This window comes from Erinaceus europaeus, chromosome 12 (assembly GCF_950295315.1).
Source record: "Erinaceus europaeus chromosome 12, mEriEur2.1, whole genome shotgun sequence".
In the NCBI taxonomy this organism is placed as follows: domain Eukaryota; kingdom Metazoa; phylum Chordata; class Mammalia; order Eulipotyphla; family Erinaceidae; genus Erinaceus; species Erinaceus europaeus.
The window spans coordinates 58,465,542-58,537,630 of NC_080173.1; the positions used below are offsets into that span (position 1 = coordinate 58,465,542).

Here is a 72,089-nt window from a genome sequence, read left to right on the forward strand (position 1 = left end):
CTTACAGAAAACTTAAATGAACAATTAGCAAAGATACTAGGATGTTTAAACTAAATTAAAATTCATTTTAACAACTGTGTATGTACAAGTCTTCAGTTCATTACTCTTCCTACAGTTTCATTACTCTGTAGAGCTGGATGGGAATTTGCATTTCCCCAGGCTATGCTTCTCTAAGTGACTGACCAGCAGAGAGGCTGCTCCAGGACTTATAACACTAATGGACCACACACCAATTAGCAGCAGAAGGAAGAAGTCTTTGCAGTGCATGTAAATGAAATTACTACCAGCAGGCTTTTTTTCTCTTTAGCTAAAGCTCTCTTCCATAGGAAAATGCATTCTAAAGACTTCTTCTCATCCCTTTGCAGCAGGAAAAAAAAAAAAAAAAAAAAAAGAAGAGAGAGAAAGCCACCCTCAGTTCTGCCTCATAGATAAATTGAAGTGACTGTATCGGGTAGTGAAAACAAACTGATTTCCTACTTCTGCAAACCACCACAAAGGATCCTGAGCTTTGTCCTCTGACTGTATTACTCATATTTATTTCCTGTGCATTTAGACAAGCAAGAATTAGAAATGAATGACTTTCTTGACGGTTTACAAGGGATTTGCCTTAAGTCAAATCCCTGCTTTAAGTTTACACAGTACCTGAGTCTCCAGATACGTGTGACACAGCTACCAGAAATCTTTAAGGCTTTTGAGGACCTGGGCATAATGAGGCATAATAGTCACATAGGTTGGAAGAAATGAGCAATGTAAGGGGATCGGGCAGTAGCACAGTGGGTTAAGCTCAAGGACCAGTATAAGGATCCTGGTTCCTGCCCCCCGGGTCCCCACTTGCGGAGGAGGGAGGGTCACTTCTCAAGTGGTGAAGCAGGTCTGCAGGTGTCTTTCTCTCCTCCTCTCTGTCTTACCCTCCTCTCTCAATTTATCTGTCCTATTCAGCAACAATGACCGTAATAACAACAGTAATAACAACAATGATAAACAACAAGGGCAACAAAAGGGGAAAATGGCCTCCAGGAGCTGTGGATTTGTAGTGCAGGTATCGAGCCCCAGTGATAATCCTGGAGAAAAAAAAAAGAAAAAGAAATTATCAACATCAAAGAGTCCAAAGAGACAACACAATACCAACAAAGGAGGAAAGGGGTTGCGGAGGGGGGGGGGGCACTAGAATGGAGAGAATGGGCCATTTTGTTTTCTTTTATTTATTTGTTTATTTATTTTTTATTTAAGAAAGGATAAATTAACAAAACCATAGGGTAGAAGGGGTACAACTCCACACAATTCCCACCACCCAATCTCCATATCCCATTCCCTCTCCTGATAGCCTTCCCATTCTCTATCCCTCTGGGAGCATGGACCCAGGGTCATTGAGGGTTGCAAGGTGGAAGGTCTGGCTTCTGTAATTGCTTCCCTGCTGAACATGGGCATTGACTGGTCGGTCCATACTCCCAGTCTGCCTCTCTCTTTCCCTAGTAGGGTGGGTCTCTGGGGAAGCAGAGCTAGCTCCAGGGCACATTGGTGGGGTCTTCAGTCCAGGGAAGCCTGGCAGGCATCCTGATGGCATCTGGAACTTGGTGGCTGAAAAGAGAGTTAACATACAAAGCCAAACAAATTGTTGAGCAATCATGGACCCAAAGCTTGGAATAGTGGAGAGGAAGTGTTGGGGGGGGGTACTCTCTGCAAACTCTAGTGTGCTTCTGCTTTCAGGTATATATTTTGCAGTAGTTTATGGATACGTGCGAACATATGCTCTATCTCACAGAACCTGGTCTATATCTAGGTTTTGGGACTTTGTTAGAAAGTGATCCACCTGGGATGGAATTAGAGAATGCTATGAAAGGAAAGGTCTCACCCAAGTAATGAAGCTGAAGGGTTGTCATTCCACAGGTGAAGTCTCTGGACACAGTCTGAGCTGAAGCATGTTGAGGTGGCAATCGTTGCATTGATTAGGTTGCGATAGGCTGATGCAATATTATTTGATATGGATTGGGAGAGGCATGTGGGAAAGTGAGCCCTATCCTAAGGTTCCAGGACTGGTGGAAATATAGGCTCTATAGTGGAGATGTGAGCTTCCTGCTAGCTTAGGGTTCAAAATGACAATGGATAATTAATGTTATCATCACATTATTTGGTAATTGGTTTTTCTTTGTACAATTGACAACTCTCAGATAGAGTAGAGAACTCATTACAGAGAATCTAAACCAGTCAGCTAGTTAGCTTCAGAACAGGATATCGCCACTCTGAAAGAAAATACGCCCTACATTTCCCAAATAAAATGCTTATCTGTGGCTTTACCCTGAGCAAGTCAAGTCCCAGAAGTGCCCAGAGGAGTTCTGGTGTTCACAGCAGTAAACTCACCAGCCTGCCAAGATGCGATGCAAGCAGCTAAGAGGGAGAACATTCGACTTCCTCCTGAGGTAAATCGGATTTTGTATATAAGAAACTTTCCATACAAAATCACAGCTGAAGAAACGTATAACATTTTTGGAAAATATGGACCTTTTGTCAAATCAGGGTGGGGAACACACCTGAAACTAGAGGAACAGCTTATGTGGTCTATGAAGACATCTTTTTTTGTTGTTGTTAACTTCTTTATTGGGGAATGAATGTTTTACATTCAACAGTAAATACAATAGTTTGTACATGCATAACATTTCCCAGTTTTCCATATAACAATACAACCCCCACTAGGTCCTCTGTCAATCCTTTTTGGTCCTGTACCCCCCCCCCCCCCAAAGTCTTTTACTTTGATGCAATACGCCAATTCCAGCTCAGGTTCTACTTGTGTTTTCTCTTCTGGTCTTGTTTTTCAACTTCTGCCTGAGAGTGAGATTATCCCATATTCATCCTTCTGTTTCTGACTTATTTCACTTAACATGAATTTTTCAAGGTCCATCCAAGATCGGCTAAAACAGTGAAGTCACCATATTTTATAGCTGAGTAGTATTCCATTGTGTGTATATACCACAAGTTGCTCAGCCACTCATCTGTTGTTGGACACCTGGGTTGCTTCCAGGTTTTGGCTATTACAAACTGTGCTGCTAAGAACATATGTGTACACAGATCTTTTGGGATGGGTGTGTTGGGTTCCTTAGGATATATCCCCAGAGAGGAATTGCAGGATCATAGGGTAGGTCCATTTTTAGCTACGAAGACATCTTTGATGCCAAGAATGCTTGTGTCCACTTGTCGGGATTCAATGTTTGTAACAGATACCTCGTGGTATCTGTTGTACTACAGTGCTAACAGGGCATTTCAGAAGTTGGACACAAGGAAGAAGGAAGAACAGTTGAAGCTATTCAAGGAAAAATACGGCATCAACAAAGTAAGTGCTGTCTGCATTTTTCCCTTTGGACTAAAGCCCAGGAATCACAACTCATTCCTGTGTTTTTAGTCAATACTGGATATTCTGGTTTCTTATTTGAGACTCAAAATAGCCCCCTTTGGTATGTATTAGAATATGTCACACTATGTCTATGGCCATACCACCCTGAACACGCCTGATCTCCTCTAATCTTAGAAACTAAGTAGGGTCAGGCTTGGTTAATATCTGGATGGAAGAATATGTCACATTAATAAACTTATTGTCTTTTTAAAAAAATCTCATCTGTATTTCATTTTAGTCACTCACATAACAGAAACATTCCAAAGCTTTGACTTCTTTTGCCATCAAGGAATCAGACATGCAAATTAGCACTGGCCCACACACCCTTAACTGAATCATATTCATACCAAATAAAATATTATGGGGATCTTCAAAACATCAGAAGTCACTTTAAATATGCTTGCCCTTACCCCTTTAAGGTATGCTGTCATCAGAGTTTCATATAGAAATCTTGCACAAAATTTCTATACTCTGGACAAATTTTGAATCCCCATAATCTTTGCCCATACTCTCCATTCTCTTTCCCACTCTTCTCTCAATTCTAATCGTTACCAATCCACCCTTTCTGGAATACCAGTAAGCACTCTTGAATTAGCAAATATTATAGAAATGTTTAAAAGCACTTTGAGTCAGAACAAGGTTTTCTGTACTCTAAATCAGAGAAAATGCTTTGCACTCTTTCTCAAAATACTCTACAACTTATTTATCTTAGTCTTACTGATTCATATGAGAATAGTTTACCTTAATATTATCCGCTCCTGATATTCACCTGAAAAATTTGTGTGAGGTAAAGCATACTTTGTACATACCCAAGGCCAACAAACTATCCAAGGTATGGTCTTTGCATGATATTGTTAAAATCTGTGAGATTGTCATACATTAAAAAGAGCAGAAACTGGAGGGGTAGATAGCATAATGGTTATGTAAAGAGACTCTCATGCCTGAGGCTCTGAAGTCCCAGGTTCAATCCCCCGAACCACCATAGGCCAGAGCTGTTCAGTGCTCTCGTATTTCTCTCTGTGTCTTTTTCTCTCTTCATCTCTCTCAAAAATAAAATAAATAAAATACTTTAAAAAAAATAAAGGCAACAAAAGGGAATAAATAAATACATAAATAAAAGAGCATAAACAAATACTGATGAGGAAATGTTGGAAATGGAACACGTCTATATTTTTTATGAGAATGTAAATTGGTTCAGCTCCTGTGGAAAACTGTCTGTAGATGCTTCAAAATACTAGAAATAAATCTTCCATATGATCTGAAATTCTTGTCCTAGGAATTTACCCAAAGAATAAGAACAAATTTTTTTTTGAAAAGATCTATTCACACTTATCTTCAGAGCAACACTATTTGTAATAATCAAAATATGGAAATAGACCAAATGTCCAATGGCAAAGTTTTAAGAAAGTTATGGTATACGTACATAATGAAATACTATTCAGCAGTAAGAGATGATGACATCTTCTCACTGGTACAACTTGGATAGAATTTGAAAGATTCCTATTAAAATGAAATCAACCAGAAAGAAGATGACTACTTAACAATCTTACTTATATGTGGGACTTGGGAAACAAAGAAAGGGAAAAATACAGGGTGAAACTTAGACTAGCCATCGATTTCCGAAGCATTTTTCAACACTATAAAGCGAGGGTGGGCAGGCAGGTTAATCATTTTGGACATTAGGTGCACAATGGAAACGAAACATGTTAATTGGTAGTAGTAACCTATTAGAGGGAGATAAGAAACTACACATATGACAACTGTTTTTTAAGTCATCATTTCTCCCAGTAAAATGATTTTTCCAAAGGAAAAGCAATAAACAAAAGTTTGCTAGGTGAAATTGAGATACCTCTGTGAGAACTCTGTATTAATGTCAGAGGAATGTCAACAAAGGACAGCTGACATTTCAAAGTTGCAGTGAGTAGTTTTCTGCTATCCACTGTTACAACGTAGATGAGAGCTTGGACATTTGAACAGTTTCATAAGGCAAGTTAAGAAGGATATCAATAAGGCACTCAGTGCCAGGGCACTAATCCCTAAATCATTCTGAAAGATTACAAACCATACTTTTATCTCCTTGAAGATCCCCGCCCCCAAAAGCAATTTGAAGGAAGAAACTTCAAAACAGAAATAATTGAAATGCTGCAGCAGGAAATCTGATAGCAAACACAAAACACTAAAAGAATATCAGGAAGCATTCACTGAGTTCTTCCGAAGTCTTGAGAAACACTGATGTGAGGACTAAAAATACATGTCAATTTTAATACTAGTTTGTTTTCTAACTTGAAAGAAGCTATTTAGTCAATATGATGCTTGGAATCAGAACTTCTGGTTCTGTTTACAAGGGTATAGTTTGTGTAGACTTTCACAAAATGCTTGTGAAAAGAAATTTACCTAGTAAAACCTTTTATTTCTACCTTTTACTCCAAGCTTCATACCCAGTGTTTTACTACTAGTGACTAGCATTACAGTATGTTAGATGGAATAGTTGGAACACAGTCTTACCTTCTTTGCATTATAGATAAGGAGTGCTTGATTCTTTATTTTAAAAATTTCCAAGTATTTAAAAAGCAATTTTATTTATCCAAATACATGGTAACATATCAACTTTAAATGTATATCCCTGTAAATAAACATTTCACATATGCTACATTAAGTTTACTGCTAAAAATCTCTATCTATGGATTATGTATTTTTAAATAAAGACATTGACTGGTAAATTATTTTCACAGTCTTATCTGGATAGAGTTTAGGAATAGAGTAAATGCAGATTAATGATCACCAATCTCACTTGGACAGGCAATTTTGTGATTTAACAGTTTTGTACAAAGTTTTCAGATTTAAGAGTATAATTTCACACCCACAAAGAGTGTGTGTAAGTCATCACAACCGCCACTGATGTTCAAGTTTTTCATAAAGTCCTAGAGAGAGTTAAGTGACCTTTTACTATTTTTGTTTGATTTTAGTCATCTATATTCCACATATGAGTAGAATCCAACTGATAGTTGTCCTTCACCTGTTATTTTACTTAGCACAATCACCTTCAGTTTCATTCATTAGTTCCAAGATACATTAATTTTTATAGATTATCATTCTCATGTCTTGTAAAACCTCTATTGTACACCTATTTTCATTAATTTTATCTCCTACTTGTTATCCATATTATTCTATTTCAAAGGAGATACTCTTGAGTTTCTTCTAATAACTTAACTCAAAATATTAAACTTAGGGGAATTTTGAGAGGTTTCCTTCTTTCTTTGCTTTTTTTCTCCATTAATAATATTCTCATTTAATATATGCTATATGTTTTCATTCATCTGATCAATCATTTCATTTAATAAGTGCAATTTACTTAATATCACTATGTGTAAAAATACCCTGCTAAGCATATTCCACTTATTATATTATTTCTTTTTAAAAATTTTCTTAATTGGATTAATGGTTTACAGTCAACAGTAAAATACAATAGTTTGTACGTGCATAGCTTTCCTCAGTTTCCACATAATAATTCAATCCCCAATCGGCCATCATGTTCCAGGACCTGAGCCATTCCCCTCATGCCAGAGTCTTTTACTTTGGTACAATACACCAAATCCAGTCCAATTTCTACTTGTGTTTTACTTTCTATTCTTATTTTTCAACTTCTGCCTGTAGTGAAATCATCCCATATTCATTCTTCTCTCTCTGACTTATCTCACTTAACATGATTCCTTCAAGCTCCAGCCAAGATGAGGTGAAGAAGGTGAATACACTGACTAGTATTCCTTTTTGTATATATACACCACAACTTACTCAGCCACTTATCGGTTGTTGGAACCTGGGTTGCTTCTAGGTTTGGGATATTACAAATTGTGCTACTATGAACATAGGTATACACAAATCTTTTTGGATGGGTATGTTTGGTTCCTTAGGATATATCCCCAGGAGAGGAATTGCAGGGATACAGGGCAGGTCCACTTCTAGCCTTCTGAGAGTTCTCCAGACTGCTCTCCACGGGGACTGGATCAATTGATGCAGTAGTGCAGGAGAGTTCTTTTGCCCCAACAACCTCTCCAGCATTTTCTGCTTCTACCTTTTCTGATGTATGACATTATCACAAGAGTGAAGTGGTATCTCATTGTTGTCTTTATTATTTGTATTTCTCTGACAATCAGTGACTCATATGTTTTTGGCCTTTTCTCATATGTTTTTGGCATTTTCTCATATGTTTGTTGGCCTTTTTGGTTTCTTCTGTATAGTGATAATTCTTACAAGTATTTATACTGTAGTTAATATTTCACTGTATTTTCTCTTATTTGTTTCTTAAGTCACAACTATGAATGAAATTATCAGACAGTCTTTCTCATTCTGTATTATTTCACTTAACATGATTTCTTCAAGTTTTATCCAAGTTGGAGAAAAAGTGAAGATTTCATAATTTCTTGTAACCAATTAGTATCCCATTGTGTAAAATACTACAACTTCCTTAACCACCCTGGAAATTTTTCCTATGGTTTTGTCAGTGTTTCCTTTTTTTTGTTTTATGTTTTATTTTTGTTAATTAATTAATTTTTAAAAAGAGACATTAACAAAACCATAGGGTAAGAGGGGTACAACTTCACACAATTCCCATCACCAGATCTCTATATCCTATCCCCTCCCCTGATAGCTTCCCCATTCTCTATCCCTCTGGGAGTATAGACCCAAGGTAATTGTGGGTTGCAGAAGGTAGAAGGTCTGGCTTCTGTAATTGCTTCCCCGCTAAACATGGGCATTGACTGGTTGATCCATACTCCCAGTCTGCCTCTCTCTTTCCCTAGTAGGGTGGGTCTCTGGGGAAGTGGAGCTCCAGGACTCCATTGGTGTCGACTCCATTGGTGGGGTCGTCTGTCCAGGGAAGTCTGGTCGGCATTGTGCTGGCATCTGGAACCTGGTGGCTGAAAAGAGAGTTAACATACAAAGCAAAACAAATTGTTGAACCATTATGGACCTAAAGGTTGGAATAGTGCAAATGAAGTGTTGGGGGGTACTCACTGCAGACTATTGTGTATTTCTGCTTTCATGTATATATTTTCCCTAGTTTATGGATATGTGTGAATATATGCTCTATCTCAGGGGACCTGATCTATATCTAGGTTTTGGGACTTTGTTAGAAAGTTAACCACCTGGAATGGAATTAGAGAATACTATGAAAGGAAAGGTCTCACTTGAGTGATGAGGCTGAAGTGTTGTCATTCCACACCTGAAGTCTCTGGACACAGTCTGAGGTGAAGCATGCTGTGATGGCACTCACTGTGTTGATTAGGTTGCGATTGGCAGATGCAATATTATTTGATATGAATTGAGAGAAGCATGCAGTAAAGTGCGCCCCACCCTAAGGTTCCAGGACTGGGGTAAATATAGGCTCTATAGTGGAAATTGAGGTTCCTGCTGTCTTAGGGTTCAAGAAGACAATGGACAGTTATTGTTATCATCACATTATTTGGTAATTGGGTTAACTTTGAAAAGTCCCTTTGTTAGGATTTGCTGTACAATACCCAACATCTTGTATATAGCTGTGTCACCGGTTGCTTCTGTTCTATCTGGTCTAGGCTTTTGAGAGAATCAATATATCAAAGATTCAGCCTATGTATTAAAAAGACTCAGTCTGTGTTTTAAAAAGTTTGAGACATACAATTAATTTTCCCCTCATATTAATTAGTGATTTATATGACTACAATATAATAGGAGTGTACATAAACACCATTCCCACCTCCTAATGACTGTGTCCTATCCCTCTCACCCACCCCTGCCCTCCTGCCGCCCAGGGAAGCCCAATGTCCACCCTCCCCCTCAAAATAAATAACTAAACAAATGAACCCACCAAGTTAAAAAAAAAGCATAGGAAAGCTATCAGGGAGAAGATGGGATATGGAGTTCCAGTGGTGGGAATTGTTGTATTGAGTTGTACCCCTCTTATCCTATGGTTTTTGTCAGTCTTTCCTATAAACAAAAATTATTAAAAAATTATATTTACATTTAACATTTTGTACAGGTTTATACGTTTTAAAACCTGTATAGATTTATGTGGCTACCTCTAGTAACTGCACAAACTAATTCCAAAAATTAAAAATAACTATCATATCGACTTCTCAAGCCTGACAATCACTAATCTGTTTTCTTTCACTATAATTTTGCCTTTTAAAATATTATATAAATGGAATATAAATGGAATAATATAGAATGGGGACAGATTGTGGTACCTGGTTGAGCAGACATGTTATACATGTTATAACATGCAAGGATCTGACTTTGAGCCCCTGGTACCCACCCACAGGGGGAAAGCTTCAAAACTGGTCAAGTAGGGCTTCAGATGTCTCTGTTTCTCTGCCTATCTCCCCTTTCTCTTTTGATGCCTGGCTGTCTCTATCAAATAAATAAAGAAATTGAGAAAAAAAACTTCCTTTTTATTTATTATTTTTGATGTTTTATTTTTTAATTTTTTTATTTATAAAAAGGAAACATTGACTAAACCATAGGATAAGAGGGGTACAACTCCACACAGTTCCCACCACCAGATCTCCGTATCTCACCCCCTCCCCTGATAGCTTTACTAGTCTTTAACCCTCTGGGAGTATGGACACAAGGTCATTGTGGCATGCAGAAGGTGGAAGGTCTGGCTTCTGTAATTACTTCCCCACTGAACATGGGCGTTGGCAGGTTGATCCATAGTCTCAGCTTGTCTTTCTCTTTCCCTAGTGGGGAAGGGCTCTGGGGAAGCAGAGCTCCAGGACACATTGGTGGGGTTGTCTGTCCAGGGAAGTCTGGTTGGCATCATGGTAGCATCTGGAACCTGGTGGTTTAAAAGACAGTTAACATACAAAGCCAAACAAGTTGTTGACCAGTCATGAACCTAAAGGTTGGAATAGTGCAGATGAAGAGTTGGGAGCTTCTCCATTTTGTAGATAGCTAGAAGGCATATTTTAGATATATTCCAAAGGGCCTGTGGCTATCCTAGGGTTTTTTTTTTTTTTTTTTTTCATTTTCTTTTTCCCCTGAGCCTGAAATCTGATATGCATGTGTATCCAAGTTATTGTCTGGGGAGGTGATGGCATGGCTGGAAAAAGGACCAGAAAGCTGGATAATGGAAGAGAGTAGCTCCCTAATATGGGGAAGGGGTATAAATATTGTTGACTATAAACCCCATCGATTTGATGTTATCTGAGGCCCATAATCAGCTTAGGAGCCTGCATCCCACTAGATCTGAGCTCACATTCTGTGTTCATGAGTAGGAACATTCCAGGCTGCCCCAGTATCGACCCATTTTCCTCAGGTGTAGCATAGAGTATGTTGTCCATCCTCCCTTTGGAGAATGGAACATTCTCTACCATTGTTGATCCAAGTTAAGGGTAAAGTCCTATGGGGCCCACAAAGGGGTCTATTGTGTTGTTCCTGATTTAAATGGCTGGTAACAATGGAGAGAGGTATTTGGAGGTATTGAGGTCTAGTACCATCATATCTGTTTGGGAATCTCAGGATTCCCTGAGTAGGGCCAAAGACTTGCTTTTTTAATAAAGCGTCTTTGATGTGCATCCAAATGGCTGTAACTATTAATATTTTATTAATGAGCATTTTTGTATAAACATGTCATATTTTATTAGTTCACTTATTGAAGTACATTTTATTTTCAGTTTGTGAAAATCATAGAAGGAATGGTTGTTAATATTTATGTACAAAATTTCTGTGTGTGAAGGTGAGTCTATTTCTGTAAAGTTAATATCTAGGAGGAATATTTCTGAAATAGTCTTTATTTACATGTTTACTTTTATAAGAAAATGACAAATTAACCTTCAGAGTTACTGTACTATTTGCATAGTTGCCATCAATACGTTAAAGTTACATTTGCTCCATAAACTTGCTAGCATTTGTCACTGTCTGTTTTATTTTAGCCCATTAATAGATGTGTAATCATGTCTTAGTATAGCATGGTTTTAATTTGCATTTACCTAAAAGCTAATGATTATGAAACTCTGTTAATAATTTTTCATATAAATAATGAAAAGATCTTTGTGAATTTGTATCACCTTTGCAAATGTAAGTTTCCAGCATAAAGCATTAATTTAACTGACTAAACTTGAAATCAAGGAATATATTCTAAAATTCACTTAAAATATTTCTTTTGAGTCTTTCCAAACTTGGTGACATAGAGTATAATTTTCTGTACTTACGTATACCTGATACTTGTGAAAATGAATAATAGAATATTTGTCTTATATTTTGTCCTTAGGACTACTTGAAGTGCTTAGATAATATAAACTATCTGCTTACAGCAGCAAATCAAGCTTTTTTTTTTTTTTAACTCTTATTTTAACTGTTTCCTGTGACGTTATCTATTGATTTTCCTTATGTTTAGGCATACATAGAAATCTAAAGTGAAGCTCTAAGACATAAATGAAATAATATGGGAGCTGGGCAGTAGCCCAGCGGGTTAAGCGCACATGGCACAAAGCGCAAGGATGGGTTAGGATCCAGGTTCAGGTCCCCAGCTCCCCACCTGCAGGGGAGTGGCTTCACAGGCGGTGAAGCAGGTCTGCAGGTATCTCTCTTTCTCTCTTCCTTTTGATCTCCCCCTTCTATCTCAATTTCTCTCTGTCTCTATCCAATAACAAATAAAATAAAATAAATTAAAAAAAAAGAAAAAGAAAATCTTACATTTAAAAAATAAATAAAATAAATGAAATAATATAAAGAATTAAACAGAGAGAAAGTTTAACATCCAATTAAAACAAAAAAATAGATAAGACATTTTAAAAAAGGAGACTTTATGGAAGGCACACTAGAATATGAAAATGTTTATGTCTAATCTTTATTATTGTCTCTATATGTCATATGTTGCTTTGTTTTACACATTTCTTAGATAGTAGTATCCATTAGAATGATGCAAATTTTTATTTCCTTCATAACTCAGCATTCACTTCAATGGCTTGTGAGGGAACTGGAAAAAAATGTTGATAGTTGAAACATTTTGAAAGCCAACAATTACTGTTAATTTAACCTTATGTGCTTCTACCAAACACACAGATATTTAAAGTTTTAAAAAGTAGGACTTATGCCGAAGTAGCATAATGTTAGTTTGAGTTTCTTTGTTCCGAAGAGTAGGTATGTTACCTTATTTTGCTTAGCATTGTGTAAAATTTTATATCTTTTTAGAAAATGTGGTTTTATTGTTGCTGATTCACATTCTCATTTATATTGTGAGAGAGAAAAGGAGTGAGGGAGGGAGGCTGGGTAGAAGATATCAAAGCACAGAACTTTTTTATTGGTGCTATGACACTCCAGTGTGTGGCTGAATTTGAAACTAGGTCATGCCCATGGCAAGATGCATGCTATCCCAGTGAGCTATCTCTCAACTGTGATGTGATATATATATACACAAACTTTTTGGATCATATAAAATTCTCAGTAACTGCTTATTGCTGCTATTATCATCATTATCACTGTCATGTGTGACCTAGAAATATCACATTTTTGTGAATTGGATAAAATTAAGATAAAACACTTTCTATAAAGGATCTCTAATTATATGATAAAATGCATTAAAAACGTACTGTTTTGAATATCGTGCTACCTTTGAACAGTGTAATGCCTGGTAATTACTTGAATTTGAAAAACAATTTAGATTAGTATTTGAAACTTTTAAAGATTAATAACTCTCTCTTTAAACACTATTATATTCATAAATCAAGGTATATTCAGCTATTAGGAAATTCATCTATTATGTGAAACATACTAAGCTTTGCTTTTTTTTTTTTTTTTGCTCCAGGGTTATTGCTGGGGCTGGGTACCTGCACTGTGAATGCACTGCTCTCGGAGGAAGCCATTTTTCCCATTTTGTTACCGTTGTTGTCGTTAATGTGATTGTTGTTGTATAGGACAGAGAAAAATTGAGAGAGGAAGGGAAGACAGAGAGGGGAAGAGAAAGACACCTGCAGGCCTCCTTCACCATCCGTGAAGTGATCCCCCGCTGTTGGGGAGCCGGGGGCTTCAACGGCGGCTTGAACCGGATCCTTTCACCGGTCCTTGCGTTTTGCTCCATGTGTGCTTAACCTGCTGCGCTACCACCTGAATCTCCTAAGCTTTGCTATTTTTAAAATAAATTTTAGCAATTGCCACAACTTGATAGAAAGAATGTACTAGAAAACTTTTAGCTAACATCATATCTAGTAGTAAAAAGTCTGAAGCTTTTCTGCTAAGCTAGGACCAGGACATTGTCAACATATGTTCAGTATTGTAGTGAAAGGTCTAGCTAATATCAAAAGAGAAGTAAACAAAAGAAACACAGGTTTAAAAAAGGAAGAAATAGGTGGTCGATGGTGGTTTCCCTGGTTGAGCACACACTTTATAGTTAGTGCACAAAGACCAAGGTTCAAGTCCCTGGTCTCCACCTGCAAGATGGAAGGCTCACAAGCATGAAAAATAATTGTAGGTATCAGGGCTGGGTGGTGGCACATCTGGTTGAGCATACATGTTACAATGAACAAGGGTCCGGGTTCAAGCCCCGAGTCTCCATCTGGAAGGGGAAAGCTAAGTCAGTGGTGAGGCAGGGCTGCAGGTGTTTCTTTGTCTCTCTTGACTTCTATCTCTCCATTCCTCTCAATTTCTGGATGTCTCCATCCAATAAATTAATAAAAATAATAATAAAGAGTTGCAGGTATCTTCCCTCTCTATCCTTGTTGGCTCTCTCTCTCTTTTTTCTTGCTTTTTTTTTTTTTTTTTTTTGGCTGTAGGGCTCAGTGCTGGCCCTATGAATCCACTGCTCCTGGCATGCATTTTCCATTTTTATTGTATAGGACAGAGAGAAATTGAGAAGGGAAGGAGAGAGAGAGTGAGAGAGACACCTGCAGACCTGCTTCATCACTTGTGAAGCGACCTCCCTGTAGCTGAGCACCCAGGGACTTGAACTGGGTGCTTACTCAGCTCCATGTGATTGGAATTATATGTGCTTAACCCGGTGCACCACTGCCCAACCCCCATCTACAGTTTCTCTATTTTCTATATTTCTATTTATTTTGATTTTGAAAATAAATTTAAAATAATAAATTGCAAAAATACTGAAAGGAAGAAAAAATCTGTTTTTTGTTTAAAGGAGGCTTGTGATATGAAAATTATTAATTAGATAATGAAATTATTTTGCAAGAAAGAAAATAACTGATATTAATACACAAAATGTCAAGCACTTATATATACGAGGACTGACTCAATAGAACTTGAAATTTAAAATTTAGCATAATTTACAGTAATATCTTAAAATATAAATCTAGGAAAATATGTACAAGATGGGGAAAACTTTAAAACACTTGAGAAAGACATTGTAGGACTAAATAAATATAGAGATATTCCATGCACATGGACACAAAATTTCATATTTGTGTAGATGTTATTCTCTCCACATTTATCTAGAATATCATTATAATAGTAATTAAAATTCTTGTTGGTGTTTTTTGAGATTACCATAACTCTAAAGTGAATAAGCAATAAAATGTGGAATAACCAATATAACAATGTAAAAGAATAAACTAGGAATATTGAGATAGACTGAGGCATTAAGGTTACTCTAAAACCGAGGGCCCAAACATGGTTCACCATATAGAGTAGCAACTTTATAATCTCAGGAACTTGGGTTGGAGCCTACAGTCACCAACAAATAGGGGCAGTACAAAGAGGGGTTGTTTCATGAGTGCTGAAGCAATGCTGTGGTGTCTCTTTTCCTTCTTTGTCTCTCCTTTTCTGCTTTTAACTCTATATCTGATAAAAAAAAAAAAAAGAAAAGTCTGCAAGGATTAGGGGAGTCATGAAGATACACAACCCAAGTGAATTGCCGAAGGCAGAGAAAGATGATTATTCTGAAGTTTCCTTGATCTGATAAAAGAATAGAAAAATGAGTGAATAGAATAGAATAGGGTGATCAGAAATAGATTCCTATGAATACAGTGAACTTATGTTCAACAATAGAGTAAAAGCAATACAGGATAGCAGAGACAGTATTTTAAATAATAGTCATGAAACAACTGGATTGCAGACCTTATATCTTTAACAAAAAATAACTAGAATTAATTGTGGATGAAAATGCACAATTTTATATTTTCTGGGAGATAAAATAGAAGACAATTCATCTGACCATGGATGGGGGATGACTCTAGACACAAAACCAAAGAATAGTCAATGAAAGAAATTGTCAGCAAGGTTCATTAAAATTAAAAGCATTAGCTTTGTAAATGATATTGTGTAAAGAATGAAAAAATAAGCCACAAACTAGCATAAAAATATTCATAGCAGACAAAATCAATTAAGCACTGTCATCTGCTATATGCAAAGAATAAAATTTAACACAAAAACAAGCTGAATTAAGAATGGAAGTAGATGTCTCTCTCCTCTTTCACGTTATCTCTGTCCTATCAAATAAAAAAAAGGTTGATAAAAGGAAAATAAAATTGTCCTGAAGCAATGGATTCATAGTGTAGGCACTGAGCCCCAGCTATAACCTAGATGACAATATAAAGAAACAAATGTAAATATGGTTGGGGATACTGCAGTAGTGGAACACATGATTTTCATACCTGATGCTCCCAAAATTACAGGTTCAATTTCTGACACCACCTTATGCTAGAAACTGACCATGATTGTGGTTTTCCTCTCTGATGAAAGTAGATAAATTCTTTAAAATGTTGACAAAAATATAACTAGATATTACAACAGAAAAGAAATAGAAGGCAAATAAACACATAAAATGATATTTAACATAAATGGTATTTAAAGTTAAATGAGATTATGCTATATACCTGTATGCCATAATGCTGCACATTATTACAGTGAATGCCCCAAATCCTAACCATTGATAACACCAAATGCTATTGATGGTGTGGGGCAATGGGAACTCTAATTCATTCAAGGTGGGAATGTAAAAGCTACAACTACTCCTGGGAAGACAGATTACCAGTTTCTTTTTTTAAAATGTAGTTATTTATAAAATGGAAACGCTGACATGACCATAAGATAAAAGGGGTACAATTCCCACCATCAGGCTCTATATCCCATCACCTCCCCTGATAGCTTTCCTATTCTTTTTTTTTTCTTTTTTATAAAAAGGAAACACTGACAAAACCATAGGATAAGAGGGGTACAACTCCATACGATTCCCACCACCAGAAACCCATATCCCATCCCCTCCCCTAATAGCTTCCTTATTCTTTAACCTTCTGAGAGCATAGACCAAGGGACATTCTTCTTCTAGCGTTTTCCCTTCTTCCATAGCCAGTCAACAGCGTCAGGTTGAGCCCGATGTCTGCTTGTTGCTGGCTTTGAAAGTGACTGGGATCCATGTGGATTCAGTCGGCTAGGAAGGATCGTCAGTTTCCCCAATAAATGGGTACTCATGGGATGCACCATGAGAAGGTTGATCCAATGCATCCCGTCAAGGGACTTTAGGGGGTGCAGAAGGTTGAAGGTCTGGCTTCTGTAATTGCTTCCCGGCTGAACGTGGGCATTGACAGGTCATCTATACTCCCAACCTGTCTCTCTCTTTCCCTGGTGGGGAGAGACTCTGTTGAATAGGAGCTCCAGGACATATTGGTGGGGTTGTCTGCCCAGGGAAGTCCGGTTGGCATCATGGTAGCATCTAGAACCTGGTGGCTGAAAAGACAGTTAACATATAAAATCAAACAAATTGTTGACTAATCATGAACCTAAAGGCTGGAAGAGTGCAGATGAAGATTTGGGAGTCTTCATTTTGTAGATAGTTAGTAGGCCTATTTTAGTTATATTCCAAAGGGCCCATGACTATATTAATTTATTTTTCTGAGCCTGACATCTGATATGCAGGTAGACACAATTTATTGACTGGGAAGATGATGTCGTGGCTGGAAAAAGGACCAGAAAGCCAGATCAGGGAAGAGGGTAGCTCCTGGGAAACGTGTATAAATACATTTTACTGTAAAGCCCATCAATTTGATGTGATCTAGGGCCCATATTCAGCTTAGAATCTATGTGACCTTTGCATCCCTGTAGATCTAAGCTCACATTCTGTGGTCATGAATAGGAACATTTCAAGCTGCCCCAATTTCAGTTTCTTATAGGCATATATATCCTCTGCGTATATGATCCAGTAGTTGTGCTCCTTGATATTGACCTAAATAATATCAAGTCATATTTCTTTTTTTTATTTTTATTTATAAAAAGGAAACATTGACTAAACCATAGGATAAGAGGGATACAACTCCACACAATTCCCACCACCAGAACTCTGCATCCCATCCCCTCCCCTGATAGCTTTCCTATTCTTTAACCCTCTGGGAGTATGGACCCAAGGTCATTGAGGGATGCAGAAGGTTGAAGGTCTGGCTTCTGTAACTGCTTACTCACTGAACATGGGCGTTGACAGATCAATCCATACTCCCAGCCTGTGTTTCTCTTTCCCTAGTGGGGAAGGGCTCTGGGTAGCAGAGCTCCAGGACACATTGGTGGAGTTGTCTGTCCAGGGAAGTCTGGTCGGCATCCTGCTAGCATCTGGAACCTGGTGGTTGAAGAGAGAGTTAACATACAAAGTCAAACAAGTTGTTGCCCATAATGGACCTAAAGGTTGGAATAGTGCAGATGAAGAGTTGGGGGCTTCTCCATTTTATAGATATCTAGTAGGTATATTTTAGTTATATTCCAAAGGGCCTGTGGCTATCCTACATTTTTAATTTTTTCTTTTTCTTTTTTCCCCTGAGCCTGAAATCTGATATGCATGTGGATCCAAGTTATTGTCTGGGGAGATAATGTCATGCACCAAATCATATTTCTACTAAAAATCTACACATGGATATTTATGCCAGTTTCATAATAATTACCAAAACTTACAAGTGATAAAATGTCTTGTGACTGCTGAATAGATAAATTAACAATGATACATCCACATAATGGGATATTACTCAGCATTAGGAAGAATTGAGCTCTCTGGTGCGATCTGGTATTATAGTACAATAGTAAATACAATTCACTATATATTTGTTCAAATCCTCAGAGTATGCAAGTGCAACAAGAAAAGTGAGCTTTAATCAGATAATCTTGAGTACTAGTGATGTGTATTGTAGGTTCATGGATCATAATGTACATATTTCTCTGCTACAAGGTGTTGATGGGTGGTGGTGGTAGTATGTGCATTATGAGTCTTCTGCAAAAATATGAGAATTCTCTGTCCTCTCAGCTCAGCTATACTGCTTAACTAAAAATGCCCTAAAATATTTGGAAAATTTGAAATCCCACGACAAACACCAGAAAATTGTATTTAAGGTAGTAAATACAAAGGAATGAATACACACATTAAATAATGCTTTCTCGCCAAGCACAAGGACCGGCGTAAGGATCCTGGTTCGAGCCCCCGGCTCCCCACCTGCAGGGGGACGCTTCACAGGTGGTGAAGGAGGCCTGCAGGTGTCTTTCTCTTCCCCTCTCTGTCTTCCCCGCCTCTATTTCTCTCTGTCCTATCCAACAACAACAACAACAATAATAATGACAACAACAAACAACAAGGGCAACAGAAAGGGAAAAATAGCCTCCAGGAGCAATGGATTCATAGTGCAGGTACCCAGCCCCAGCAATAAACCTGGGGGGGGGGGGAGAAATATTACTGTGTAATAAAAAAAAAAGATGGTATTATGTCCTTTGGGGCAAAAATTGATGGAACTAAAGGTGATTATGTTTAGTGAAACCATTAAAGAGGTAAAAGATGGTTTCACTCATGTGGAATCTAGAGTACTGATACACATGAACTTGTAAAACAAAAAACAAAAGAAAAAAAGAAAAGAAAACAGAAGCAAATAAACTATTTCTAAAACTGTGAGAACTGTGGTGGTTATCTTTGGGAGGTGGGAGGGTGGGAACACAAAACTTCAGTGGTGGTGCAATGTGGCACTATACCTTGTAATCTTACAAATGTGTAACCCACTATTAATCACAAATAAAAAATAAAAATGAAAAAAAAATAATGCCTTCTACTTGTCTTTCAGAATAGAACTATTTAAATAGCTGTTGGGAAGGCAGTATGTACTGCCACAAGAATGGTTTTATCTATCAGTTTAACTTTGAAATATGCCCCAGACCTCTCAGTCTGAGATATAAAATCTATAGGTTCAGATAAGATCTTAACTTGACATTAGTTTATATAGTTGTTTTGTTGTTGTTTTATTATTTTTTTTTATGATTTTCTGTCACTCTATTTTGGTTCCATCAGCCATACATTTTCCATTTGGAAATTCTTCTTGATTTCTCACATGAAACCATTGCTAGCTATGGGCAGTTTGGGAATTCTTTTTCAATTACCTCAAGACCAAGGGATATGCTGTGATGCTTAGACTATACCCATGTATTAACAATCTACATTTTCTGCTTCTGACAGCTAACAGCTCAACAAGGGAAACAATACTTTGAAAGCTGTGGGAATTAAGTAATCAACTATGCTCACTTGAGCTCTTTTCCAAGGTATTGGACCTGATTAAAGAAAATTTTACATTGTGAAATGTACATTGCTATTGAGCATTACAAATAAAATAAAATAAAATAAAATAAAATAAAACACTAGTTTCCTATGTGGGTCAGGAGATAGCTAACCTGGCAGAGTGCTCACCACCAGATTTTAAAGTCCAGTTTCAAGTCCTTGGCACTAAATAAAAGAGCTATGAACAGGAAAAGTCTCATAAGTGGTAGAGCAATGCTATATGGTGTTTCTCCTCTCTCTGTCTTTCACTCTGTCATTCTTTAACTGGTAATAAATGAAATAAAGACTAGTGGGACTTGTGGAATTATGTAGGTGCAAAACTTTCTGATGGAAAATTAAGGTTGAAAATTTGCTTTTTTATGTAAGGAATTTAAAAAAATCCTGAAGCTATAAATAATAATTATAATTCTTATAAAAGAAATTAAAATATTTATGAGCAAGAAGGCTGCCATCATGTTCCAGGAACTGAACCCTCTCCCTACCCCAGAGTCTTTTACTTTGGAGCAATACACCAAAACCAATACAAGTTCTGCCTTGTGTTTTCTTATTTTCAGCTTATTTTAAAATTATTATTAGTGACTTGATACTGATAGACAAGATTGTGTGATAAGAAGGGCACAATTCATACAACTCTCACCACCAGTGTGCCATTTCCCACCCCCTTCACTGGAAACTTCCCCATTTGCTTTCCCTCTGGGAGTATGGACCAAAGATCTCTGTGGGGTGCAGAAGATCAGAGGTTTGGTTTCTGTTATTGTAATTTTTCATTGTAAATTTTATCTGTCAGAGAATTGCTTATGAAAGAATAGCAGACATAATTTGTTAGAAAATGAAAAGAGAATGTTATTCTTGTGATATCTTTTTTATGATGATAATTCTTGACAGGGTAGCTATTTTACCAGCAAATATTTTCCTAAAGGGAGAGAAGGCTACTGAGTCTTTTTATTTTGTGTTGCCATTGCTAGAATCTGAGCACATCGAATGAAATTTGGATTAAAAATAATCAAGTGCAAAGAGGATATCATACCAGTCATTTAATTTCTTTTAGCCAATATTTTGTTTTTTTCTGTCTAAATTTCCAGAGAAAAAGACAAAATATACTGTTATTGCTAGGAACAGTAAGAACATTTCTCTCTTTATGCTTGTACACAATGTGACTTAGATGTGAATATAACTTATATTTCCAGATACTAACTTCAGAATGCACTACAGACCAGTTGTTCTGAGAGAGTACACATTTCAGAGATATAGTTCAAGAACATATTATAATTCATCATCTTATTAGTTTGCTAGAGTGCATTTTACTCCATGTTCTTTAATGAGAAAGAACAATTATCATATGTCTCAAAAAGATAGATCTGCCTTTGATCACCAGCATTGATGGGATTCATCCAAAATGCAGAGATCCCCCAAATTGTCCTTGAACTTTAGAGTGTGTTGTGCTTTGTCATTTGCAGCAGTTAATATCACATCTTCTGTAAATCTTAGCATCACTATTTCCACTGTTTCTCCTTATATACTTATATACTTAACATTTTCCTCTGCTTAGCTTCTCATGACCATATTTTAAAAAGATTTATCCCCCTTTGTTTAAGATGCAGACACAAAGGGAGAGAGGGAGGGGGAGGAAGAGAGAAAAGAAGAGAGAGAGGTCACAGGATTAGTTTCCTTTCATGAGGTGGAGTTATGCTCACACCCGGGTTACACATATGACAAAGCAGTACATTATCCAAGTGAGCTATTTTGCTGACCCCTTATCTACGTTACTTGGTGAGGAAGAGATGAAGACACCAGTGTTCCACTCATCTCAGGTGATGGTGAAGAGTGAACCAGGATCATCATGACTATAGGAATGTGCTTTACCCACTAATCCACCTCCCCAACTGTCCATATCAATATTAAATCCCATTTTGGTTCTTCTACTCCATCTCAGCTCCAACACCCTCTTTGGTGAACAAATAGAGATGCAAACATGACCACATCACAGCTTTAAAATTTAATATAGTACATAAAATCAAGTGTTAAAAATAACACAGTGGGACTGGGAGACAGCTCACCAGGTAGAGTGCCAACTTTACTATGTGGAAGGCCCCAGATTGAGACCAAACATCACATGGGAGCACGATGGCACCATGGGAAGATCCATAAATGATGGAGAATATTGTGATGCCTTCTTCTCTGTGTATATCTTTCTACACACACACACACACACACACACACACACACACACACACACACACACACACAAAGACAGTTAGCCTGGGAATAGTGAAGTCCCTCCCCAGCCCCACTATAAATATGGACTAAGACTGAAACTCCTTTGCATGTTACAAAAAGACTTTTTTAATCTAACTTCTCAGAGTTTCTTTTCCTGCCTCTATCCCAAAATGTCTTCTTCCTTAGCCTTACTGACTTACTAACTTTCCTATAAAGACATAAATGTCTCTTATTTTTATGATCTTTAAGAATTGTGTTTCAGAAGCCAGACCTTCCACCTTCTGCACCCCATAATGACTCTGAGTCCATATTCCTAGAGGGATAAGAATAAGGAAGCTATCAGGGGAGGGCAGGGAATACAGAGCTCTAGTGGTGGGAACTGTGTGGAGTTGTACCCCTGTTATCCTATGGTTTTTGACAGTGTTACCTTTTTATAAATAAAAATTTAAAAAAAACCTTAATAACAATAAATAATGTCAGAGTTTTCCTACAATGATAAATTCTTGGAGTCTAAAAACATAACAACAGAACAAACAAGGAAATCTACTTTTTTTTTCTTATGAACCAAATATGTATTTAAATTTTTAGGTTGTATAAATATACTAAGAAAAATAATTACAATTTGGAGAAGGTCAAGTGCAAATTTCTTTAATATCTGAGTCAAATTAATGGTTAGAAAAATAAATATACCAGACTATTGTTCAAAATTGTATACTTTTAGCTTGAATATTGCACTCTTTTATGTATCCATGTACTCAAACAGGTTTCCAACTTTTTTTTTAAATGGTACCAGAGCATTGCTTGTCTATGGTTTATGGTGGTATTAAGAATTGAACCTGGGACTTTGGAGCCTCAGACATAACAATCTCTTTGCATAACATTTGTGCTATCTATTCCCAACCTTGTTTCCATTTTTTTTAAATTAATTTATTTATAAAATGGAAACACTGACAAGACCATAGGATAAGAGGGGGACAATTCTCAAAACTAGAGCTTCATATCCCATCCTATCCCCTGATAGCTTTCCTATTCTTTAACCCTCTGGGAGTATGGACCCAGGGTAATTATGGGGTGCAGAAGGTTGAAGGTCTGGCTTCTGTAATTGCTTCCCTGCTGAACATGGGTATTGACAGGTTGATCCATACTCAAAACCTGTCTCTCTCCTTCCCTAGTGGGGCAGGGCTCTGAGGAAGTGGAGCTCCAGGACATATTGGTGGGGTCATCTGTCTAGGGAAGTCCAGTTGGCATCATGCTAATATCTGAAACATGGTGGCTAAAAAAAAGAATTAACATACAAAGCCACACAAATTGTTGATTTTTAAATTTAATTTAATTTTTATTTATAAAAAGGAAACATTGACAAAAACATAGGATACGAGGGATACAACTCCACACAATTCCCGCCACCAGAACTCTGTATCCCATCCCCTCCCTTGATAGCTTTCCTATTCTTTAACCCTCTGAGAGTATGGACCCAAGGTCATTGTGGGATGCAGAAGGTGGAAGGTCTGGCTTCTGTAATTGCTTCCCCACTGAATGTGGGCATTGACAGGTCAATCCATACTCCCAGCTTGTCTTTCTCTTTCCCTAGTGGGGAAGGACTCTGGGGAAGCAGAGCTCCAGGACACATTGGTGGGGTTGTCTGTCCAGGGAAGTCTGGTCGGCACCATGGTAGCATCTGGAACCTGGTGGTTTAAAAGAGAGTTAACATACAAAGCCAAACAAATTGTTGACCATTTATGGACCTAAAGTCTGGAATAGTGCAGTTGAAGAGTTGCGAGGGTCCTCCATTTTGTAGATAGCTAGTAGGCATATTTTAGTTATACTCTAAAGGGCCTGTGGCTATACTAGTGAGGCCCTGGAGCTACATTAAAAGCAAATCAAAGCAAAAAATAATAATAATAAAACAAAAATGTTTCATTGTTTACAACAGTCCTATAGATCTAGTGAATTCAAGTCTTCTTGCATTTCAAAGCTTGGTGTTTGGGGACCAATTCTCAGGAGGTTGAAGTCTTAGAAGTGGAGCAGTAGATATTGTGATCAAATACTTTGCCTCTCAAGAAGACACTGGGAGTCTGTGTTCCCTTCCAACTGCCAGGGTTCAGGTTATGGCAAGAGTGTATCTCAGCCTTTCCTGTCCATTCCAATATGTGTGCTTTCTCCTCCCACTGGTGTAGAAACCACTCAGCTAGTTCTTACATTTCTTTCAGGGAGAAATTCCTGTGTGTGTAGTTGTAGATTTAGTGTGACCCTGAGGGGAGGTGTCTTTGGGAGCCTCCTGTGAGAACATCTTGAACTACCACTTTGAGAATATACATGGGATTTGGAAATGGATTTAGGATTGAAGCTCTGTCACTTCTTGTCAATAAATTGCATTGAGCTATTTATTCATTCTTCCCATTCTCACTTTTTATATCTATATTATAAAATTAATAACTTCTCTTTCATAATTTGTTGTAAATATTAAATAGAGGCTTTTTTACATTTTATTTTGTGAGAGATAATTGCAGTGATTATTATTATTTAATTTTGCATTGACCCAGTTTTAAAGTTCTGTCTTGAAGCTGATTAGGTCCCATTTTAAACAGCTGATCAAACCATTCCATTGTTTCCATTACTGAGTTATCACACCACAAGTGGAACCACTTTCTTATTTGCTCTGGGGTTAGATATCTATACCTGAGGACTAAAGAAAGATTCCTCTTTTAAAAATTTTGTTTATAAAAAGTAAAAAAAAACATAGGATAAGAGGGGGTACAACTCCACACAATTCCTACCACCAGAACTCCATATACCAACCCTTCCCTTGAAAGCTTTCCCATTCTTTATCCCTCTGGAAGTATGAACTCAGGGTCATTATGGGGTGCAGAAGGTGGAAGGTCTAGCTTCTGTAACTGCTTCCCTGGTGAACATGGGCATTGACAAGTCAAAGCAAGATATCAGGCTACAAAATCAATGTACAAAAATCAGTTGCATTTCTTCATGCAAACACTACATCCAAAAAAAAAAAAATCAAGAATTCACTCCCATTCACTGTTGCAGCCAAATCAATAAAATACCTAGGAATAAACCTGACCAAAGAAGTGAAAGACTTGGATCCAGAAAACTATGAGTCACTATTCAAATAAATAGAAAATGATACCAAGAAATGGAAAGACATTCCATGCTCATGGATTGGAAGTATTAATATCATCATTTAGATTGACTAGCTCCAAAATGTGGGTTCATTATTACAACTTCTTAATAGAGATATTAGTGATATTCCTGTTTCATTTTTCTTATTACTTCAATACATTATTACAAACTTAGTAACATATAATGACATTGCTTTTAATAATAAAATAATAATATAATAAAATAATAATATAATAATAATAATAATAAAATCACCATTCCATGGCCCAAAGTCAATTGGCTCCTTTTTGTAGAGTTGCATAAAGTCTAAATCAAGACTGGAATTATTTCTCTGGGGAGCCTGGGGAAGATTGTACTTCTTGAATCATTCAGGTTGTCATTCTTTGTGATAACTAGCATTCATTTTCTTTTAAAAAATATTTTATTTATTTTATCTTAATGGGAGAGATACTGAGAGCAAATACAGAGAGGTATGAGAGCATTGTTCAACTCTGGTTTATGGTGGTCTTAGGTATTGAACCTGGGGCCTCAGAGCTTCAGGCATGAAAGTCTTTTACATTATCACTGTGTTGTCTCCCCAGCCCTACAATTCATTTTAAAGCAAACAGTATGTTGAATTCATGTTCTCCAAATGTTTCACTTTATTTTCTGCAACCAACAAGTAGAAAAAATGTTGAAATGTTCCCAGTTTAGGGATTAGACCCTCCTAGATAATCTAAGATAGCCTTTCAATTTCATAATATAATCGATTATTTTGAGTTTATCTTCAAAGTCCCTTTTAGCATATATATATATATATTTTCCAGGAGTAATACCCCTTATGGGGGGGGAGTAATAATGGTTTACAAGACAGTAGATTATCACTAGAGTACAGTTTCTTAGCTCCCTAAACTATACTAGCACACAGTTTCTTAGATGGGTGTCTGTACACTACACCTACCACCAATTGATATTGTCCTCCAATATCTTGGACATTGTTAATATAAATTAACTTTACAAAAACTCTGCCTTTGCAATTAAAAAAAAAAACTATAATGATAACTCTGAAATATTCTGCCCACCTACGTTTATTTAAATATTCACTGAATTCACAGAGACAATACGTATTATTTGGTCCAGTGAGACAAAAGTAAAAAAGCAGAACTTAGTTGTAAAAAGAAAAAAAAAATCATAAAAAACGATATAAGGGAATGCTGGGTTTTGCTCTGGTAGGCACACACATGGTTATATATGTCTGAACTTTCCAAACGATCTTTTAGTTGTTTTTTCTAAATAAACCCATTTTGTTTACTGAAAAAAAAAAAAGAAAGAGAAATCATTATTGCAATGGGAATTTAAGTTATATTTCACTCTGGCACCTTAGATTTTCTTTTATTATACCAGCTCATATGTGTCAATTATGGTAAAACTAGAAAAAATATTGGGGCTGGGTGGTGATACACCTGATTGAGTGCACATGTTACAGTGTGGAAGGACTTGAGCTCGCGTCTACAGCCCCCACCTGCTGGGAGAAAACTTTGTGAGTGGTGAAGCAGTGTTGTTAGTGTCTCTCTGTCTCTCTCCCTTTCTATCACCTTTCCCCTTTGACTTCTGGCTGTCTCTATCAAATAAATAAATAAAGATAATACAAAATAATAACTATTTCTTTACAATAAAGAGACATATCTTGACAGAAGAATAAATGGAAACATAGAGCACAGTGAATAATGTTTTAGTGAGAGATCAATGTTTGTTCATTTCTGTCTTCATTAACAAGAACTACTAATATCCAAGTTTCATTTAAATGAAAATGAGAGACGGTACTTATCTTGAGAGAAATAGATTCTCCTATAAATAATTTTGAAGACATACTTACTTGAAGAATAAACACTAAAAAATGTTTCTTTCTTTTACTTTTAATTTTCATTTTTTTAAATACTTTTAAAATTTTTAAATATTTATTTATTTTCCCTTTTGTTGCCCTTGTTATCATTGTTGTTGTTATTGCTGTCATTGATGTTGCATAGGACAGAGAGAAATGGAGAGAGGAGGGAAGACAAAGAGGGAGAGAGAAAGAAAGACACCTCCAGACCTGCTTCACTGCCTGGGAAGCAACTCCCCTGTAGGTGGGAAGCTGGGGGCTTGATCCAGGATGCTTCCACAGGTCCTTGTGCTTTGTGCCACCTGTGGTTAACCCTCTGCATTATGCCTGCCCGACTCCCTTAATTTTCATTTTTATCAGAAGCATATACTTAGTGTACATTTTCAGATTCTTTCCTAATAAGGTACAAGAACTTATTGTTTTCTGGGTTTGTGCATTCTGTCACTTGGAGGTGAAGGTGGGGCACATAGAAAAAAACATATGTATGAGTAAAATCATCTTTGTTTTGTTTATAAGAAAATGATAATTTGATAATCAAGATACCACTTGTAAGTATAATGGATGTAGAAAAACTTGCTTAATCTGGCACCTAGGTCTGTCTTCTCTCTTTATATGTAAATCATTTAGGTCATACCAACAGAATACCTGAAAGAAAAAAAAAGAAACAGATTAGTATAGAAAAAGTATCAACAACAGGCAATTCAGTCAGTGATTCAGAAAAGAGTTTACATGCCCAGAACTGTGCAACAATTCACCAAGCAAGTGAAGATCCATCAACAACAAGGAGCTCTGTGGCTTCCTTGTGGTTAATGAATATTCACCTTGATCATATGACTGGTTATTATTACTCCTGTGATCTGGAGTTAAAATTTACAACTACCTGGTCCTCCCCCCACCCCCCACTTCTTCATTGGTGGGAATAAGGTCCAACAGATCTTTGCAATTCTAGAATATTTCTGGTTAGGGCTTATTTCTTATTTCTGTTCACTAACTGTTAAATGCAATTCTATTCTGCATAGAGAAGTCTTTGTCTTGGAGCCAAATGGTGGCACACCTGGTTGAGTGCCCACATTACAGTGTGCAAGGACCCGGGTTCAAGCCCCTGGACCCACTTGCAGGAGGCAGACATTACAAGTGGGGAAGAGGTGCTGCTGGTGTTTCTCTCTATCCCTTTCTTTTTTTAAATTTAATTTTTATTTAAGAAAGGACAAATTAACAAATCCATAGGGCAGGAGGGGTACAACTCCACACAATTCCCACCACCCAATCTCCATATCCCATCCCCTCCCTGATAGCTTTCCCATTCTCTATCCTTCTGGGAGCAAGGACCCAGGGTCGTTGTGGGTTGCAGAAGGTGGAAGGTCTGGCTGCTGTAATTGCTTCCCTGCTGAACATGGACATTGACTGGTCGGTCCATACTACCAGTCTGCCTCTCTCTTTCCCTAGTAGGGTGGGTCTCAGGGGAAGCAGAGCTCCAGGGCACATTGGTGGGGTCTTCAGTCCAGGGAAGCCTGGCCGGCATCCTAATGGCATCTGGAACCTGGTGACTGAAAAGTGAGTTAACATACAAGGCCAAACAAATTGTTGAGCAATCATGGACCCACAGCTTGGAATAGTGGAGAGGAAGTGTTTGGGGGTTACTCGCTGCAAACTCTAGTGTACTTCTGCTTTCAGGTATATATTTTGCAGTAGTTTATGGATACGTGTGAACATTTCTCTCTCACAGAAACTGGTGTATATCTAGGTTTTGAGTCTTTGTTAGAAAGTGAACCACTTGGGGTGTAATTAGAGAATACTATGTAAGGAAATGTCTCACCTGAGTAATAAAGCTGAAGGGTTTGTAAGTAGGGCACCAAAGTAAAAACCCTGTGGTGAGGGGTAGACATGCAGCTTCCTGGGACAGTGGGGGGTGGGAGTGGGTGGGAGGGATGGGTCACTGTCTTTTGGTTGTGGGAATGGTGTTTACGTACACTCCTAGTAAAGTGCAGTCATATAAATCACTAGATAATTAACATGAGAGGGGGAAAATTAATTGTATGTATCGAAGTTTTTAAAACACAGACTGAGTCTTTTTAATACATAGGATGTGTATTTGATGTGCGGACTCTCTCAAAAGCCTAGACCAAGTAGATCAGAAGCAACCAATAGCACAGCTATATGCAAGATACTGGGTACTGTACAGCAAACCCTAACAAAAGGACTTTTCAAAGTCAACCCAATTACCAAATAATGTGATGATAACATTAACTATCGATTGCCTTTTTGAACCCTAAGACAGCAGGAATCTCACATCTCCACTATAGAGCCTCTACTTCCCCCAGTTCTTAAACCTTTGGATAGGGCCCACTTTCCCGTATGCCTCTCCCAATCCATATAAAATAATATTGCATCTGCCGATCACAACCTAATCAATGCAAAGATGGCCACCTCAACATGCTTCACTTAGACTGTGTCCAGAAACTTCACGTGTAGGCCAGTCAATAAGGGGTCCTAGTGGTAACACCAAGGAGGTGACTATAACTTAATTTGGATTAAGAAATAGAGTAGGAAAAAAAGGGAAAAAATTTTTTCCGTTAATTTATTAAGCACACCCCCCCCCCCATAACCAGTCCTTGGGGACCAGCTCCTAGCAGGCTCCCCTGCTGAGCTTCTGTCTTTACCAAATTCCTGTCCCACCAGGGAGTATCATTCATTCTAAGTCTATACCCTTCTGAAACCTCTGGCTTTTTTTCTTTCTAAGTACCCAACCCCCCCCACCTCACCCCACATAGCTAATTAAATAATAAAATAAATAAATAAATAAAAACTCTTTCACCGCTCTTTTATGACTGTTCTTTTTTCTTATCTTTTTCTTTTTTCTCTCTCTTTTTTTTCTTTATTTTTCTCATTCATGTCATCCTTTCTTCCTTAATCCTACAGCTTCCAAAGCCACAGGCCCCAGCCCCCACACCACCAAACAGTGTGCTTTTTTGAATTCACTGATTCACATTTGGGAATTATTTTGGGGAAGAATTCTGACTCAGTGTGGACTCTCACTGCGAGTGTCTCTGCTCAACTTCCCTTCCTCCTTTAGTCACCCCTAGAATATTCAGTGGATAGTAGCTTTGAATAATTGTCTATTTCAGCTATCCTTGTCTAGTCCTGAGGTTGTTTTTTTTTTTTCTCATTCTTAACAATCAGCTGCCTCTGATCACGAGGTTTGAGGTAATCTGGGACAGGATTTTTTTTTTTACCCTGCTCTATTTTATTATTAGTATTATATAAAGGCATATATCTTCCCCCCCTTTAGGTTGATCAGAATTAACTCTTAGGGCATCTTTCATTGCTAGGGTAGTGGGCATCCTATCTATTATGGGAGGAACTTGTCTCCTTACTCCTACCTCCTCTACAGACTCTCCCGACCCTCCTCCTCCTAGCTAATTAAAACAATTAAATTAAATTAAAAATAAAGTAATAAAAAAACATTTTCCTTTCACTGTTCTTTAATTACAGCTCTTTTTCTTATCTTTTCCCTTTTCTCTCACTTGTCTCTTTTTTCTTTTTCTTTTTTATGTATTTGTTTTTTTATCTTGTCATACACTTCGTCCTTCCTTATTCTTTGCCTTTCTGAATTTGTGAATTATTTTGGGGAAGAAATCGGAATCAGAGTGGACTCTTAGATCTATCTCATCTTTAAAACCTTGTTGGTAAACTGAATTACCATCGCATTATTTCAAAACTGTTAATACAGCTGGCATATGTGAAAAAAGAAAGCATATATTAAAGACCCTTGTAGCAATACTAAAATAATCCACCCATTTTTTAGGTAGATTTGACAGAGATTTTTTTTAGACACATCTCCTCTTTATTGTTTAGTATTCACTGTCCATCATAGTCATGAAATCATACTTCCTTTACTGTACAGTCCAAAAGCCAATTTTAAAATAAGTTTTACTTAGATGAAAAAATATATATAAATAAAGCAAAAATAGGGCTTAGTGAAGCAAGAAAACTGTAAGACTGTGAGAACTATGGTGGTTATCTCTGGGATGTAGGAGGGTAAGGATACAGAACTTTGATAGTGGGCATGGTGTGGAAGTATACATTGTAATCTTACAGTCCTGTGACAAACTATTAATAACAAATTTTTAAAAACTATTTTACAAATAGGGCTTGTCAGTGGTACAACTGGTTGAAGTTACATATTGCCATGAGTAAGGACCTGGGTTATTATCTTTATTTATTTTTATTTATCGGCTAGAAACAGCCAGAGGGAAGGGGGAGATAGAGAGGAAGAGAGACAGAGATATGCCTGAAGCAGTGCTTCACCACTTGTGAAGCTTCCTCCCAGCATGTGGGGACCAAGGGCTCGAACCCAGGTCCTTACACATTGTAACATGTGTGCTCAACCAGGTGTGCCACCACCCGACCCCTCTGGGTTTTATATCCTAGTACCCACATGCAGGGCATGGATTAGGAATGTTGAGTCTCTTTTTCCTATCTCCTTTCTCCTCTGTGTCCTATTAAGTAAATAAATCTTTTAAAAATAAAAGTATAAAGTAAAAATAACTTCTGAGAAAGGTGTGAGTATTACCAATTGCTCTGCATTAAATCTGGAAAAATTTCCTTATTAAAATAAATGTGATATATTGATAATGACTTATTAATATCATATATTTTCTCTCATACCATTTTGTCTCATTTTGTAACCAAAGAAGGAAAAAACAATTTCCCTAGAGCTATAGAAATATAGATGAGTTAAATAGAGATCATAAATAGAGATCATATAATTGAACTCTCTCACCCCCCCAATGTAGAGCCTCTTTTACAACTGTCAATATGACTAACTCAGAAGTTGCTATATAGTTATCATGTTACACACTCACTTAACCTTGTTTAACAATTCTGAATATCATAAAGACTCTTTTTATTTGGTGTTCCAAATTCCCTTTCTCTATGTTGTATCTTATTTATTCTAATTGTGTTCCTATAGAATTAGACATAATGCATTCAGTACCCCTTTCAAAATATAATATTTAAAATTAGTAATTTAGGAGGCCACCTGGTGAATTTAGTTCACCAGGTAGAACACACACTTGACTATGCACAAGGATGTGGGTTCTTTAACACACCCCTACTACCAACCACATGGAAAGATCACACAAAAGAGAAGAAGGTTTAGGAGCAGTGGAGCAAAGCTATGGTATCTCTCCTATATCTGTCTCTCATTCATCTCTCTCTGTCTCTTGTCCTCTATATTTAAAAAAGAGTTCACTGGAACTAGTGGAATTGTGTAAACACGAAGCCACAGTGAAATCTCTGGTGGTAAATAAAATGAAGTAAATCAGTCAGGTATCAATTCCTTTTCTTTATTTAATCATATTTATCATATAAATATCAATTAGTGTTAGAAATATTTCAAGGAAGCTTATCTTTGTCTTAAATAACAAACTTGGTGAAACTGATATAACCAAGAAAGACCTCTAAAATTTGTATTAACTTACTATAGACATGTTCAAAGGGAAAATCTTAAGGAGCTTGAAAATTTTGCTTTCTGGAATCAATCAAGGAAACTGTCTATTGATATTGGATGGGTAAGACTTTCTAGCAAAGTTAAACCATATCAACTGCTATTGCCTTAAAGGAGAATATTAATGCAAGTGCAAATTTTAATTGAGAAATGTTTATCTTCTTAGGTCATAAGTGTAAGATCTAAGTCATATAACCTATACTAACATGTAGAAGCAGTAGAATTTTGGATATTTGGGGGATATCCCAGATATTATATGAGGCAAAAATATAAGAACAAGAAATAGATCAGAATATAGAAACATTAGAGATAGTTCCTCATCATCCATGCTCTTTCATTCATTTGTTTAGGTACTATATTCTACTAAAAAAAAAACAAGATATTTTTTAAAAAACCTAAGAAGGGTTTTTTGAGAACTGCTGAACTAGTTAAAAGAGAAAGAAGTCAATTCTCATGATCAAGCTGTGCACTAACATCACTAAACCTGCTCTGCAGGAAGTTCTAAAAGGTCTCCTATAAACAATAAGAACATCACCAAAAATAAGTCATATGTAAGTCATATATAAGAACATTCATAAAAGGTTAGAATAATGGCACAAAAATATCTTAAATACATAATATCAATAAATGTAATGGCCTAGATTCACTCATTAAAAACCACAGAGTAAGAAGAGGGATCAGAAAACACAACCCAACCATATGTTGTCTATAAGAATCTCACCTAACTCAACAGGATAAACACAGACTAAAAGTGGAAAGGATAGGAAGTCATCTTACAAGCTAATAGACTACAAAAAGGGGCAGAAACAGATATTCTCATATCTGACACAACAGACTTTAAAATAAATAAATAAAAGATAGAGATGGGTATAACATAATGCTCAAAAGATCAGTCATCAAAGAGTATTTAACAATTATTAACATCTAGGCACCCAATGAGGGGCCAACTAAATACATCAAACATTTACTGAAAGGCCACAAAAATACATCAACAGCAATACAGTAATAGAGACTTCAACACTCCACTCTTTCAGATTGACAAATCATTTAGTCATGGAGTCAATAAAAAAACAAAAAAATTAGGAGTCAGGCAAGTAGCACAGCGGGTTAAGCGCAGGTGGTTTAAAGAACAAGGACCAGCATAAGGATCCCGGCTCGAGAACCTGGCTCCCTACCTGCAGGGGAGTCACTTCACGAGAGGCAAAGCAGGTCTGTTTGTGTCTGTCTATTTTTCTCTCCCTCTCTCTGTCTTCCCCTCCTCTCTCTATTTCTCTCTCCTGTCCAACAATAACACCGACAATAATAACTACAACATTAAAGCAAGGGAATAAATAAATTTAAAAAAAGAAACAAGAAAATTAAATAAAAGATAGACTAGAACTATTGGACATTTTCAGAGTTTACCCTAAGAAACTGGAATACACATCCAGTCATCCAATATCAATACAGCATACCTACAGTCAACATAATAATGGATGATGAGAAACCGAAAGCATTTCCACTTACATTAGGTACTAGAAAGGGCTGCCCACTATAATTCTTATTATTCAACATAGTGTTAGAAGTTCTTGCCATAGCAATCAAGCAAGAACAAGGGGTTAAAGGGAAGTGAAGAAGTCAAACTGTTGGGCTGAGGAGATAGCATAATGGTTCTGAAAAAGCTTTTCAAGCCTGAGGCTTTGAGGTCCCAGGTTCAATCCTCAGTACCACCATAAGCCGGAATTGATCAGTGTTCTAGTCTCTCTCTCTCTCTCTCTGTATCTTTCCCTCTGTATCTACTCTCTCATTAAAATAAAATAAATAAAAATGTATATTTAAAAATATAATTGGAGTATTACACCAAAGTAAAAGACTCTGGGGTGGGTGGGTGGGTGGGGAGAATACAGGTCCATGAAAGATGATGAATGACATAGTGGAGGTTGTATTGTTAAATGGGAATCTGGGGAATGTTATGCATGTACAAACTATTGTATTTACTGTTGAATGTAAAACATTAATTCCCCAATAAAGAAATAAATTATTAAAAAAAATAATAATAAGTCAAACTACCATAATTTGCAGATGATAAAAATGATATACATAGAAAAAAAACTAAAGAATCCAGCAGGAAGCTCCAGGAAATTATCAGGCAATGTAGTAGAGTGTCAGGCTACAAAATTAACATACAAAAGTTGTGGAATTCCTCTATGCAAAAACTAAGTAAGAAGACGAAATCCAGGAATCAATCCCATCCTTCCACTATCACAGCAAAACTAGTAAAATACCTAGAAATAAGCCTAACAAAAGTAGTGAAGGACTTGTATACTGTATACTGAGAATTATAAGTCACCATTCAAGGATATAGAAAAAGATAAAGTGGTAGAGAGATATTCCATGTTTGTGGATTGGAATAATTAATATCATCAAAATTATATTCTACCCAGACCCATATACAAATTTAATGCAATCCCATTAAGTTTCCACCAAACTTAGTTGAATAGAACAAAAGCTACAAATGTTTATCAGGGACCAGAAAATACCTAGAATTGCCAAAGCAATACTGAAAGAAAAAAAAAAAAAAGAACAGAACTGGAGGTATCTCACTCCCATATCTCAAACTATACTACAGGGTCATTGTCATCAAACTGCCTGGTATTGGAACAAAAATAGACACACTGACCAATGGAACAGAATTGAGAGTCCAGAGATAAGCCCCGATATTGTGGACATCTAGTTTTTGAGAATAGTTCCCAACTCTTAAATAGAGAAAGAAGAGTCTCTTCAATAAATGTTGTTGGGAAAATTGAGTGGACACATCCAGAAGAATGAGGCTGGACCACTACATTTCACCACACACATAAAAGTACACTCCAAATGAATAAATGACTTGGATGTTGGATCAGAAGCTACCATATGCTTATGGGAAGATATTGATGAAACACTGTTCTAATTAAATTTTATGGTCATCTTAAAAGGATACAAATCCAAATGTAATGAAGACTAAAACAAAAACAAACCAATGGAACCACATCAAATAGAAAAACTTCTGTACAGCAAAAGAAACTACCACCCAGACAAAGAGACTCCTAATAGGATGGGAGAAAACCTTTACTGTTTGATGCCATACATCAAACAAAGGACTAATAACCAAAATATATTAAGACCTCACCAAACTCAGGGGGAAAAAATGACCCCATTGCAAGTGGGGAGAGGATATGAACAGAATATTCTTCACCAACGAGATCTAAAAGGCCAACAACATGAAAAAAAAAATGTTCCTAGTCACTGATTGTCAGAGAAATGCAATTAAAGACAATGAGATTCCTGTGAGAATGTCATACATCAGAAAAGGTAGCAGCAACAAATGCTGGAGAAGTTGTGTGGGCAAAGGAATCCTTCTGCTCTGCTAGTGGGAATGTAAATTGATCTTATTCTTGTGGAGAGCAGTCTGGAGAAGTCTCAGAAGGCTTGAAGTAAACCTACCTTATGACCGGGCAGTTCATCTCCTGGGGATATATCGGAAGGAATCAAACATACATATTCAAAATGATATGTCTATACCTATGTTCGTGGCAACACAATTTGTAATAGCTCAAACCTAGAAGCTAGCTAGTCGCCCAACAAGAAATGAATTGCTAAGCAAATTGTGGTATATATACACAATGGAATACTAGTTAGCTATTAAAAATAATGAATTCACCTTTTCACCTCAACTGGACTGAACTGGAAGGAATCATCTTATGTAAGATAAGCCAAACAAGAGAAAGGAATATGGTATGATCTCATTGATAGAAAGGGAAACAAAGAAAAAAAATTGGACTGCATTTAGGTTATTACACCAAAGTAAAGGACTCGGGGTGGGGTGAGGTGGAGGTGGAAGTTCAAGTCCTGCTGCATGATGGTGAAGGAGGACTTGGCCTGATTGTGTTTTGCAGAAAATTGAGAAATTTAACACATATACCCAGAATTGTATTTATTGTAACCTATTAATCCACCAATAAAATAAAGTTTAAAAACTGCACTATAATACCAAAATATGTCATTATAAATAGCCACAATAAAGTAGAAACCAAAAGAAATATATATAATTTCACACCTCTTCAAAATGTGTTACTTCTCTACATCCACCATAACAGCACTCTATCCGGCCACCAAAGTCCACTGGGTTCCTTTTATCTTGGCAACACACATATCCTTTATTAACCTGCATTTCTACTCAAAAGTTTTTTTTTTTAATATGTTTTATTGGTGGCTTCCTCTACCCTATCTCCCAGATACCACTTTGATAATTTAAACTGATCTTTCTTCTTCTAGTGTGTTCCTCTCCTATGTACACACATTTTTTTAGTTCCGCTATTTTACTTTATGTGATTTCTGTTATGAATTTTCTCATACTTACTTTAATAATTTCTATGAATTTTCTGAAGTTTTCTTTCACTGAAATTCTCATTGTAGTGAGCATCCTTGGAACTATCATTTTGATATTTGGTGGGGAGAGAATTATTCTGTTGAATTTGAGGTTCCCTTCATGTCACTCTCTTGGTTTAATAGTGAATGTTGTTTCCTATATCTTCTCATTATGTTTGATGATTCCTGAGAACTTGGCTCTGGGATTCTGTTTGGATCTGGGTATATACTTAAAGTTCAGGGTCACAAGTGTTGAACAGTCCCTGGATTGCTATACCCGGGGTTCAGGCATAATGTGTAGCTGGGACCTCATTATAGGTAATGGCAAACATGTGCATGCTTCAAATCTGGTAAGGCACAAGGATCTGATAGGCTAAGAGTAGGGGATCTACCTCTAGTATCTATTGTGATGAAAAAATGAATTTCAATATGATTTCAACCAGAGCTTTAACAAGTTTTGATGGATGATCAGGTAGAGATGCTGTACTGACACCTTCCTCTCTCTTGATGCTTGTACTTTGCATTTCATGATGTTTTGGAATTGTAGGAATAGGATTAGAGTGACAAAATTTTGGTACAGCCTTTTGTTTGCTTTTCAGATTTGAGCTTTATAATATCTTTCATAATAATCTATTCAAGTAAAATATATCACTTTAAAAAGAAAATTAAAGAGTGAATAAAATCTGAGGTAAGAATTATAGAGTGAGAAACTATGGAAACTGTTTTATACAAAAGTACTTTTGTATAACTATAGGCAAAGGAATATAACTCTAAGGCCAGGTAATAAGAGTGCAGGGCAAACACAGAAGGAAAATGACTCCTCTTCTGCATGGAATCCAGCACCATTTTAGTAACCTAAGACCTGAGTTGACATTTTGGTGCGATTACTTCTTCAAGATCCAATGGGCAGTAGGGCATATGTCTTCTGTATGTAATACCTTGTACCTGGCTAGGCACCAAGAAAAATATAAAAGCATATAGAACATTGTTAATGGCAAAGGGGTCAGTGTGCTTTGGCTTCTTTCTCCCATAAATAATAATTAATAAGAATAATACCCAATGCTGAAATCACACCTGTGACTTTGGAGTTCTTGTTCTATTTCTCAAAAACAAAACAATATTTTTCTGTTTACTTATATTTCCCTGCAGAAAATTTGAGCACACTGAGAACTGTACACTTCTTTAATACATAACAGTATACTTGCCACAATAGTACCTTCTTAGCAAATATAGGTTGAGAGAAATATTGGGATTAGTAAAGGTGGGGATTGGGCTGGGTGGTGGCACACCTGCAGAGTAGAGGTTTTGCAAATGGTGAAACAGTGCTATCGGTGTCTTTCTCTCTCCTCTATCATTCTCTTCTCCCTCTATATCTGTATGTCTCTATCCAATAAATAGATAAAAATAATAAAAAAAAGTTTGGAATCAATGTGTGACAACATTTTGTCTCTCAAATATTAAAAAATATGGCTGTAAAGTAAATATAGTGAAATAATAGGAGGTGCAAAGCCTACAGTTTAATTCCATATGGGATTCAGATGATACTAGATAAGCAGAAGACAAGAGAGATATATATTTACCTAATGGGATCCATAATGCTATTTTTTGCATTCAGTTCTATATTTTCTTCCTGTGGAATGTGCTTCTTCCCATTAATGCTTCATGAATTAACCATAACCACCACCAATGTAATTAAAATATTGATTGCCAAGAGGAAGTGAAGATTCAGCATTAATTCATTCAGCAAAAACTTTCTGAGCACTACTGTATGTCATTCCTTGCTAGGCATCAATAAGAAAATGATATATATATATATATATTTATATATGATATAAATGTCATATGCATAAGATAAAATATTATATGTGTTATATATAATATGAAACTTGGTTGCTCCAAGTTGGGAGTATCTTGGATTATAAAATAATGTGAAACATTATTTCATGTTTGCACATTCACAGATATGTTACAGATTATCTTCTGTGACTAACTCTTATAAAAAGTGAGTACTAGCTCAGATATTCCACAAATGGCATAAGAAAAAAGGCATATGTTTACGGTGTCACTTAGGTATAGGCTTCTCTCCATGAGATGCCCAGGAAACCTGCCATTTCTCAGTGAATCTACAAATGCACACCTCTATCCAGTATCAACGCCAAATAAGTGCTGTTTTTAAAATATTTTATTTATTATTGAATAAAGACAGAGAAATTGAGAGGAGAGGAGGAGACAGAGAAGGAAAGAGACAGAGAAACACCTGTGGCACTGTTTCACCACTTGTGAAGCATTGGCCCCTGCAGGTGGGAACCAGGGCCTTGAACCTGGGTCCTTGTGCACTGTAATGTGTGCACTTAACCAGAATCCTGTTAGAATTCACTTGAGCTCATATGTTTCCTCTCTACCTGACTATTTTAACAGAATGAGTTTATTCTCTATCTATGCAATTGTTAGCTTTATTTAGAATATTTATGATGTATATAATTTTTGTCACATGTTATGTGACAGGTACTATAATAATCTTTGGTACTATAATAAACAAATCTGGTATTATTATTAATTTATTTATATCAACTGTGATTCTTTCTACATGACATTGTGTTATTTTATAATTTGGGTTGTAGATTTAAAATGTTTATTTTTCACATTTCTTTTTAAACTTTATTTATTATTTATAAAATGGAAATATTGATAAGACTATAGGATAAGAGGAGTACATTTCCACACAGTACCCACCTCCAGAGCTCCATATCCAATCCCCTCTCTTGATAGCTCCCCTATTCTTTATCCCTCAGGGAGGATGGACCCAAGATCATTGTGGGGTGTAGAAGGTGGAAGGTCTGGCTTCTGTAATTGCCTCTACACTGAACACGGGCATTGACAGGCAGATACATACTCCCAGCCTGTCCCTGTCTTTCCCTAGTGGGGCAGCACTCTGGAGAGGTAGAGTTGCAGGGCACATTGAAGAGGTCCTCTGTCCGGGGAAGTCAGGTTGGCATCATGGTAGTATCTGCAAGTTGGCATCTCACTTAACATGAGTTACCAGGCCAGGAGTCAGTGTCGCTAATGTCAATATAAGGTCTCCCTGGTGTTGTCCCAGCTTCTGTGGAAACTCAAGAAGCCACGGTTGTAAATTGGTGAGATTTTAGGTGATATTTTCTTTTTAAGAGTTCTTTGTTGCTTAAACTAAGACCTGGAAGTGGCGCAGCTCACCAGCCAATCTCCTAATTTGGTGCCAACTGTCCCTGAGCACTGGTTTTAAGTCCTGGGAATGGTTCCCTCATTCCTTTTCTGTCCACAAGCCAGAGGTGTCGGTACTCACCTGTAGCTTAAGTGATTTTCTCTTCCTTCCTTCCTTCCTTCCTTCCTTCCTTCCTTCCTTCCTTTCTTTCTTTCTTTCTTTCTTTCTTTCTTTATTTCTTTCCTCCCTTCCTCTCCCTCTCCCTCTCTCCCTTCCTTCCATTCTCCCCCCCTCTATGTTTTCTTTCAGTTTATCTTGTTTTTTTTTTTTTTTTTTTTTGCACGACCTCCCTGGCTCTGCTTTTTCTTTTTTAAAATTTTTTTTTTTTTAATAATTACCTACATTTATTCAAATCCTTTAACAGTGTATTAAGTGAGGTGTTGTTGTTGACATGGGCACTCAACCTAGCCTCAAGTTTATGGAAGATTCCTTTTTTTTTTATTATTATTTTATTTATTTATTTATTTATTTATTTATTTATTTATTTAAGAAAGGATTAATTAACAAAACCATAGGGTAGGAGGGGTACAACTCCACACAATTCCCACCGCCCAATCTCCATATCCCACCCCCTCCCCCGATAGCTTTCCCATTCTCTATCCCTCTGGGAGCATGGACCCAGGGTCATTGTGGGTTGCAGAAGGTAGAAGGTCTGGCTTCTGTAATTGCTTCCCCGCTGAACATGGGCGTTGACTGGTCGGTCCATACTCCCAGTCTGCCTCTCTCTTTCCCTAGTAGGGTGGGTCTCTGGGGAAGCTGAGCTCCAGGACATATTGGTGGGGTCTTCAATCCAGGGAAGTCTGGCTGGCATCCTGATGACACCTGGAACCTGGTGACTGAAAAGAGAGTTAACATACAAAGCCAAACAAATTGTTGAGCAATCATGGACCCAAAGCTTGGAAAAGAGGAAGTATTAGGGAGGTACTCACTGCAAACTCTAGTGTACTTCTGTTTTCTTACTTTGGTGCCATACTCCAAACTCAGTCAATTTCTGCTTTGTGTTTCTACTTCTTTTTTTTTTTACATGCATAACATTCCCCAGATTCCCATTTAATAATACAACCCCTACTATTTCATTCATCATTTTTCATGGACCTGTATTCTCCCCACCCACCTACCCACCCCAGAGTCTTTTACTTTGGTGTAATACTCCAAATACTCAGTTTATCTTGAATTCAGAGTTAGAAGTGATGTGCCTTAGCTTAGCTCCCAGTTTAGCACCTTCCATCCCTGAGTACAGCCTTTTAATCTGGTCAATCTCTCCCTTATCCCTTTTCTGTCCGGGAGCCATACGTGTCTGCTCACCTGTGGCTTTTGAAGAAATCCTCGCCGTATTTTCTTGAGTTTTCAGGTGATTTCTGTTACTTTTCCTAGTTGACTGGGGAAAGCAAGAATAAGTCTGTTCTACTCCTGGGAACAATGTTTTCCAAAGCACAATTTATATCATGAATTTATTCCAACTCCTTTAGCAATCTCATGTAGGAACATAGCATTTTTAGCTCATGGTTCTTTTAACAACACAGAGAAAATACCTTCTAATCTAAGAAAATATCTGAGATGGCATGTGTTTGCACTATATCATTGATATAATCTGGATCCTCATGGAAAAGCAATCCATGAGAATCCACAATCTTCCCCATTCATCCATGAAATCAAGCACTTGGCTGAAAATAAATTCACTGAATTGCATCTCTGCACATCATTTTACTACATAGTAATTCTGCCAATATTACTGATGAATATTTTACTAAATGACTGATTTAACAAATTTAGGAAATGTACTCATTATGATTTTAACAAATTATAAGAAAGGCTTAAGAGCTTAATAGAAATATTTCAAGAGTTTAACAAGAATATGTAATGTCGATTCCTTTGGCTGAAACATGATTTATGAATGTTATAATTTAAAATATTAATATTAGAAATATACAGTTTTTAAAATTTCAAAATGTGAGTTATTCATTCTGTAATCAAAACTTAATAGTTTATAATGTTTTTTTTCTTTTTTATTAATTCAGCATTGAGAGCAACACATTCATTTGGGTCACTTAATCTTTAACAATTTTTAGGATTTTTCTGGCAATTTCCAGTAGCAATTTTAATGTAAATTCTTATATCTAGAAATTAGTAAACCACAATTTATTATTTGTGATTTGTTGTTATGTGGTTTGTCTAATCACTCCCTAGTTTATTTCTATTTATAGAGTGCATTATATTTTACTTATTTATTATTGGATAGAGACAGAAATGGAGAGGGGTGGGGGAGATAGAGAGGAAGAGAGACAGAGACACAACTGCAGCCCTGCTTCACCACTTGTGAAGCTTTCCCCCTGCAGGTGGGGACCAGGGGCTTGAACCTAGGTCCTTGTGCACTATAATATGAGTGCTTAACCAGGTGCGCTACCACCTAGTCCCGAGTGCATTATACTTATCCCGTTAAAGCAACCAGGCATGCTTGCATATTTGGATACTTTTACCCTTTGATGAATATATCTCCTAACAGTGGACAAGTTAAAATTTCAGTTGTTTCTCTATTTGATTCAAAATATCAGCACTTCATAAATTAATGTGATTAAGCTACTTCAGCTTTCTTTTAGAGACTTTTGGATATTACTTATTTTCACTTACCAAACAATGAAAAGAGAAAGTTTTTTTTGTTTTTGTTCTCCTCAAGACTAATTTTGGGCTGGTCAAGTAATCAAATTAATATCAAGTTGATTAGTAAGAGAAAACAAACATATTGAATTAGATATACATGAGCAGTCTAAATAGATGTGGATTCCAAGGACTAAGGCAGACGAGGGTATCTATCCTGAGCTAAGGAATGAGAAACAAACCCAGGCTTCTAGCAGACGTGGGAGATTAATGTGAGAAGGAGTGGGTGGTTTATATGATGAAGGTCGGCTGTTCCGTAATGAAATGCTTGCTTTGCATATAGGTACATTTCTCTAATAGGAAAATAAATATATTTAGTAAACGTGCTGATTATGTGTAGTCTCCATAATGTTTATCTTTCTCAGTAGATGTGTGAGCAGTAAGTATTTCTTATGAATGATCAGTGTCTCAATTGACCTCAGTTTGAAATAATCCACAAGCCAAAGTGACATACCTAGGGCAGACCTGCTGTAAACATTTAGGGAAGATTGCATTAAAGGGAGACCTGGCTTTCACAGTTTTGAAGAAAATCAAGGAAACTCCTTTTGATAAAGGATAAGACAGAGAGAAAATAGAGAGTAAGACAGAGAGATGGAGAAATACCTGAGGTACTGCCCCACCATTTCTTGACTGTTAGACCCACCTATTCCTAACACATGTCCTTATTGCATCTGTGAATATCTGAGCCATAGCATGCAATTAGTGAGGTGTTGGGAATACAATTATGTAAATAAAATCTTTGCAAGATGGGCAAGTACACATTCATATATTGTTACATTAAAAAAATACAGCAGCCTAGGTGAGAGCATATTTAAAATTACTATTTCCTATCTGTTGTAGAATTATTTCAATTAATAAGTTAGATTGTCATAAAATGTGATTTAATTAGAATTATTAAAATATTTTGATAAATTATTTTCTTTAATCCCACATGAGGGCATACTGTGAAGTCTCTTGTTTGGTGAGATAAGCCAGAGTGATTATGCTTAGTAAAGTAAATAATGAAGTGAAGGACAATGGGATGATGATTTCACTCCTGTGTGGAATATAGAGGATTCAAACACATGAACTTAAAAAAATTATATATATATATATATATATATAATCAATACATATTTATGACTTTGGGAGAACTATGATGGTTATCATTGAAGGGTGTTATGGTAGTGGTATGGAATTATACCTTTATTATTTTATAATCTTTTAAATAACTATTAAATAATATATAAATAAATATGAAATAAAAAACAAACATATAAAGTACAAACTTTAGAGTTGGAAAAATCTGTAGTAACCAATTCCATTTCTGCCATTTAATAAATGAGATATTTTTTTAAAAAGTGAGATAAACCAGAAATATGACAAATACCAGCTGATACAACTCATAGGTGGAAACTAAAAAAGAAAAATGAAAAGGAAAACACAAGGTGAAAACTGGATAGGGCACAGTGTTACTGTAGCAAGGACCCTAGGGAGTGGAAGCTGTGGAGAGAACATAAGGATAATGCTGAACATCTTGCAAAAATGTTGGTAGAGGCGTGGAGACATTTACTACAAGGAAATGTGAGGTACCCCAGTGTCAACAACAGTCCTATAAATATTGTCAATAAAATGATTTGGAAAAAAAAATTTCATATCAGTAGTAGTCAAACTATAGATTTTTTAACAGAAAAATTGGGTTTATTCTAATAAGATTTGATAATTATTGATAATTTGTAGTATTTTAGAATGCAATTGGGCTTATATTCACAACCTTTTCTTCAAGAAATTGTTCAATTATGTTCCCTGTGAACTCTGACTATATGAAGGCATATATTAAATATACATGTTTTATCCCATTCAAGGAAAAAAAAAGACAAGGTGAAAAAGAATTCATAATGCTTGAAAATAATTCATTAGTTATGAACTAATCTTTCTTTTATAGCATTAATAAAGCAATTATTGTAACTCTTTTGTTCTTATATTAAGAAAAGTAATGTATCTCTGGTGTTTAGATGAACTCCCATCCTGTTCCTCCCCAGAGGTTGGAAACACATTAATGGAATCCTATGCTGACATTACAGACACTAAACTTGCTCAGTGACACATGATAGAATTTCCCCTTTCCCTCCCCCACCAGGATAAATGGAATGAACAGAGAAACCTAATACCATAGCCACAGTGCCACCTACTGGAAGGACACAGGTAGAAAAACGAAATTAGACCACCAATTAAAACCACATATCAAAATCAAATTAAAATGGATCAAACACTTGTATATTCGACCAGAAAACTCTAAAATTCAGAGATGAAAATACCAATAAAAATTGCAGGATTTTCACATTAAAGATGTATTTAGAGACTCAATCCTATGGGCATGGGAAATAAAAACTAGAGTAAATAAATGAGATTATATCAAGCTTCAACACATCAAAAGCAGACTACACAAGGATAACCAAGCAACCCAGTAAGTGAGAGAAGACATTTTTCCATCACACATGCACCAAGCAACTGAAATATTTATAAAGAATTGGTACAGCTCAACAACAAATGTTTCATAATAATTGAAAAAGAAAAAAAGAAAAAGAAAAAAAAAAGAGCCAAAGGTCTAAACAGACAGTTTTCTAAAGAAGAGATATACATGGTCCACAACATCTGAAGAAAAACTCCATTTCACTGATCATTAGAGAAATGCAAATTTAAAGACTACACTGAGATTCTATCTCACACCTGTGATAATGTTCTATATCAACATAACAGGAAATAATAGGCATTGGCAAGATTGTGGATAAAAGGGGACTCTGCTACATTGCCAGTGGGAATATGACCTGGTGCAGACTCATTGGAAGACTTTATGGAGAGCCCTTAAACAAATAAAAATGGAATTACCTTATGTTCTGGCAATACCACTCTTAGGCATTTATTCAAAGGACAGGTAAATGCTAATTCGAAGGGACACATGCACCTCTATGTTCATAGTTGCATTATTCACAATGGCCAAAGAGGGAAAGCAGCCTAAATGCCTATCTATAGATGACTGGCTAAAGAAGTTGTGGGATATATATGCCATAGAATACTACTCTGCAAAAAAAAAAAAAAAAAGAAGAAGAAGAAGAAAAGAAAGAAAGAAAAAAAAATACTACTCTGCAGTATAAAAAGAAAATATTGTGTCTGGCAGTGATTATGCTCAGTGAAATAAATTAAGAGATGAAAGAGTTACCACATGGTTTCACTCATATGCAAGGTCTAGAGAACTAATACACATGAGTATTTAAAAACAAACAAAGAAACAAAAGCCAACAAACTGTTTCTAAGACTGTGAGGGTATGGTAGTAATATATGGGAGGTAGGAAAGTGAGTACCCAGAACCTATATGGTGGCAGGTGCAGTTTGGAACTATATCCTATAATCTTACTGTCTTGGAAGCTAGAATTAATCACAAATAAGGCAAAAACAAAACATTGTAATAAGTGATGTATATTTGAATATGAGCAGTATGCATTTTAAAAATCAGTAAATATCAATTTTATTTATATAATGACATAACAAGTAGAGGGAATACATAAATATTTGCCTCAATGATATTGAGCAATATGGGGTTACAATTTTAAAGTGCCAAATACAGTCAGTTGACAATCTATTTGGAGTGTAAATATAATGCCTATTATAGAAACATGAAGAGAAACCTTACTGGATATAGGGACTGCCTGACAAGTGTGAGGGCCAGTATACATTTTAACTGATACAATGAAAAATAAATAAATAAATAAATATGCTACTGCCCCAGGTGTTCCAAATTACAATGAAAATGTATATCTCACAACAGATAAATTTGTGTAAGATTACAGATAGTATATGCAGGCCAGATAACTAATACAGAACAAGAATCATAAAAATTATCTGTAACATTTTAATATGGAAATCCCTTATGAAGAGTGTATCTTTAGAAAATAATAATTGGTATTGACAGTTTGTTATCAAAAACATGTTCATCACATAATTTGCAGTGGGGAATTGTTGGTAATAAATTAAATATCAAATTATAAAGAAGTAATAATGGGAAAATGTAAATATCTTTGGTCAGTCAGTTAATGAAATCCTTTTGAAGATTATTTGATACACATGAATTTATGTATGATAGAATATTTGGATAAAGTGCAGTATGTGTGGATATACGTGTATGAAAGTGTAATTCCAAAATTTTGTCCACTTCTATATAAATACCAGGAAAGTCACAGATCTACATGTGATAAATGTTAGTAGTGAGAACTGTTTTCCATCTACACCATGCCTCGGCCTTGCGTGAGCTTAATGTGCAGCTTGACGATACGAGAATCCGGCATGAAGCCCAGCCAGTCTATCTTGGCGTTACTCTCGATCGCACCCTGTCATTTCACGAACATCTCATAAAAACTGCAGAAAAGGTGGGCGCGAGGAATAACATCATTGCAAGACTGGCCAGCTCCTCATGGGGTGCGAGCGCTTCCACACTACAATCATCATCTCTGGCATTATGCTATTCCACTGCAGAATACTGTGCCCCAGTATGGTTCCGTAGCCCCCATGTCCACTTGGTCGATTCCAAATTATATTCCTCCATGAGGATAATTTCTGGAACCATCCGTTCCACCCCGGTTCCATGGCTGCCAGTTCTTAGCAACATCGCCCCGCCAGATATTTGTCGGGATGCGGCATCATCTAAGTTCATTTCCCACGTCTACGCTCGACCGGACCTGCCAATATACGCGGATATCTTCGCCCACCCTGTTCAACGCTTGACGTCTCGTCACCCAATCTGGTCCCCTATGCCTACACTGAACTTCTCTGTTCCAGACTCTTGGAAACAGAGTTGGCAGTCAGCTGAGGTAAAGAACAAACACCTCATCACAGACCCCTGCAAGCGTCAACCCGGCTTTGACCTAGCACGTTATGATTGGGCCCTCCTCAATCGCTAGCCTGTTATGACTGGGCCCTCCTCAATCGCTATCGAACAGGCCATGGCCGGTGCACCGCTATGTTCCATCGCTGGGGAGCCAGAGACGACCCGAACTGCCCCTGTGGCTACAGACTATGACCCACATAGTCAATGACTGCCACCTCTCCAGATTCAAAGGAGGTCTCGAAACTTTACCTCAGGCTCAACCTGATGCTGTTGACTGGCTACAGAAGAAGGGCAACCGCTAGAAGAAGTGAGAACTTATATAACTATATCACCCAAGCACTTCTGGACCAAATATTCCAACCTTCTTTGCAATTAGACTTGGTTTCTGGGGTGGGCTCAATTTTTTAAAGTTCCCCTTTATTCTGTATATGCAGGTGCAGTATTTAAGAGTTTTATTGAGACTTCCGGAGGCGGGGCTATGGACCAGCAGCAGCTGTGTTTCTCTCCTCTCCTCTCCTGTCCCAGGTCAACTAGGAATACCAAAGGAGACCACCTGGGACCGCAACAAGACAGGACTAGAATGACTTCAGGAACCCACCAAAGCACTGGTAAGTACAAACACGTGTGTCTCGTGTGCCTCGGGAGAGATTAAGTGGCTAGTAACAGTATGGCAGTTTGCCAGTTGAGACACCACCTCCAGTCTGTTTCACAAACAAGGGGACAGCTGAAGGGAGGAGAAGACTCCCCTGAGACACACCAAGTGCAACTGTGAGTCTCCATTGCTATTGCCCTCAGAATCCGGAGCAGCAGCGGGGAGGTCCTGTTCTGACACCAGGGGACAGAGAACTAACAAGAGGTGGGTTCCTGAAGTCGTTCTAGTCCTGCCTTGTTGCGGTCCCAGGTGGTCTCTTTTGTATTCCTCCAAAAATGTTTTATAAACATTTAAGGTATTTAAATCATTTGTCAAGTTTCATGCCCAATTGTATCTACTTGATACTGATTATAACACAAATTAGTACATGTGATACATATGTAAATAAATATAAGTAGAGGGATATGTACATACCTTTTTCGTCAATCTACCTCAGCTTGCCCATTGCTGGAATTACTCTGAAAGTCACCCAGTTACTCAAGCTAAATAAATCTTAAATGTGTCTCTGCTTTTGCTCTAATCCAAGACACCTGCACTTCTCATTAGGCAAAAGCAGACTCCTAACTTTCCATTTTTATTCTCCAATGTCCTACAAATCTGTAACTTGTACCTTTCTTTTTCTTCCTTTTTTTTTACATTTTTAAATACTATTTTATTTATTTTTTATTTCCACCAGGGTTATCACTAGGGCTCGATGCCAGAACTATGAATCCATCACACCTAATGGCCATTTTTTCTTTTTTTTAATTGGATAGGATTGAGAGACATTGAAAAGGGAGAGAGAGGAAGAGAAAGATAGACATTTTCAGACCTGCTTCACCTTTTGTGAAGTGTTCTCCATGCAGGCAGGGAGTAGGGGCTCAAACCCAGGTCCTTGTATTTGATAATATGTCTGCCTCACTGGTGCTCCACTCCTCAGCCCCCATACCTTGTATATCTCTAGTTTGATTAATTACAATCATTCCATCTGTATACCTCTGTTTTGTTTAGCCAACATAGGCATATTGCCACTCAAAAGGTTCCAGTACTGTTCTTACTGCATAGCCTTTAAATTTCTCTTTGTTTTTTCCTTGTAAAACTGTATGTATACATACCATGTGACATACACACTAAATTATTATATCAGAAGCCTCCAGGTAAGGAACAGCAATACCACAGAAGATCCTATTTACAAAGAGATTAAAATGGGAGATTATCAATTGAATATCACAATGTCAAATATAAAATCATGAACCAATATAATTTCTTTTAAGGAATGGGTACTTTTTTTGAGGCAATATCCATAATTCCTCATTTATTTGGATAATTGGAGCAGCTACAGTTTCACCATAGTACCTGTCACAGATAGAAAGAAAGAAATAGCAAGTTTTACTCACTTGTGCGTAAAATGGTACTACAAAATAGGTCATTTGTGTTATTAGATTAAAACTTTTAATACTATTTTTACAGATTAAGAAACATTTTGTTGTGAATATAAATGATAAGAAAAATGGCATAGGGAACATGTGACTAAATTTAGCATGTTTTGCCTACTTAGAGAACACACACACATACACACACCACTACACAACCTTGCTCTATGTTAAATATTGAAATAAATGAAAAAGAAAAAAGCCCTTGGGAACTCAGAATTAGTAAAGTCATGGGCCCCGTAGAATACACCTAAAATAGACTTCCTAGCTTCTTCCAACATGAAGACCCCAAATCTCATCTGCTATACCCTTAGCTTTAGGTTCCTGATTATTAAGCTTTTTTTTTTTTTTTTTGCTTTCTATCTTAATGCTTTTCAGTCACCAAGTTGCAGATGCTACCCTGAAGCCAATCTGACTTCCCTAGGCAGATGACCTCACCAAGGTGTTCTAGAACCCCACCTCCCGAGTCCAACCCCATTAGGGAAAGATAGGAACAGGGTAGGAGTTTGGACCAATCTTTCAATACCTATGTCCAGTGGAGAAACAATTACAGAAACCAGACCCCCACCCCACCTTCTGCACCCCATAAAGATCTTTGGTCTATACTCCCAGAAGGATAAATAGTAGGGGCCCTTCCAACGGAGGGGAGGGTATATGAAACTGTGGTGGGAATTGTATGGAATTGCACCCCTCTTATCCCATAATCTTGTTGATCACTTTTAAATCACTAATACAAAAAATAAAAATTAAAAAAAATAATTTACTAGTTGTTATAGACTCCGACAATAATAAATGTTGATAAGTAGTAATAAATGGTGACAGTTATCATTGAATTAAAAAAAAAGTTAAGTGCATAGTATCCTAGAGAAGAATAAGCATATTCATCTCAAATCATTAAAAATATCCCATTCCAAGTTTCCTTTCTTCAGTTTGAATTTTTTTTCTCAGATACCTAAGAACAATGAATACCTTCTGCACTGAACCCATGTAATAATCTGATGAAGTCATCACTATATCCATGGAAGGATCCCACTTGTACTAAAACCTGTACTGGTAAGGATTTTCTGTATTTTAACTGCTCAACTGAAATCTTCTGGTATGATAGTATTATGTGCTAGTGAATTCTGTTTTTTTTTCCCAATAGCTTTTTTATTTCTCCCTCCAGGGTCATTTCTGGGGCTCAGTGCCTGCACCATGAATCCACTGCTACTGGAGGCCATTTTCCCCCCTATTGTTGCCCTTGCTGTTGTAGCCTTGTTGTGGTTATTATTGTTGTTGTTGATGTTGCTATCGTTCGTTGTTGGATAGGACAGAGAGAAATGGAGAGAGGAGGGGAAGACAGAGGGGGGGGGAGAAAGATACACACCTGCATACCTGCTTCACCACCTGTGAAGCGACTCCCCTGCAGGTGGGTAGACGGTGGCTCCAACCAGGATGCTTCTGCGGTCCCTGTGGTCCGCCAGGTGCGTTTAAACCACTGCGCTATCGCCTGTCCCCCTTCCCAATAGCTTTTGCCCTGACTTTTGCTTAAATGCATCAGATAGTGCCTTGTGCTTCCTATCAAAAATGATTCCCAATAAGATATCACACTCCTGAAAACTTGGATTCTGTTTTTGCAGCACTAGATTCCACCTCGGATGAGGGTCTGAAGTTCTTTCCAACTTTCATTAGATAGCCCATATGTGCTGACCACTGTGAATTTGGGAATTGAGAATTTGGAATTTAACTTACCTCCAGATTTTGCAACCAGCTGGTGAGTAAATTCACTTTGAAATCGAAATGTAGCACATCTGAAAAAAGAAAAAGAAAAAGATCAGTGCAGCAACAGCTTGAAGACAAAAGGAGACAAAATCCAATAAAGCACGTTTCTCACACAAGCGTCAAAAATGGTAAATCTGTTTTCAAAATATCACCCACCATTACTTGAAATTTGCTGGCCAGAGATATATCCTGAATTATTTTGTCAAGTTCAGCAACTCGTCTTGGGTCAAGGTTTTGCAATTTTTACTAGCTTTACAGTGAGTTAGTTACAAGCCCAACTTCTAGCACTGCATCAGTTGGTCTTAAAGTGGACTTATTCATAATATTTTTAGCAATGAGAAGTTTGTTTTTTCTTTTATTTATTTATTTTTTTTCCAAAAAGAGCTGCCTGTACCTCATGTTGAACTTGAGTTCTGGAATTGTTCAAATCATGTTTAATTCCATTTTTACTGCATTTGGTCATCATCCAGACTAGCAGAGAGCTCACCAACCTGGAATGTAAAGGAGAACCAAAATCATATTCTTTTACTCACTGCACATGTGAATATAGTCACCCTGCACCTAACACATCACTCCTGGACGCATAGTAACAGCACAATGGTGCTCCCCAAGTTCTGACTATGTTATTTCAAGCATGTAGAAGCTACACTTGTTTGGCTTCATTCAAATTTCCTGGAATAGTTCTATATTTTTTTTCTAGTTTTTTCTAGCCTAATTCTTCCAATGCTATCAAGTTATAAATGCTCATTATAAGATTGTTCTCTAAGCTTATTTATCTAACTTATGACAATAGGCACTTATTATACCTTCTATATAATCTTGCTAGGTGAAAGGAACTAGCTGATATTTAATCTCATTGTTGATTTTAAAGAAAATTGTTATCTTCATTTATTGGATAAAGACTGTCAGAAATCAAGAGGGAATGGAATGAGAAAGAAAGACACCTGCAGCATTGTTTCACCACTCACAAAGCTTTTCCCCCTGCAGGTGGGGACCAAGGACTTTGTGCATTGTAACATGTGTGCTCAACCAGGTGTGCCACCACCTGGCACTGTTAATATTTATTTTATATGTGGTGAAGTATCTTAAATATTTCAGTATATATACAATAAAACTTGAGCATTACATTCAGAAAATTGACCTCACAAAGTTATTCAACAATTAGAATTGAAGAAATAGGGTATTTTTCATTTTCCTTTTAATAAATAATTGATGTGTGTTTTTTTCAAATTATTTATGTCTTATTTATAAGAATCAGCTATTTAAGAAATTCCATTTATATATCCTATGCTTATATGAATCATACATTTTTAAAAAGTTCTATTTAAATAGCTTAATATTACCAACTCTCTAGATTTTGAATTTCAACTAACTATAATCTTTCTTCATAAAAAATGTTTAAGGAAACACTTCTGCTTTACATATTATTATATAAACACTAAACACATCACCCTGACACATATACTGTCTAAATATACAGAAGTATCATGACATTAGATAGTAGTATGACAAGCTATATATATGTATAATATTATTTACCATTATTCAACTAACATGTGCCCATCTATTGGGACAGTCAGCAAAATATTTTTGAATATGCCTCTTCAAGCAATGACTAATTTGAGAGTAAGGAAAAGACGATATTGTGCATTTGTTTTTATATTAAGCAAACTGTCCCCAAATATGTTAATTTCATTGACAAAAAAATTGTACTTTATAATACATAGAAAATTTCTTTCAAAAACTGTGTATCTGTCTATCTATCTATATCTATCTATCTATCTATCTATCTATCTATCTATCTATATAATGTGGTAAGGGAGGTGGTGCGGTGATAAAGCTTTGGACTCTCAAGCCTGGGGTCCTGAGTTTGATCCCCAGCAGCACATGTGCCAGAGTGATGTCTGGTTCTTTCTATTTTCTCCTATATTTCTCATTAATAAATAAATTTTAAAAAGAAAAATAAATAAATTAAATAAAATGCTGGCAGAGGTGTTGGCAAAGAATGGAGTTAACATTTACTGAAGGAAAAAGAAATCCAAAGTAACAACACATGTAAAATGAGATCTAGCTCAAAAATGAAAGACCAAGAAATAAGGGCTTATGCAGATTTGTAGAAAATTCCTGAAAAATACTGACTTTATATATTGATAGATGGTGACTTGCAATCATTTTAGATATTTCATGGAACATTATTATTGGTATGGGCATTCAAAGTTGATCAACTTAGCCCATAATTTGACTTCAGATGCTACTACATTTTGAGACTTTGACTATGTTAGTAAGTTTGTTGATAATTATTTTCTTTACTATTAAAAGTAGAAATGATGAGGATTGTTAGTGATTCACCTGGTAGAGCACACATGTTATCATGTTTTGAGAACCCCAATTTTTGCAGGGGAGGAAACTTGATGAGCAGTGCAAATGGTACTGCTGGTGTCTTTCCTCTTTGCCTCTGTACTAATCTTTTCTTTTTTATATATGTATTTATTTATTTGTTTATTTATTTTTCCTTCTGTTGCCCTTGTTTTTTTATTGTTCTTGTAGTTATTGTTGTTGCTATTGATGTCGTCATTGTTAGATAGGGCAGAGAGAAATGGAGAGAGGAGGGGAAGACAGAGAGGGGGAGAGAAAGATACACACCTACAGACCTGCTTCACCTCCTGTGAAGTGACTCCCCTGCAGGTGGGGAGCCTGGGGCTCAAACTGGACACGCTGGTCCTTGCGCTTCGCACCACCTGCGCTTAACCCGCTGTGCTACCGACCGAAATCCCTGTACCAATCTTTTCCTTCCTCAATACTTCTCTTTGTCTCTCACTCTTTATCAGAAGAAACATACAGGAAAATATATGGCTACTGGGAACTGGGAAGTGCAAACACTGAGTTCAAGAGATAACCCTGGTGGCAAAAAATTAACAGGAAGAGTGTTTTAAATTCCCATTTATCTCTATTCCTTACTCACATCTTCCTTTTTTAAAATGAATTTAAAAACATTTAATATGTATCTTTTTTTTTTTTTAACCAAAGCACTAGTCAGCTCTGGCTTATGATGGTACAGGGGGATTGAACCTGGGACTTCAAAACCTCAGGCATGAAAGTCTATTTGTGTACTATTATGCTGTCTCCCCCACCTCTTTAATATATATATTTGTCAACCATTGCAGATGTATTATTATTTTGAATGCCTCAAATATTAAAAGTATAATAACTCAAAATAATATGTTATCATAAGTTATTATAATTTATTCCCATGCTGCTTTTCTTCTCTTTTACAATTTCAACCCACACCCACTACCCAGCTGACAACTTCCTCAACCAAAGTGCACTGGGTTTCCAAGTTCCTTTTGGTCCTTCTCCCCTCCCTACTTTAGAATCTTTGAATCTGCTTGGATAAACCATAGCTAATCTTAAGTCTCACCCTGCATTTTCCCTTTTAATTTCATCTATGATAAGGTCATTAGGTATTATCTCATTTTATATGATTACTTCAAGATCAAGAAAAATTAATTTTATCATTTCTTATAACTGAGTAGTATTCCATTGTGTATGTTTACCACAACTTCCTAAATTTATCTGTTGTTGGATATTTGGAATGTTTCCACATTTTGGTTATTATAAATTGTGTTGCTATGAACATATGTACATAGATGATTTCTCTGCTTTGGATATATTCCAAAAGGAGGAGTCATTGGATCACATGGTGAAGCTATTTCCAATGTTATGAGGAATCTCCAGGCTGTTTTTTTTTTTTTTAATAGAAGCAGGAAGAATTTATATACTGGCTGATAGTGTAGACGGGTTCCTATTTCCTTACAGTCTTTCTTTCTTTTTCAATACTTTATTTCTTTATTTACAGAGTAGAGACAGAGAGAAATTGAGAGTGAAAAGGAAAATAGGGAGAGAGAGAGAGAGAGACAGTGAGACACCTGCAGCATTGCTTCACCAATCATGAAGCTTCTCCTGCAGGTTGGGACCAAGGGCTTGAACCTGGGACCCTTGCACATTGTAACATATACCTTCAACCAGGTATGCCACCACCCAGCCTCCCTACAGTCTCCTCAGAACTTGTCTGTCATTTTTAATATATAAAATTCTCACTGAGAATTTGGTATATAGTAAAGTACAGTGAAACAAATAAAAATACAGACTTTTTATTTTTTAAAATGGTTTTTTTTAATTTTTATTTATTATTGGATAGAGACAGAGATATTGAGAGGAGAGGTGGAGAGATAGAGAGTCACCTGCAGCCCTGCTTCACTACTTGAAAAGCTTTACCCCAGCAGGTGGGGGCCAGGGGCTTGAACCTGGGTCCTTGCACACCATCGTATGTGCACTTTACCAGGTGTGCCACCACCTGGCCCCCAAATATAAACTTTCTATCCTTAATGCACTGCCCACGTAATCATATATTCCTCAATGAACTTTTCTCAATTTGTTGTACAAAAAAGTTTACATAGTTAAATACTTAAAATTGTCTACCCAACTGGATTCATCTCTAACCTATATCATATTTATTTTCCCAGATTACCAATAATTTCTGAAAATATATTAAATATGTGTTGTATATATTCCATCATATTCATATTATACATATGAATTTATTATGATGAAGTTAACAAGGTATCTTTTCTTGAAAATATTTATAATTTCTAAATTATTATGAATAATATAGGTGATTTAAAATTATATCAAAATTCTGTGGTCATCATCCTTTCTGATAACCATTTGTGAATATTAATATGAATAGTTATACTACTTTACAATGTTTGAGAACTGAGCAAGAAAAACTAACTAGTTTATCCTGGAAATTATATGTGTTGTATCTATATGAAATAATTATTTTCAAAAGTGTTTACAAACTACTATGCTTCATTTTTTTGTTATTTCATGCATATTCATTTCAGTCCTATTGTAGGGAGAATATTAATATTCTGATTTTTATAGATGAGAAAAGTGAAAAACAGAAGGAGTAAGTAACTAACCTAAGACTTAGATATAACACTGAGTAAAATGACATAGTCTATCAGTTCATTACATTGCCAAAATCCGGAGATAGATATTGTCACTTCCCCTCACACAGTGTATAAAGTCTCCACACTAGAAGCCCAATATTTGTACTGGGATATTCCTCAAGTTTAAGTTCCCCAGTGTGACTCTTGGCTAAACTCAAGTCAGTTTATTTACATTCAGTGTTTCCTAAATTTATGTACTTTATCTCTTCTGCTAGAATATATATGGTATTATATGTACTTAGAGCAGAGCCTGGGGCAGGCAATTAGTGATATTTTATGATATTCAAGAAAGTGTGGCTCTCATATTTAGACTAATATACTATATTATACTTAGGCTAAACTCTTTTGGTTCTAATCATATTTCTTCTTGAATAATTTGTTCACATAATTTTATGTATCTTACTTAAAATTTCCTATACCTAGTTTGAGTTTTCCCTAGCACTCCATTTGAATTATTCATAGTAAATATTAAATGGTCCTATGAAAATGTTATTTTTCTAAGATATCATAAGTCAATGGTAGCTCTACTGAATGTTCTCTCTATCTCAAATGAGCTTGTTGTTCCTGACTGCTACTGTCTTTACTCCACCTACTGGTCAGGAGACACTTCCAAGCTAAAATTAACAGCATTAGATTGAGAATTGGAACTAGTGCCTAAGCAAATTTGATTTGGCACAGTACAAAATTAAAAAAAAAAAATTAACACTCTTTCATTGTTCATATCTGAAAGAGAAACAATTAACAAACTTAGAAATTCTTATTTGAAGAAAACCAGTATGTCATTTCTGTGTTTCTTTTTCCATTAAGTGAACAGGCTTCTAATTTCTGTAGATACAAATACTAATACACTTGTCTAAACTTTACATCATTATAAGGAATTAGAACAGCTGGTTTATTATTTGTTTGTATGCTTTATAAGCATTGCCAGAGGCTTCTCTTTACCAATTAGTAGCTGAAGTGAATCGCAAATATAGATTGTTGAAAGATGCGTAAATAAATAAATAAATAAGGATAAAGTAATTGGGCTGGGAGACTTGAAACATGCCAGCAATAGGCTACTATGGTACTTCAGCTTCCGTCATTGTAATAAAAAGATGTATATCTCTGTATATATGTACATGTAAATATATACATATATTTATGTATATAAACATATGTATATTTAAGCTCACTTTATTGGAGAAGTGATAATTTACAAGTTATGTCATGTGTACATGTGTACAGTTTCTTTTATCTTTTTGCCACCAGGGTTATTGCTGGGGCTCGGTGCCTGCACTATGAATCCACTGCTCCTGGGGGCTGTTTTTTCCCCTTTTGTTGCCCTTTTTTTTTTTTTTATCATTGTTGTGGTTATTATTGTTGTTGTTATTGATGCCCTTGTTGTTGGATAGGACAGAGAGAAATGGAGAGAGGATGGGAAGACAGAGAGGGGGAGAGAAAGATAGACACCTGCAGACCTGCTTCACCGCTTGTGAAGTGACTCCCCTGCAGGTGGGGAGCTGGGGTCTTGAAACGGGATCCATATGCAGGTCCATGCACTTTGTGCCATGTACGCTTATCCCACTGGCTACTGCCCGACCCAATCCCCATGTGTATACAGTTTCTCATCTCCCTATAATAGGTGTTTTCACACCATATTCACCACAAACACAATTTTCTCCACTTTAGTGTAGCAGATACAATTTAATCATCAGTATTAGGGCATAGGAAATGAATGAAAACAACATTAATGTTTTTAGTAAAAAGAAAAAAAGAAACTTGGTCACTACTTGCCTGCCCTAGGCACTGCTCTAAGTACATATAATACCCCATATATTCTAGCAGAAGAGATAAAGTACATAAATTTAGGAAACACTGAATGAAAATAAACTGACATATATCTTGTGTTTATCCAAGAGTCACACTGGGAACTTAAACCTGAGGAAATATCCCAATACAAATATTGGATATATCCCAATACAAATAATATGGAGACTTTATACATTGTGCGAGGGGAAGTGAAAATATTTATCTCCGGATTTTGGCAATGTAATGAACTGATAGACTGTATCTTTTTACTCAGTATTATCTGTCCATTTCCTCTTTAAACTATTCTGAAAATGGAACTTTTTTTGGATGTCACAGGATGATTGCTTTTCTGCATATCTTCTACTTATTTGTTTTTTATTCCTTATTTTTTCAGATACACAGAGAGGAACAAACACTACAGCACCAAAACTTCTAATGTGGTAGACATTAGGTTCAAATCTAGGTAGCTCATTTAGCAAAGCAGGTGCACTATCCAAGTGAACTATTTCCCAGAATTTTGTTGTTGTTGTTGCCTCTGCTGGGATCTCATTGTTCTAGGATGAGTTTTTTTTTTTCCTCTTTCTTTTTTCCTTTTTAATTTTTTTTTGTTTATAAAATGGAAACATTGCCAAAACCATAGGATAAGAGGGGTACATTCCCAAACATTGCTCACCGCAGAATTCTATATCCAGGAGTCAGGCGGTAGCACGGTGGGTTAAGCACTAGTGGCACAAAGTGCAAGGACTAGCATAAGGATCCCAGTTCGGGCCGCTGGCTCCCCACCTGCAGGGGAGTCACTTCACAAGTGGTTAAACAGGTCTGCAGGTGTCTTTCTTTCCCCTTCTCCGTGTTCCCCTCCTTTATTTATTTCTGTCCTATCCAACAATGATGACAACAATAATAACTACAACAATAAAACAACAAGGGCAACAAAAGGGAATAAATAAATATTTTAAAAAAGGAACTCCATTTCTAGTCCCCTCCCTTGATAGCTTCCCTATTCTTTATCCCTCTGGGAGTATGGACCCAGAATCATTGTGGGATGCAGAAGGTGGAAAGTCTGGCTTCTGTAACTGCTTCTCCACTGAACATGGGCATTGGCAGGTGGACCCATAATCCCAGTCTGTCTCTCTGTTTCCCTAGTGGGGCAGGGATCTGGGGAGGTGGGGCTCTAAGACACATGGTGGGATCCTCTGCCCAAGGAAATCAGGTTGGAATTATGGTATCATCTGGAACCTGGTGGCTGAAGAAGAGTTAAGATATAAAGCCAAACAAATTGTTGACTAATCATGAACCTAAAGATAAGAATATTGCAGATGAAGATTTGGGGGTCTCTGTTTTGGAAAAAGCTAGTAGGTCTGTTTTAGGTATATTCCAAGGGGCCCATGACTTTACTAGTTTTTGCCTGAGCCCGACATCTAATATGCAGGTGGATCCAGATTATTGTCTGGGGAGATGGTGTCATAGTTGGGAAAAGGATTAGAAAGCTGTATCAGGGAAGAGAGTAGCTCCCATATATGGGAAAGGTATATAAATATTGTCAACTGTAAACCCCACCGGTTGATCTGGATTCTTAAAATAGAGGGAGAACAAGAAAGAGGAGAAACCATGGCACCAAAGCTTCCATCAGTGAGATGGAGGCTGGGCTCAAACATGGGTGGCAAACTGACAAAATAGATACACTAGCTATTATACTTATATTTTATTTAAAACTGAGCTATTTTACCAGCCCATCTGCATAAGTTTTATGAATATCATCATGGTTCATCTCATTGAGCCTGTTCTCTTTCAGAGTCATGAGGTTTCGTTCATAATCTCTTCACTAAACCAGCTCTACTTCATTCTGACTTTTGGCTCATACATTTACAAAAAATAGTGTTTCCTTTTGTGAAAGATAATTAACATGCAAAATTTTTATAAGGGTGTCTTTCACATTGTACCTATATCACCTAATCCCATTATCTCTTTTCAGAGGTGAATGCAGACTTTAAATGTCTATGTCTTAGTTCACTGTACAGCCCCTTACAATTCTGATTTTCCCTTTAGCCTATTCAGTATCTTATTTTTTTATTTTATTTTTATTTGGTTAAAAAAGGAGATATTAACAAAACCATAGGATAAGAGGGGTACAACTCCATGCACTTCCCACCACCAGATCTCCTTATCCCATCTCCTTCCCTGATAGCTTTCCTATTCTTTATCACTCTGGGAGTATGGACCCAAGGTCATTGTGGGATGCAGAAGGTGGAAGGTCTGACTTCTGTAATTACTTCCCCACTGAACATGGGTATTGATTGGCCAATGCATACTCCCAGTCTGCCTCTTTCCCTACTAGGGTGGAGATCTGGATAAGCGGAGCTCCAGGACTCATTGGAGTGGTTGTCTGTCCAGGGAAGTCTGGTCGGCATCATGCTGGCATCTGGAACCTGGTGGCTGAAAAGAGAGTTAACATACAAAGCCAAAAATATTGTTGACCAATCATGAACCTAAAGGCTGGAATAGTACAGATGAAGTGTTGGGGGGGGTACTCATTATACACTATTGTGTACTTTTGCTTTCAGGTATATATTTTGCCCTAATTTATGGATACATGTGAACATATGCTGTAACTCACAAAACCTGGTCTATATCTAGGTGTAGGGACTTTGTTAGGTAGTGAAAGGAAGGGTCTCACCTGAGTACTGAAGTACTGGTTGTGATTCCACACCTGAAGTCTCTGGACACAGTCTGAAGTGAAGCATGCTGAGTTGTTACTTGTTGTGTTGATGAGGTTGGGATCGGTAGATGCAATATTATTTGGTATGAATTGAGAGAAGCATACAGTAAAGTGCCTAGGATTCCATGACAGGGGGAAATATAGATTCTATAGTGGAAATGTGAGATTCCTGTGTCATAGGGTTCAAGAAGACAATAGATAGTTATTGTTATCATCACATTATTTGGTAATTGGGTTAACTTTGAAAAGTCCCTTTGTTAGGATTTGCTGTATAATACCCAACATCACCATAATTTATGTCCTTTGACATTATTTGTATATAGCTGTGCCACCGGTTGCTTCTGTTTTCCCTAGTCTAGGGACAGTCAACATATCAAAGATTCAGCCTATGTATTTAAAAGACTCAGTATGTGCTTTAACAAATTTGAAACATACAATCAGTTTTCCCCTCTCATATTAATTAAATAGTAATTTATATGACTACAAATAGTGTACGTAAACACCATTCCCACCACCAAAAGAGTGTGTCCCATCCCACCCACCCACCACCATCCCCACCCCACTCCCAGTGCCCCAGGAAGCCGAACATCCACCCTCACCCTCACCCCAGGGTTTTTACTTTGGTGCCCTACTCTAGAGTATTAAATATCTTCCATTGAATTGGAATTGTATATGATTGTGTCTAAAATCATTTTGGTGAGTTACTGAATCTTTCTGGGTATTATTAGACTTTCAGTTATATTTAGAATGGCATAAGGACCCCAGTTAGAGCCCCCGGCTCTCCACCTGCAGGGGAGTTGCTTCACAGGGGGTGAAGCAGGTCTGCAGGTGTCCATCTTTCTCAACCCATCTCTGTCTTCCCCTCCTCTCTCCATTTCTCTATGTCCTGTCCAACAATAGCAGTAATAACAATAATAACAAAGGCAACAAAATTAAAAAAAAAGAGATTAAGGGATAATATCTGTAAGATTTGCATATTGATTATGTATGGAGGATGGGGACACCATATTTACAAAATGTGAAAACCTGTGCTATGGTTTCTAAAGTAGGAAAAAGTAAGGGAATTTACTTAATACTGAAATTGGTATACTTTGGGCAAATTTTTAGTATGTAACTGAATTTGTAATTCTTCAGTAAAATTTTAATTACATAAGACAGGAAACATTAAAATTTTATGAATAATATTGATTCAGTGATATGAAAGATAAAAAAAAAAGTGAATATAGACTGAAGTTGGGAGCCAAAGATGCAAGGACACAGGGGAGGATTAATTTTATGATTCCTAAAGCAGTTCTGGCATAATGTTACTAGTTTCAAATAATTTATTTTAAAAAGCAAGTTATAGTTTTTGCAAAGATTATTTTTCTTTCATCTAAAATACAAATATGCCTCACCTGACCATGACATCTTCTAAGTCATAATTTTATTTGTGTTTATGAAAGATATTTACTACCAAAGTAAGTATGAAAATTCTAAGAAGAGGATTAAAGATGAGATTTCATCTTTCTTTCTAATGAAAAAAGTGATGGACTTTTAAAAATATTAATGGGGGGGGCAGAGCCAAGATGGAGACTTGGAAGCAGTAGATGGCATGAGCTCCAACAAGCAGCAGCTTGTGACCTGGGATTCTCTGGATAGGGTAGGATACTGAGCTGTCTGTAGGAGGGTGAACACCAGCTGGCCAGGGTGGCACCATAACAGAGTCCCATAACTCACTCTTGGGCTGACAAATGGAGGCCAGGGGGACAAAGAAAGGAAATCTTTTGATTATTTCTGAACTCACCTCCCCCCACCCCCCACCCCAGAGCCAGGTAGAGAGAAACAAGTTCCTCTCACAATGGTCCATTAGCCATTATAATAGTTTTCCATCCTTTCACTTTTAAGTCTATGTTTGTCTTGTTGGGTCAGATGGGATTCTTGCAAGCAGCATATGGTTGAGTTGTGTTTTCTGATCCAACCTCCCACTCTGTGCCTTATAATGGGTGAGTTTAAGCCATTGACATTGATTGATATTATGGATTTAATGTACTGTAGTGCCATTATTCAACAATTTTTTATTTGCTCTGATATGGCAAGTATTATGGTGATGTTCTTATTTATAAGAGGTCTTTTATAACCTCTTTCAGGGAAGGCTTGGTGATGGTTGCCTCCTTTAACTGTTGTCTATCTAATAACCAAAATATACAAAGAGCTCAGCAAACTTAGCAACAAAAAAGCAAATGACCCCATCCAAAAATGGGCAGAAGATATGAACAGAACATTCAGTACAGAAGAGCTCCAAAAGGCTAACAAACACAGGACAAATTGCTCCAGGTTTCTGACTGTCAGAGAAATGCAAATAAAGACAACATTAAGATACCACCTCATCCCTGTGAGAATGGCATACATCAAAAAGGAGAGCAGCAACAACTGTTGGAGAGGCTTTGGGGACAGAGGAACCCTTCTGTACTGCTGGTGGGAATGTAAATTGGTCCAGTCTCTGTGGAAAGCAGTCTGGAGAACTCTCACAAAGCTAGATATGGACCTTCCATATGACCCAGTAATTCCTCTCCTAGGGTTATACCCCAAGGACTCCATAACACCCAACCAAAAAGAGATGTGTATGCATATGTTCATAGCAGCACAATTCATAATAGCTAAAACCTGGAAAGCAACCCAAGTGCCCAACAACAGATGAGTGGCTGAGGAAGCTGTGGTATATATACACAACGGAATACTACACAACTATTAAGAACCATGAGCCTACCTTCTCTGACCCATCTTGGATGGAGCTTGAAGGACTTATGTTAAGTGAGTTAAGTCAGAAAGATAAAGATGAGTATGGAATGATCCCACTCATAAACAGAAGTTGAGAAAGAATAAAAGAAAGGGAAACTAAAGACAGGATTTGACTAAATTTGGATTAGGGCACCAAAGTAAAAACCCTGGGTTGAGGGTGAGTGTAGATGTCTGGCTTCACAGGGTAGGGGGAGGGCAGGGCAGGGAGATGGGACTGAACACAGTCTTCTGGTGGTGGGAATGGTGTTTATGTACACTCCTATTAATTTATAGTCATATAAATTACTATTTAAATAATATGAGAGGGGAAAATTGAATGTTTCAAACTTTTTAAATCACAGACTGAGTCTTTTTAATACATAGGTTGAGTCTTTGATATGTTGACTCTTAAAAGCTTAGACCTGGGTGAACAGAAGCACAGCTATATACAAATAATGTCAAAGGACATAAATTATGGTGATGTTGGGTATGATACAGCAAATCCTAAAAAAGGGATATCTCAAAGTTAACTCAGTTGCCAAATAATGTGATGATAGCAATAACTATCCATTGTCTTCTTAAACCATAAGACAGCAGGATCCTCCTGCTTCCTCTTTAGAACCTGTATTTGTTCCAGTCCTGGAACCTCTAGGGTGAGGCTCACTTTCCTGCATGCTTCTCTCAATTCATACCAAATGATTTTATATCCACCAATCTCAACCTAATCAACGCAATGAGTACCACCTCAGCATGCTTCACTTCAGACTGAGTCCAGAGACCTCAGGCATGGAATGTCAACCCTTCACCCTCGATACTCAGGTGAGACCTTTATTTCATAGTATTCCACAATTTCATTCCAGTAGGTTCACTTCCTAACAAAGTCCCAAAACCTAGATATATACCAGGTCCTGTGAGTTAGAGCATATGTTGACATGTATCCATAAATTAGGGCAAAATATATACCTGGAAGCAAAAGTACACAATAGTCTGTAGTGAGTCAGTATAAAGTTCCTAATGAACTAGTGTATACTTAGACTTAGATACCCTCCTCACCTACTTCCTATTATGGTTCTCTTATTCACTCCAAAGCTAACCTTACCAAAGCAAGGACTGCAAAAGCTGAATAAGGGAAAGAGACTGACATACTTTAATGATGACTCTTTAGTCACTATCAGGCCACCCATAAGCTGGGGCCCTCATCAGCGAGTCCAGAGATTCCAAAACAGACATGATGGGCCTAGACCTCAAATAAATCCCTCTCTCCATTGTTACTGGTCATTTCTATCAGGAACAACACAATAGACCTCTTTGTGGGCCCCCATAGGATCTTGCCCTCAGCTTGGATCAACAATGGTAGAGTGTTCCATCCTCTGAAGGGAAGATAGACAACATACTCTATGCTAACCCTGAGGAACATGGGTAGATATTGGGGCAGCTTGGAATGTTGCTACTCATTCAACCTTACACTGATTGCTAGCTATGCGATTTTAGGTATTTATCTCACTTCTTCACGCTCTCACAGGAGGACAGTGGGCTGAAGATCATCCACTATGCTATTTGAGCTTATGGAGATAGGCAGTATGGTATAATAACTAAGAGAACATGAATGTGATTAATTGGAATAATGGCCCTAGTTGTTTATATTCTGCTGTATCCATGCCTAGTGGTAGTATCCTCCTACTCTGACACAGGGTTTGTGTTGTTTTATTTCCCATGACTTACTTTAACACATAGGGTTTTAGCAAATCAGACACAAGTAAGTTAGAAAAGTGCTTACATATTGCCATTTTCATTCTATGACTCACTATCATAAACATATGTACAGAGACTAGTCTTGAAAAGGATCTGAGAAAGGTAATAAGATGGAGAAAACCAATTTATCTTTGACCAACCCACAATCAGACAACCACAGCCATATCAGAAAAAATGTGGTCAACACTAGAAGCACCAACTTATACAGTGTCAAGTGACTGAACGTGTGTGTGTGTGTGTGTGTGTGTGTGTGTGTGTGTTTAGCCAAAACTACAGAGAACAGATAACACCACAGATATGTCATCAATGATGAAAAATGATTGTTCTTAGTAACTGAATTGCTTGGCAAGTTTACATAGTATTTTCATGATGAACGTTATTTTATAGAGTAAGAATTAGAGAATTTTGAGGAAGAAACAGAAATGATTACTTTAATGAGTCATAACTGAGAAAGAAATTCTTGCCATATGTAAGACTCAGCATATGGTGAGTTAAAAAACTGTCAGGTTAGAATTCTAAGTGTGAGCCAATTATTACTTATAACTGAAGATGAATATATTTTCATATAGAAATGACAGTATTTAATAGCAGAGATTATCTCTGAAAGAATTCTAATTGATATACGCAATAACATTCTGAATAGAGGATCTGAGAAGGGAATGTCCACTTAATTATTTTTCATAAATGGTCTTATACAAGTTGACATATATGTTTGTATTTAAAAATATTTAGCTATCTCTGCTTTAAATCAGTAAACTTGCATGTTAGAGACTTAGAAGATCCCACATTCAGCCACTAGCACCATCATATGCCATAAGAATGCCCCCCTCCAAGATAAATAAATAGTGTGGCCCAGGAGGTTGTACAGTGACTACAGCATTGGACTAACAACCATGATGCTCTGATTCATTCTCTCTCTCTTTCTTTCTCTTTTTCTCATTAATAAATTAACAAATGAGAAAATTACAAAAGTATTAAGAATACAGATTTTGCTTTATGCAGGGATAGGTGGTGGTGCAACCGGTTAGGTGTACAGATTACAATGCACAAGGACCCAGGTTCAAATCCTTGGTCTCCATCTGCAGGGGGAAAACTTCATGAGTGGTGAAGCAGTGTTGCAGGTGTCTCTGTCTCTCTCCATGTCTATCTTCCTGCCCCTTCTCAATTTCTCTGTCTCAATCCAATAATAAATTTTAAAAAATATATTAAAAGCAAAGGGCAGGCAGAAGTCCCCTCCCCCTTCAAAAAAAATGGGAAGAGAGAGTGGGGGGGGGGGGAGAGAGAGGACAGTACTTTTCTGCTCTCACATATTCACATACAGCGGTGCCCAGGATTAAGCCTAGAATCTCTGTAGTTTTAGTCATGCAAATCTTGTGCTTTAAAACTGAGTAATCAGGGGGGCTGGATGGTGGCTTACTGGGTAACCACATGTGACACACATGATGCATAAGGATCCCAGTTGGAGCCCCGGCTCCTTACCTGCAGGGAGCTGGCCTCACAGGCGGTGAAGCAGATCTGCAGCTATCTGTCTTTCTCTCCCCCTCTTCTGTCTTTTTATTTTATTTTTTATTTATGGAAATATTGACAAGACCATAGGATAAGAGGGGTACAATTCCACACAGTTCCCACCACCAGAATTCCATACCCAATCCATTCCCTTGATAGCTTTCCTATTCTTTATTCCCTCTAGGAGTATGGACACAGCATCATTATGGGGTGCAGAAGGTCTTGCTTCTGTAATTGCTTCCCCGCTGAACATGGATGTTGACAGGTTCATTCATACTCCCAGTCTCCAGCCTGTCTCTCTTTCCTTAGTGGGATAGAGATCCGCGGAGGTAGGGCTCCAAGACACATGGTGGGTCCTCTGCCCAAGGAAGTTGGGTTGGCATCATGGTATCCTCTGGAACCTGGTGGCTGAAAAAGAGTTAAGATATAAAGCAGAACAAATGGTTAATTAATCATGAAACTACAGGCAAGAATAATACAGATGAAGATTTGGGGTCTCTGTTTTGGATAAAGCTAGTAGGTCTATTTTAGGTATATTCCAAGTGGCCCATGACCCTACTAGTTTTTGCCTGAGCTTGACATCTAACATGCAGGTGGACCCAGGTAATTGTCTGGGGAGATGGTGTCATAGTTGGAAAAAGTATTAGAAAGCTGGATCAGGGAAGAGAGTAGCTCCCAAATATGGGGGAAGTATATAACTATTGTTAGTTAACTGTAAATCCCATTGATTTGATCTGGGGCCCATAGTCAACACAAGAGCCTATGTAACCTCTGCATCCCTGTAAGTCTCAGATTGCATTCTGTGGTCACAGCTAGGAACATTCCAGGCTGCACTAATTTCAGGACCCATCTTCCTTGGACGGTAGATAAAGTATGCTGTCCAACCTCCCTTTGGAGAATGGAACATTCCCTACCATTGTTGATCCACATTGAGGGCAAGGTCCTATGGGGGCCCACAGAGGAGTCCATTTTGTTGTTCCTGATGGAGATGAACAGTGAACGTGGCAAGAGGGCTCTATTAGAGCTCTAGGTCCATCATGTTTGTGTGGGAACCATAGAGCTCCTTGACTAGGGCCCCAGGTTATGGGGTGGCCTGGTAGTGACTAAAGGGTCATCATTAAAGTGTGCCAGTCCCTTGCCCTTATTCAACTTTTGTAGTCCTTACTTTGTCTGACAACATCAGCTTTGGAGTGATTGAGGGACGTGTAATAGGAGGTAGGTTAGGAGGGTATCTAGGTCTAAGTAGACACTATTTCATTAGGTATTTTATGGTGTCTTTTCAGGTCTCTCTGCTTGCTTGCTACATTTATTGAGTCACTGCAAACTATTGTGCACATTTGCTTTGATGTGTATATTTTCCCCTCACTTATGAATACATATGTCCTGTCTCATGGGTTCTGCTCTATATCTAGGTTTTGAGGTTTGCTAAGAAGTGTACCACCTAAAATGGAATTAAGGAGTCCTGGTTGGACTCCGTTCTCTGCCACCTAAAATGGAATTAAGGAGTCCTGGTTGGACTCCGTTCTCTGTCTTCCCCTCCTCTCTTGATCTCTCTCTGTCCTGTCCAACAACAACAACGATAATGACAGTAATGACAACAACAACAAAATGGAAAAGAAAAAAAAAACAGCAATCACTGTAGCCCTGTAATTCAGAGTAAATACTGGGCCTAAATGAGGCAAAGCATAGCCAAATTTGAGCTATTAAGACAGAGAAAAAAGTAAAATATCAAATGGAAAATAATGTGAAGGATAAAAAGAAAATCAGCTCTTTTTAATCTTTTATGTTAAAGGTGAGTAATTTTAGGCATTATTATGTATATGCAATATACTTTAAACATAACTTTTGAAATTAAAATAATTACAAAGTATAGTTTCTCCCCACTGCTGCAGATTGTATCATTTCTAATCCAGTAACAAGAATTAAGGGCCAGGGTAAGCGATTCAGAAAGAAAATTATACTAATTAAAAAAATATATTAGATGATAGGGAGCATTAAGTATCTCAGTAATCACTATAAATTTACATTAAGCATTAAAATTATACATTGAAAGATAGTATAAAATGGAAATAAATGATAAATATCACACTTATAAACATAATGGCTAAATATCTGATAAAATATTTGACAGCTAAGTACTCTGGGCTGATGCTATTCAAAGATAACTGCTGTGTAGTATTAATATAACCTTAAAGGCCTTATCTGAGGGTGGAGGGGGGGGAAGATAATTTGGTGGTGGGTGAGGTGTGCTAACAGCAGTCTTGGTGAGGTGTGAAACTATACTCCCAAATAACAGAAACATATTTATTTTTTACTTCTGAGGCTTAATAACTACAGGATTCTACCACTCTCAGCAGATTTTTCCTTTTTTCCAATCCAGGAAAAAATCAGTGAGTTAGCTTCCACTCTCTCTCTACCTTTCTATTTGTTTCCCTTTCTCTCACACACACTCTTTCAGTGTTTATTTGTTTTCAATAAAACAAATAAAATATATTAAAAAGAGAAGGAATAATACAGAAAGACAGAGAGAGAGACACCACAGCACTGCTCTACCTCTTGTGAAACCTCCCTTTTTACATGGCACTCTCATGTGGAACAGAGACTTGAACCCAGACAGTTGTGTGTGGTGAAGTGTACACTCTATAGGATGGACTGTCGCGGGCTCTTCAAAAGTTGTCTTATAAATCAACTTTTTTTTTCTTAAAAAAATAATTTGATTAAAAAAAGAATTATTATTATTACTAAGGACAAAATTATAGAATGGTCTACTTATAGGGGCCGGGTGGTAGCGCACCTGATTGAGCGCACATTATATAGTGAGCAAGAAGTGTGGTTCAAGCCCCAGTTCCCAGTCCTGCAATGGGAAAGCTTCACAAGCGGTGAAGCAGTGCTGCAGGTGTCTGTCTGTCTTCTCTCTCTGTCTCCCCCTTCTTCTCAATTTCTGGATGCCTCTATCAACTAAATAAAGATTTTTAAAAAATTTTATCAAAAGAATATAACAACTCAAATCCAGTTTTATGTAAGATAAAATTAGAAATAAGAGACAGAATTATTATTTTAAATATAATCAGAGATCAGATTTTGACATCCCTTTCTTTTAAAAATAAATCTTAGTAATAAGCTTGATTTTAAAAATGTGAATAATCTTATTTTCAACAATAAGAGAATGCCTCAATATATACATTTATTATTGCTTCTTTTCCACTGAAAAACACATAGAATTTGTATCAAAATTTATAATACACTAACTCATTGAAATAAAACTAACAATACCCTTAGCAAGATGATTAATCTGTTTAAATTGAGTCAAATTGAAAAAAAACAGAATAAAACTATAATTATAACACAATTAGATGCATTAAGACATATGATCTCTTGTCTCTATATACACACACACATTGAATACAATTTGTTTTACAGGTATTTTTTTAATCAAAACATAAACAAGTCAAATAACCCTTATATTATATGATTGTGGAGATGACACTGTATATAAGCTACTTCATGCAGATACTTTATAGAAAGCTTCTTATGCATTTTTATTCACAAAGATCGTTACAGAGTTAATATAGCTTGATGTGAAAATTGAACATATAGGATAAAATATAATAATCTAGACCAATTGCACTTATGAAATGAAAATAACCCTGTAAACTTTTTATTTATTTATTATTGGATAGAGACAGAGAGAAACTGAGAGGGGGAGGGGGAGATAGAAACAAACAATAAAAAGAGACACTATCAGCTCTATTTGACCACTTGAAGCTTTCCCCCTGCAGGTGGGGACCAGGGCCTTGAACATGTGTCCTTGTGCACTGTAATGTGTGTGCTTAACTAGGTGTGCTACTGCCTGTCCCCACCCCCCGCAAAAATTTATCTGGGTAAATCATATTATTCTATGTTTCCAATAATGTGTTATTTCTATAGTAATTTCTAGGATCTGTACCCCTGTCTTCCAAGATGGAAATAATTCTTCTTCTAGCGTTTGCCCTTCTTCCGTAGCCAGTCAACAGCATCAGGTTGAGCCTGATGTAAAGTTTCAAGACCTCCTTTGAATCTGGAGAGGTGGCAGTCGTTGACTATGTGGGTCATAGTCTGTCTGTAGCCGCAGGGGCAGTTCGGGTCGTCTCTGGCTCCCCAGCGATGGAACATAGCAGCGCACTGGCCATGGCCTATTCGATAGCGATTGAGGAGGGCCCAATCATAATGTGCTAGGTCAAAGCCGGGTTGACGCTTGCAGGGGTCTGTGATGAGGTGTTTGTTCTTTACCTCAGCTGACTGCCAGCTCTGTTTCCAAGAGACTGGAACAGAAAAGTTCAGTGTAGGTGTAGGGGACCATATTGAGTGACGAGACGTCAAGCATTGAACAGGTGGGCGAAGATATCCGCGTATATTGGCAGGTCCGGTCGAGCATAGACGTGGGAAATGAACTTAGATGATGCCGCATCCCGACAAATATCTGGTGGGGCGATGTTGCTAAGAACTGGCAGCCATGGAACCGGGGTGGAACGGATGGTTCCAGAAATTATCCTCATGGAGGAATATAATTTGGAATCGACCAAGTGGACATGGGGGCTACGGAACCATACTGGGGCAGAGTATTCTGCAGTGGAATAGCATAATGCCAAAGATGATGATCATAGTGTGGAAGCGCTCGCGCCCCATGAGGAGCTGGCCAGTCTTGCAATGATGTGATTCCTCGCACCCACCTTTGCTGCAGTTTTTGTGAGATGTTTGTGAAATGACAGAGTGCGATCGAGAGTAATGCCAAGATAGACTGGCTGGGCTTCATGCCAGATTCTCGTATCGTCAAGCTGCACATTAAGCTCACGCGAGGCCGAGGCATGGTGTAGATGGAAAACAGATGATACCGTTTTTGCAGTACTAGGAATTAGTCGCCATTTTTTACAGTAATCAGATATCAGAGACATGTCTTTCGTGAGTGTTTCCTTGAGGATGTCGAACTTGGATGCCTGAGTTGCACAGCAGATGTC

The 72,089-nt window shown here is 37.1% G+C and overlaps 2 pseudogenes; one reads left to right on the forward strand and one right to left on the reverse strand.

Annotated features, from left to right (window-relative positions):
* The first annotated feature begins 2,375 nt into the window (after nucleotides 1-2,375).
* LOC103122910 (splicing factor 3B subunit 6-like) lies at nucleotides 2,376-4,871 on the forward strand (annotated as a pseudogene).
* A 119-nt stretch (nucleotides 4,872-4,990) lies between these two features.
* On the reverse strand, nucleotides 4,991-60,162 carry LOC132542120 (probable dimethyladenosine transferase; annotated as a pseudogene).
* Between the last annotated feature and the right edge of the window lie 11,927 nt (nucleotides 60,163-72,089).